At 41.5% G+C, this 72,089-nt stretch overlaps 2 protein-coding genes across 3 annotated transcripts in view; one reads left to right on the forward strand and one right to left on the reverse strand.

Moving 5' to 3' along the window:
* Positions 1–7,533: 7,533 nt before the first annotated feature.
* Positions 7,534–24,965, reverse strand: LOC309402631 (overexpressed in colon carcinoma 1 protein homolog; the record flags this gene model as incomplete). The annotated part of the gene is made up of 6 exons (XM_081996492.1): positions 24,566–24,965; positions 17,372–17,396; positions 10,980–11,015; positions 9,731–9,825; positions 8,909–8,944; positions 7,534–7,544 (listed from the first exon to the last, which is right to left on the reverse strand). Exons 1-6 carry the CDS (start codon positions 24,606–24,608, stop codon positions 7,534–7,536), a joined length of 246 nt encoding a protein of 81 aa, XP_081852618.1. The 5' UTR covers positions 24,609–24,965.
* A 15,937-nt stretch (positions 24,966–40,902) lies between these two features.
* The window catches only part of APPL2 (adaptor protein, phosphotyrosine interacting with PH domain and leucine zipper 2), a gene marked incomplete at its 5' end in the record, with an annotated part of 37,276 nt that continues 6,089 nt past the window's right edge, over positions 40,903–72,089 (forward strand). Inside the window, 14 exons of one of the 2 annotated variants that reach the window (XM_082014142.1) lie at positions 40,903–40,956; positions 45,930–46,028; positions 55,084–55,143; positions 55,632–55,703; positions 57,681–57,768; positions 59,897–59,959; positions 60,060–60,118; positions 61,087–61,233; positions 63,487–63,569; positions 69,383–69,541; positions 70,638–70,826; positions 71,127–71,169; positions 71,247–71,303; positions 71,418–71,506. In XM_082014142.1, the coding sequence (XP_081870268.1) occupies positions 40,903–40,956; positions 45,930–46,028; positions 55,084–55,143; positions 55,632–55,703; positions 57,681–57,768; positions 59,897–59,959; positions 60,060–60,118; positions 61,087–61,233; positions 63,487–63,569; positions 69,383–69,541; positions 70,638–70,826; positions 71,127–71,169; positions 71,247–71,303; positions 71,418–71,506 (1,262 nt within the window). The remainder of the gene's footprint in view (positions 40,957–45,929; positions 46,029–55,083; positions 55,144–55,631; positions 55,704–57,680; positions 57,769–59,896; positions 59,960–60,059; positions 60,119–61,086; positions 61,234–63,486; positions 63,570–69,382; positions 69,542–70,637; positions 70,827–71,126; positions 71,170–71,246; positions 71,304–71,417; positions 71,507–72,089) is intronic. The other variant, XM_082014143.1, reaches the window with a different exon arrangement.

A 72,089-nucleotide genomic window follows, 5' to 3' on the forward strand; every position in this document is an offset into this window, starting at 1 on the left:
CCTCACCCAGAGCACCAAAAAGACAGTGGGATCAACAGAGGGACTATGTCGTGGAGGTACCCTTCTGCCCCATGAGTTGACCAGCTGGTTCTGCAAACCACTTTGACTATTTACACTGATAGACCCCATGAAGGTGCACTGCAGAGCTGCCTGGCAAAAACAGTAGGTTGCGAAGCGGGAGCTTTCAGATTATGATGAGCTTGCACTCTGTGCACATCAGCCAGACCCCATGGCCTAGGCAAGAAAATCTATGGATCAAATGGTCAGCCACTGTCAACTGGAAGTAATTTCTCTTAGTATCTATGGAGGTGTGCAGGTGAAATTATTGCAAGACTGCAACTACCTAGTGGCAACTGCAATGACAGTACAACGGATACTGCTATAATTTGTAATGTCTAACACAGGCATTTGTGATATTGACTCACCAGACCTGATTTCTTATTATCTTGCTCCATTTGTCATCATTCAAGCTGCTCCAAAGAGACCGTGCAATGTTGCAAAGCCATCTCTCCAAGTAATACATAGCAGTAATGTTTACTTGTTTTGTACATCACTGCTCAAACTGGAATGTGATGGAGACACTTTCACTTCATTTTGTGCCTTCCAATTTTGTAGCACAAAGCTGCTTATCCACAGACATATGAGAAGGAGATCTCATACAGGAGTTAAGATGAGGTTTCAAGACCCTACACTGAGGAATGGAAGACTCCTACAATCATGCCAGTCCAAATCCCAAGGTGATACCGTCACCTGTGCAGTAAATGTACCTCCTAGAGAACAATTAGGCAACATTATCCATGTTTCAACTGAAGCTGAAAAAAACAGCTGAGTAGCAAAGCATTCAGGATAAAATGTTCTTGAATGGCACCTACTTGGAGCACTCACTTGAGCAAAGGTGTGAGCCTAGTCCTAGTCTGGCAAAGTTTTATGCCAGAGGGTGTATTTGAGAAAAAAACAAGAAATAGTGAAGAAGTTTTGAAAATTGTAACGAAGTACACATTTTTACAACAAATAGAAATATTTTTGCTAGGGATTATTTCAGCCAACACAAAAAAATGAAGGAATGATATAATGTTTCAGTAAAAATACCTGAAAGGAGGAAACATGAAATCCAGTCTAATCTAGTCTAATTTGTTAAAGATTGGGATTAATTTCAAGTTTATGAACATATATGTCCCTATTGTAGAGCTAGTCACTACCATTTATCTTACTCCTGTACCTCTGAATGAGAATTGCCTGTGATTGTTTGTAGGCAAGGAGAGGTTGTTTGTTTACCTTACTGGTTCAGATGAGAAATTGGCTTCAATTGGCTTCCTCTTGAAATTTGAAGGGAGAAGTATAATGCTGCTCTTGGCAAATTATTATCAGAAATCAAAAACTATTTTCCAAGTAGTGATTTTCAGGTTCTTTTCACTGCAAATCTCGGGTTTCTCAAGAAGGAATTGTTACACAAGCAAAGACACTCTAACAGTGCTGTGTAAGTTCTCCAACCATTATTCATTCTATTAAAAAGAATTTGGAATTTATAGAAGCTCCATCTCCCCTGGCTGGCACAGTTTCCTTATTATAAATTAATTCTCTGCCAAAAATGGTTTGTTTTTATCTGATGATCCAAAGCATTTCCTTTGATAGAACAGTAAAAGAATTTAATAATTTATTTATTAAAGAAATCCACAATTTGGAGGAGGAAAAAGAAATAGGCAACTAGTTTCTTGTGAGACTTCAAAGATTAAGTACATTGTTATAATAACCAGATACTTGGAGTTTGCTCAAGTTTATACTATTTATACATTAAAATCTAATTAAATCTCTTAATTTTAAAGAAAATCTGTTGGCTTATTTCCCAAAAGCATGTAAGGCTCCTATGGACAAACCAGGTAGTGGGAATCTTTCCAAGTTTTTTTCCTTACAGAAATATCATTTTGGAATGAAACCCTAGCTGTGGGAAAATATTCACAGCTCAAAGTTACAGTCAGCGCCCAGTAATACATAACCATAAACATGATATTAGATATAAGCTGAAAGGTGTGCATCACCTGCCTGATTTTATTTATTTATGCATGTGGTGTTATGTTTGTGTTCTCTCAAGTAGACTTTGGTAGTGACGCAATGTGGACTCTCTCCAAAGTTTGAATACCTCCCTAATTCCAATAAACAGCTTTACGTTTTCCTGCAGTCTGGTATCCCCCACAAAACAGCTGTTGAATATGACCTGCCTCCAATTAACATGTCACTCTGAATCATAGCCTTACAGTAAGAATCCAGTGAGCTCAGCTTTTATGGAGCTGAAGCCATCCTGCAGACAACACTGAGATCTGCCAACATAAAAAGTGGGCAATGAAGGCTAAGGGTGGAATTTAGTAATTCACATTACTGCCATCTCATATAACATAGGAATCAAACACCATAAACAAAACTCTGTAAGTGGACTGCTAATTCCCAGAGTACCGATAAGTGTGCTGTGATCCAAACTAATCACTTGCACAGTGATCCATGAGCTATGAGAAATGTAAAATAGAGGGCACATGTAAACCAAAGCTTTGGTTCTGACTCTACTCTGTTTTTCAGATTAAGCTCTTACTTCCTTTTTGCATGTTCTGTAATCTTTCCTTGTACTATGCCTGTTAATGATTTTTACATCTTGTGTATTTTCTCAGTCAACAACAAAAGATTGTTTTTCAAGTGTGATGCAAACTTCCAAAGTAATTAGAAGTTTCAGTCTGTGTAGAGAGACAGAGACATAGGGAACATCAACACAAGTTCTGAAAAAGAAGGCTGGGTATTTATATACCCTGGTAACATCCAAAAGGACATATAAGGTTCATGAGCTCATTACAGTGGGCATTAAGCAAATAAAAATGAGATAAATTGTTTTGCAAAAGGGTTGCAATGAACCAATAAACTAATCCCCACTCCTCTTCAGTCTTAAAACGATTTTGCAGTGGTCTACTTCTTGCTCTATTTTAAAGAGATTAGAATCTCAGAGAAATGGAGTAGATACTTAATTAAACTATTTCCTTTTTTACATCATTTTCAGTTCCTAACCCCCTTCTGCATCTGTCTTTATTGCATAATTTTATAATCCTCATTCTCCTATGTATTTCTTCTTTTCTGGCACAGGAAGTCCCTTTCATCCAGGCTCCATTTCATGGTATCTTTCTAATGCTTTTCTCAGCACAGTTAAGCTAATGAGAGTTTCACTGCACTTCATGAAATGATCTGTTTCACAAGCAGGGTCCTGTCTTCAGCTATAGGTATTTTAATAACGACCAGATAAGTGCCCACAATACAGAAGTTCCCACAACATGGATGACAGCCGTTCTAAGTACCCACAAGCAGGTTTCTGCTGTCTGGGGAATACTCCTATGTTTGAAAACCCTAGGGTTACAGTAAAAATCATCAGATCATGTAAAATGAAATCACTCCTATTATGATAAATCTAAGTTCTGTGCATGGTTGGTTTTAAAACAAGCCCAGCCTCAAAAGATTTCCTGCAATACTGGCACACCATTGCTCTATGGAAAATATACAGAGCTGTTATTCTCTTGCTCTTTTTCTAAATACATTGCAAAACAGAAATACTCCACAAATCACCCTCCTCCAGCATGTTCTCCACAAAGCCAATTCACCTGAAGTGTTCAAATTGCTGTCAATAGGAAGCGATGACGATATACTGCACAACTCCAAGAAACTCTAAGCAGATAACAGCTTCTTTTAGTACATGCAACTGAGGAACTGTAGTAGCAGTCTGTAATAATTATCACTTCTGATCACCATGGGAACCAAACAGAGGTCTACTTTGCAGAAAACAGATCAGCAGTGACTCACCAACTGCTTGGGAAGCACGATTATTGAGAATCACTAGACTTGTGTGGGTGACAGGGAACAATACGCTAGTGATGCCATTTCAACTGTAGTCCAATAGAGCAGAGACTCCTCTGCTAGACATGCAGGATGAAATCAAGTAAATTAGTACTTTGCCTTTGTGTTCATTAGAGACAAATTTCACCTTTATGTTTTTCTGCAGCTTCAGCCTTGTGTGGACTCTTTGCTATGAGAAGATATCACTTCTAGTGAATGAAGTCCCAACTGAGCTTACACCATGCTTTACCAGGTCTTCTGAAACCCTCTCAGTGTCAGATTTAACCCTTGAATGACACAGAGGTTTAAAGCTATGTCACATCCCCTGAACTACACTGTGATGTGGATGGCACAGGATGCCCATGAGATGGGCAGGATCTCTGTCTGGACTACCCAGATACCAAGAAGTCATGTCCTTACAACTAAGCTCCAGGTTCTGCATTAAGAAGAAAGTAAAATAAATACAGTCTCATCAGTGTAATTCAAAGGAGCAGCTGTCTTTGAGGTGACATAGTCTGTACAACTAGAACAAAATTTGCAACCCAACAAGATATTTGGATTGTCTTTCAGCTAATCACAAACTGTAGTTTCAGTGGTATGCTTTGATACTCCAGAATTTTTCAAGATTCAATTGTCTGAGTTATGTGAATTCAAGCATAATATTTCTGAGCTATCAAAGAATCCCAGATCGGAGATTCTGAGATTATAAAGCCTGAGTCCACTGTCTTTGCTAAACTATTTTCACTGTCTCCACAGCTCTGGCTGGAGAAAGAGTGACAACTGTAAAGGAAATGGTATCACAGCCCCAACATGTCAATATTTCTTCTTTACAAATGGTAATTCAAGATGTTTTGACAAAACCGAAGTGTATCTTAATAACAACTCTGCCATTCAATGGCTCCTTGTGTTCTGCTCTCAATTCTCACATTGAACCATCCTTTGAGTGCCTAAATATCCTCCAAGGATGCCATCAAATGCACAGCTGGCAGCTGGCATATAGGGTTTCTTTTGTGTCTCTCCCCCTAAGAGAAATATCCATAGATTGTAAGTTTTGAAAGAGCAGATATACTAATTTCTCCATTAAATGTCATGTGCTTTTATTAACAAAGGCTTAAGAAACGCTACTCACCAGAGGAATTTTGATGAGTAGAAAATCAGTTCCCTAAGTGGAATTTGGCCAAGACTGAATACAGTGTCCTGTCACACAGTTTCTAGACTGGTGGGTCCTTGGGAAAACAAAAGACAAGAGTCTGCAAAGCTATGACAGGGGCACAGCCCTAGCTCTTCAGTTTGATGGGTACAGGACCACATGGCATAAATGAATGTATATCTATTGCAGAGGCTCCAGCCCATGACACTGAAACATTTGTCAGTTGATCAGTAAGCTTTTGAGATTAAAAGATGCAGGGGAACAAAATATTAAGAAACCACCGTACCTCCCACACATTCAGAGGATGAATCATTAAGAGGCCAATTCTGCAAAGTGCTCCACATTTCTCTGCAGCTCTGCACATGAAAAATTAAGCAATGACCTAAAACAAGAAAAAGTACCCTTCACAACTGTCCCACTGCCAACTGCTAGGAGCTATTCATTGAAGATCACCTTTCTTTCCTCAGCCCACGCATGTGGGTTCAGATGTCAATAGCAGAACAAGCAATGTCCGTATTTAGCCCTGTCCACCTTTTTGATGATTATTCCCAGCAACTGAAGGATAGAAGTGGACGAATAACTGGTGAGATTACTGGCATCTGTTGTTGGCTTTTAAAGCACTAGCTGAACTACGATGTGTGCTAGGATGACCAGTGTTTTTTCTGCCTTGGGGAAGGCAACTGTGATCAGGTCAGGCATGGGCCCAATTGCTTTGTACTAAACAAAGCTGTGCTGTGCAAACCATTTAGACCATCTGTGAAACACGTGATGTGGAAACTGTACCCTTATGCTATGGGAAGCAGGTGGGAAGCAAACCTGTGTCTTTATTACTCACTGCTCTTTGAGTTCTCATCAGCTTGGCATGCAAGGACAAGACTCCACAGATGTAATCTACAGACATTCAACATTCATTCATACTTAGATATTTTAACACCACCTTTTAATCTTCAAGCTTATTTCATCTCAGTTCGAGGTGGAACAGGTCAAGCATGAGATGTATATTTGTCTTCAGCAGCTGGAAGCCTGAAATCGTTGATAACTCAAGTAGCAGATTTCTAGAGAATAGCAGTAAATAATGTCACAAATACTTAAAAAAGGACAAGCAAGGCATATTTTTAAATACTTCCTTTTACAGGCCTCACACCAAACAAACTACCACTTATTTTAAAGCAAGAGCTGCAAGTTTCCAGAAATCGTAGTCAATGGTTGTTTACTGGTCTTAGAGATCAGTGAAATGGGTAGTCATTTCATGATTCACAGTGTTTCACTTCATGCCCAAATTTTCTGTTTTGCTGTTTTCTTTTTATTTTAAAAGTGGTCATTAATCTATAGTAATACATTAATGTGGTGTGGGTTGGGGTTTTTTTTGGTTTATAGTGTTATGGCATGTCGTGTACCTCTAAAAAAAGTTTGACTAAAGAATTCTGCAAAAGGCTTTAATAATTTAAATACTTGTTCAACCATATGGAAACATACAATTTGTTTTATGTTCTGTGGGAAACCTACAGTTGCTATAAACTTAATGAATTTTAAAACCTTCCATCCATTATTTAATACAACATTTTGCTAGAATAACAATAACACTCATTCTGTTACAATTTGCCATACTGGAGATGCTTAGAGATGAGTCAGGGATACAAAACTCCAATAGTGACCAAAAATCCTCTACAGTTCAGGGGGATGCAGCACTGGAGTCTAGTCCCGCTATCTCTGAAAAATACTTCATCACTTCATCCTTATACGAGGAAATATTATAATATTACACAGAATGGAAGACATTAACATAATAGTTTGGTTCATTTTTTTTCCACATAATGCTTCATAAAAGAGATAAAGCTGAAGAAAATAAAAACAGACATGTAAATATTATGAAGTACATTGTTCTTATTTAAATAAATTTCCTTGAGCAATCTCTTCTTAAAAGGTGAAAATCAACCACTAACATTTGTCTCACTGTATAAAAGTGATGGTAGTAATTATAAAGTACCCAATGATGTTATGCTTATTTCATCCTATTCTTAAATTTTCACAGCAAAAATATTAAAATTTGCAATATTACCAAAAAGATGCAAACCTGTCAAATATATTACTCTGAAGTAAATTAACAATTAATTTATAGGAACCTACCATAGGAACTATTAAGTGGACAGTAGTAATGGTTTTCTATATAAAATCTATCAAAAATTGTTGGAGAAAATATATGAAGCGTAGCTGATAGCTGATGAAATCTGCAATATGGCCACAGAGAAATAAGTTGCAGATCATCAAAGATAGCTCTTGTGCAGAAACATCCACCATGAGTTCAATAATTTCACTTTTTACTGGAGAACAACAGGAGGTTTCCATAATGCAACCATCATAGGAAACTGATTCAACGCTGTATTTTAAGCTTTACCCGTAGTTGGAACTTGCAACAGTTTAGATTTTTTGGTGCTCTGATCTCTCTTGCTCTCCAGAAGGCTACATAAATATAAAAATCTTCAGCAGAAAGACAACTCCCTCTAAAGCACTGGCAAATGGTCTTAGTAGAAGACTGTTCAAAAAAAAGAAAGGAAAAAACAGATTTAGCTGGACTGGTAAAGCAATATTGGTAAAGCAATACAGTAACATGCTATACATAAACCAGCAAACTAGGTTGTCGACGGAAGCTGAGAGGTTTGTGGTCTACACCCTCCAGACACACATGCCCATAAACTCGTGGAGGTCAGAGGACCCTTTGCAGATTTAAAGGTGCTCATCTATCTAAGTGTTTTTTAGCCTGAGTCAGCAGCCAAGCCCTGATCTTGCACTAATGAAGGCAAAGTGCACTTTCAACTGTTTTGAATATCAAAAATGTCAAGTGACTGATTCTACCCAACCTCAGGCATTTAACTAAAGGACCTAATTAACCCAGGCTCTGGTCATCAACCACAGACAGAAAGCTGCAACCTCAAGAAGGTACTTCAGTCTTGCCCAGGTCAAGGGTGACAGCATTCCTAGCTTAGACATCTCAGCCAAGTTACTGAAATTAGGTGTGATGACCAGCTGCAGGTATCCCTGCATATAATCCGTGTATGAATGTTCTGCTCTACTGGGCAAGCGTCCAGCACCAGGACCAGCCAGAACCGTTTGTGCCTCTTCACCTACATTAGGAAAGGGTTCTGCTTCCTATGGAAAGCGTTGGCAGCTTCCTCCCCCTCCTCACTGGCTAGACACCAAAACTGTTCCCCTTTGAAATTTGTCTATGTTTATTCAGTTCAAATTCTGAATGGAAACTTAGCTTGTTTTATTTTTCTTCAGACATGAACTTGTAAAGGACTTTTTTTTTAGGTAGTTAGTTAGTTGAAACTCTTAAGTCAAGAATAGAGCCTATAAATTTTCACTGTCCTATTCTGGTCAGCGGAGAACAAGGCCCTACAGATTCTCCCATAGTAAAAGGAAAGCTCCAGTAGTTTACTTAGTGGGTGCCTCACTTTGGTCCCCAAGGTGCTCCCCAAAATGGAGAAGAGGTTTTCTAACTGCAAACTACTTGTTCCTGGGAAAAGCTTTGTCTCTACAGACACTGGTCTACAAACTGCTGGTGCACCTCGCCTCCCATGGGAGGTCTTAGTACTGCTGCAGGATTAGCTGTGGTGTGGTTGAAGGTGAATACAACACATTTGATTTTTATTCCTTGCCAAATGGGGTAATATGGAGTTTCCTTGCTTGTCACCAAGAAGGTGACTTTACCCTCTTTAATTTACACCTGCACCATTGAGAACTGGCCCCTGGTCCAGCCTTTAGAAGACTTAAGCCGCAGCTGGAGAATTAACTGGGCAATTCCCAGACCACCCAAGAGCAGCACAGGGTGCATTGCCACCTTGTTCCTGTTAACCAAACACATGCCAAGCACACAATATTAATTAAGATATACTGTACCTCCAGCTGTTTGGATCTTGATGTATTTATTTCCTTCTAATCTTAATTAGAAAACAAAAGGTAAAGATGGTTAAAACATTGTAACATATGACTAATTTAGAACACCATTTAAAAAACCATGAAACAAAGGTACTACTGTTCCAAAAACAGCCACTATTATTATGGTTTACAGTGTTATTTTTCTCCATTTTTTTGTTTTGCAGAAAAAAGCACCAGTCAGTGACTAAACTCTGTGGTTTACGTATGTGACAGCAGCATTTTGTTGTATTAAATCTAAACAATTATTACATGATTTCATAAATATGTTTATGACTTGTCTATTAAGCACCTATAAACCTAATGCTTTTTCCCACTGTTCAAAAACATCACATGGAAAAGAAACAGTTTGCACCGCGTTTCATATAAGAACAGAAATAAACCTGAAAGCAAGCACTTACTAACTGTTATTACTGGAATTCACCACGATGCATGTAAACACCTTCAAAACTAAAAATAGCGCTGAGGCTCTGCTAGTGCATCTATCACAGCCTCTTACTCCTAACAGGGTTTTGTTTTCTTTGAATTTGCAGAGCACTCAGAGCATGGAGAAGCTGTTCAGAAGACAATGTACCACATTGTCAGGATCTGCTCTAGGATCCTTCTGCAGAAGTAAGTATGTTAAAATTTAAATAAATGGGAAAAATCACTTTAACGATTGTAAATAGCCCCACTGCCTTTGGAGGCTCCAAGGCTAGCCAGTCTGTCTGAAATAATAATTGATTTTTAAAGGAAATGCATCCTACTAGACAAAATTAAACTGAGAAAGAAGGAGAAATGCAATACGCAACCTTCCGATACCTTTCGGTGCAGCTTTCGTCTGACTGGAAACCATGGCAGCCGCGTCTGACGGCAGGCCAACATACACGCCACCATAGTTCCTGATTTAAAGAAACCATTAGAGAGATTAAAGAGACATCAGAGCTTAATTGTAACACTTCTCCCTACAATGTTGACATCACACAGCAGCATTACAAAGACCATGGATGGTCAGAGAAAAGGCCACCTCTGCACAAGCGTCCTCAAAGTGGCCCTCCCTTCCCGTGGCTATGGGAAAAGTGCACATTAAGTGCCATGTGCTCGCTAATATGGTGCCAGGCAAAAAAACCCCATGAGGCTACCTAAAGTGGGACCCAAGCCTGTGAAAGGAGTTATTTTTCACTCAAGTTCCTAACATTTTTCATTAAATCCCAACTATGTTGTGACAATAAACCCCACTGGCCCAGCTTCTTCTAGACACCGAATCTACCCAACTGAGGACAGAGCCAATCTGACAGTCATGTTCGACACCGGGACCACTGAAGCACCTCAGTTCAAACAATGCACACTAATCAAACAGGACTTTGACCTTGTAAATAGGACCTGCATCCCTTGCTTAGGTCCACACTTGGAGAAAACTGTTAGTAGGAAGGAGCACGAGGGTGTTAGGTACTTTCGTAGCCCAACCCTCTCCCCTTCATGGCCTTGCAGAGCGTATTTTCTGGCTCCGAGGCCTGTATGAAAAGCAGGGACTGATGCAAGGAGGTGAAAAACTGGGTCCTTGAGAGCCTCTTCTGCGCCTGGAGCTACTTGCAGAGACTCCCATTACGCTGCTCGGCCTTGTTAGGTGCCAAAGGAATCATGTATCCTCCAGCCCCAGGGGCTCTGAGTTGATTTCTGATTTGCTTGATGATAGAGTCACATTTCCTTTGATTTCCAGTGCAGCAGAGGTCTCCCACAGGTGCTAATGCCACCTTCTGTGGCAGGGCTGGGGTGAAGGCAGAGGTCACTGGCCCTTATCGAGCACATCACTTACAGCTGTGAGATAATGTGCTCTTCTTGGCACAAAGTTCCCCTCTCTCCAACTCGCTTAATGGGGTGGGGGGATTCATCAATACTGGGTTCTGTATGAGATTTACTCCTCTCTCCTTTTTTTCTTATTCTCTGCTTTGGTGGTGTTGGTGGGAATTCGGAGGAGGAAAAGAAGCATGTACATCTGGTGGCAGAACTCTCTGCAACATATTGCGAATAAAGCCAGTCCTAGTAGCGCACCTACCTCCTTTTGTCATCATCTGATACTGATTCTTCTGCTCTGTAACACCAAAAGATATAGAGCACATTAGCAGACTGTTTCTTTCAGACAATCCATCACCATCTGGGTAGATTCAGGAGGAAGGGAAGAAAGGGATTAATACTGATGCCAGTTTAATTCAGGTCATCCACAATTCAGTAAAGTATCCACACAGGCACAAAAAGAGTGACAATTTTCCAATCTAACATACAGAAGAAAGAAAAGGATTGAGAATAGATGCAGCTTAGTTTTCATGACCCTCACTAGTGATGCCTGAAAGCAGATTTGGGAGCTGAAACAGCTGAATTAACACTTTTTCTGAGTAAGTCCCTTCATTACTCCACATATAACAGGATCATAAAGGTTCTGCATGTAACAGGAATGAGTTTGGGCTGTTATTCCACCAAAAGAAGACTGGAAGGGCCTGGGTGTCCATGCCAGCATTGGAATGAGGATGAAGAAAGGTAAACTTTCACAGCAGCTGTGCCAAAAGTTGTTACAGGCCCTCTCCATATAATGAGGTACTGTGATTCCTGAAGTCAGAATTGTTTGCAAACCAAATAACAGTTATTAATCCTTTACGAGTGGGCAATGACCTCTCTTTTACCTTCAGGGTAAAATCACAGGTCAGTCTGCAGATCAGTAGGGAGTCACTAAGGTTTGATTCCCCCCACTGAAATGCCGTCCGGTATAGCTGAACCGGGGCAGGCGATAAAGTAATTGGCATTGATGTGAAGGCATATGTAGTATGGAAAAAATAAAAAATTTACTCTTACTCCCCAAGGGTATAGTGCCTGTGCTAGTCTCAGTTTGTGCCCCAGCATCAGTCTTCACACAAACCACTCACCCACCTCCAATTAAATATTTGGACTTTGAGCTCTTCTTGCATGGTTGAGTATGGATCAGGGCAGCAGCTGCACTTTAGCTTGGTCTACAACCTACCAACCTAGCAATACAAATAGAGGCAAGATAACTTGACTGCTTTTAAATCCACAGATAACCTTCATCCCTTCCCTGCAGCTAGGCGCAGCTGTCACAACTGCCCAAGATGGAGTCCCACGCTGTAGCTGCTCAGGGAGCCATGAGATACGGCCACAGCAGTGCCCAGGGAAGGCTGTAAAAAGTGAAGGGGGCACCACAACCCAAGGAGGGCTCTGCTGTGGAAATGTTCATGTACAGGCTGTTCACCCAGATATCCTCACCTGAATATTCCCATTGAAGGGCCAACTGCCTGGACTATGGGGGCAGTGCAAAGATACTCCCCATCATGAGCTGATCGATGAATTTCTGATCTGCTCCCCTAGGTCATGAAGCCGAGAGCTGGCCTTTACCCAGCATTAGGGCTAAATCCATACTGTAGCCTTGAAAGGCATTTCTGATCAACTGTGATCTTGAACAATAATATATGACATTATTTATTGCAATTTATTTATTCTAGAAGCTGGATGTGCCTACTGTTCAATCATCAAGGCTGTATGCCATTATTGACCCCTGAAGTCAATGGGATTTTGGCTCAAAGTGCAGAGAGCTCGTAGCAAGATGCAGCCTCAAACACAAAAAAAAGGTCCCTTAAACCTCAGCACTCTCCTGGGAGGGTAGCAAATGTCTTAAAAACACTGCTACAAGTTGTAAATTATCTTACACTTACCTCCTTTCCAAGTGGCAGAACATTACAAACTATCCTTTCTGTGTCACCACAGTGAATAAGGCCCTTTTAATAATAGAGGTTTGGGGTAAATTTAAGTATGCTGCAGTTTTGCTACACGATATTCATGCAGGGCATAGCACTGACTGGGGTGAGTCTCCTCATCTGCTGCCTGTGCCTATGTCTTACCACTTAAGAGAGATGGAGCAATAAACTCATTCTCTGTCCCTCCTGCCACTCCTCCCTGGAGGACCTAGTACCATTTCAGAAGACATCTCCCATCTCCTCTGACCCCATGTAGCCCAAGACACTTTGCAGTCCTCACAGATGCAGCCAGAAAAATGCAGAGACAACTTTCCTGGAGGACTGTGAAGCTGCTCTGTCCTACTGTGGGCCAATTCCAGCTGAAGAAAGTGGAAAACCTGCATATATCAGTGGGTAGAAACAAGCCCTGTATTTTTAGGGGGAAAAAAAAACAACCTAACAACAATTTAAAACAATTTAAGAAAGGGACCTTTGGTGCCAAAAAATCACAAATAATTTCTGTTGAACCAACTGAATGTGTCACAGGATTGATTTTCTCAAACAACTGGAAACATTTTCTATAATCCAGATTACTCATTATCCAGAGAAAAGAATCCTTTAAAAGCACTGGCAGCTTCATGCGCAGCTTAAAGCCCCTAAAATGGAGTTGTAAGAATAATAATCAATATTGTCCAACACGAAATTAATACCAACGTTTAAAAAAAAAAAAAAAGCCTCTACTAGCAACAGAGCTATTTTCTTCTGTTCTAGAAATGTTTTGTAACAGGGCATCACTGGACAATTACTGTCATTCTCTCACCAAAACAAATCAGCCAGGTCTATGATTAAGCAGACTGGGCTCTTTTAAAACACCCTGCTTTCTTCCTTTCCTCTTAGGAATCAAAGTCTAATTTTGCAATACCTTTTTCCTTAAATGCACAACATTAATGCAAATATAATCTCAGATTGTATAAGCCACGGCTCTTGGGCTGGGTGATGTCTGGGTGCAATCTGTTGTAGTCCTGCTAGGAAAGCGGAGGTGAGCAGAGACAAGAAGAATGTGTAAGGATGGGAGGAGGGGGAAGAAAAATTCTGGTGATGGCCCTTAAGGAAGAAGCCATCTTCCACGCCTTCCTGGGGACAGCTTTCTAAGCAGCACGGCAAGGAGTGCTGCTCCCGTTTATGCATTAGGCACATTCACACACCTCTTGCCTTCACACACTGTAGCGTAAGGCCCCATTTTGAAGAGTGCCCGCTAATTTCACATTCAAATTCGCAGGTGCCGGCTGACCTGCCGCGGCGGGTCCCACTCTGTGCCCAGGCTGGGCGAACGCGGGTGGCTCTGGGGAGCGGGGCTGCACCGGCCACGCTCAGAAGCGTGGAAATGAGAATGGAAAGATGCTCCTTTGGTTTCGGCAGTGCTCCCCGTCTCACAGAGGTATGGGGATATGGGAGTGCAGCACATCTTTGCCCTCTCCCTCTCTACCTCCAATATGTCTCTAGCTTCTTCTTGTGTCAGGGATGAAAGAAGAACCTAGCATAAAAAAAAGTCTATAAATACCTCCATTTACAGAGTCCTCCAGGAAGAGAAAGCTAGGATAAGCTTTTCTGCACCAAGAACAGACGGCAAAAGAAACTTAGCAGTCCGATGTGCTTTTTACTGATCTGCTGCCATGTTGCTGCATCTTCCCTCAGATGTTGTTGACATCTACTGCAGAAGAACTAAGAGCACGTTTTTCAGCAGGTAGTGTAGGTGGAGTCCTGTAGCCAGCAGGTGGATTTAACAGCAAATCCACATAACGTCATTCTGTTTTCAGCTAGAATAAATGCTTCTTTTGGTAAGGATTTGTCTGTCCCAAGAGGCTTCCTGTCACCCTCCTAAGTCTGAAAAATATACTTGGTTCAGCTGTCAGTTTCTACGTCCATCAATCCTATGTCCCTTTGATGGTGAAAGAAGCTGCCATTTTTCACATAATATTTTAAATACCAAATGACAGGCATTCACATTAATTAATTCCATCCACAATTTTCTTAACTCAGCTTTTATGAGACTGTTCGTGCTGAGCATTATACAGACTCTTTCTAGCCTTGCTCAGTAGTCCCACCAGAAATAATTCACTAAACTTTCCACAAGTGACAGACTACTCCTCAGTTTCTCAGTGTGTCTTGGGAGCAAAGGCCTGTCATTTGTATTTGATGGATTTCTTCCCAATATTTTGAAACAGGCTTGAACTGCTGTGCCCTTTCCTTCCTACTGTTACTAATCTTCTTCTGAACTTAGCCACATTCTGAATATCCCAGGCATTGCATTGTTTTTTAGCATATACTTTGCCCCTCCTATTGCTAACTGGAAAAGCTTAGATATGACGTACTTCTCTTTACTATAGTGTGGCAGGAGCATTGGCCGAAGCTGGCCGACAGATTCATCGTTGATCTGAGGGCCGGAGTACGTAGGGAGAGATCATGTTCCCAGACCATACATCCTTCCTGCTGCTGCGTGGCCCCCAGTCTCACAGCACTTGGCTTAGGAAGGTCACATCGTCATCCCTATCTTTACTGGTGAGGAAACTCAAGGCCCGGAGGGCAAAGCAGGTTTCCCGTGGTCACCCAGGAGGGCTCAGAGCAGGATCCAGCCCTCCCTCTTTCCACCTGGCTGCTCGCTCCAGGAGACGCTGCTGCCTTGGCAATGAGCCACAGTCAAGAAAGGAGAAATCTCTTGAGTTAGAATAACCAGATTCTGTATCAAAAAGTATGCTGTAAGTAAGGACACACCTAAATGCTTTTCTGGACCAGAAATTTGAGAGTAAAAAAAATGTGTTTTTTTAAAAGAGAATTTTTTAATCGTTAGCTGATAAAAGTGAAAAAGTGTAAAATAAAAGCTTGTGTGGACCTCTAATGTTAGTTAATATAAGCCTGCTTTGTTCATTTCCATGAAACTAAAATAGTTCTTCTGGTATTTTACTTCCTTTGTAAAAATCTGCTGTTAAATATTAGGATGATTGATTTAGGACTTTTCTGGTCATCAGTGCTGTTCCTCATTAACAGATCTGTGTTTCTAATGTCTGACGAGAAGGCTCAACCATGCTATTACTCACACAGGTTGTTTGGCTGGCTCCACTATACTTATCTGAATGAGTAATGGTTCCAGGATTGACCCTTTCACTGTGTTGAAGTCTGCACCAGTAATTAGTTTTTTCTAAGTTATCCCAACACTTTTTTGAAACATGACAGGTGACCTAATAATCTAACACTAATAAGCAGGATGTTCCCAGTTTAACTCCTAAAGCCTGGCCCTACAAATCCTTACACTCACATAAATGCAGTTCTACATATATCCATACCTTGAAGCACAGAAACGTGCCTACTAAATTCATAATTTAACAGCGCTTGCAATTTTGAAATTTAAAACTACCGAAGAGCAAAGAAAGTGATGCAGTTCTAAGTCAGTCACTTAAATTATCTAAATTGAACAACAAAAAGAGGCCTTAATATAAATTAAAAACAGTAGGTTTGTGTATATAAGTGCTGAGGGCATGGATGCTGCAGGCTGTATCAAGAAGAGGCTCCTCATAAGCTTCCCTTCCGTAATTTATTTATTGTCTGACACTGCAAACCAGCAAACAGACCACACAGGTAACACAGATCTCAAGAGTATCTGTGACAATAGTGTTCATCTGCCAAGTGAGACCTGTCGTTAGCTCTCAGCCGTGCTCTGTAATAGCAAGGACAAGCCTGTTGTTAAGCTCTTCTCTGCACTTGTTTATCTGACTTGACAGCCTCATTTCTATAGCAGGATTCCTCCATCTAATTAGAGTAGTTATTCTAAATGAAGTAAATAAAGCTGAAGAATGTTCCTGTTGCATAACATGAAAATCTTTCCCAGGTCCCTCAGCCTCAAACTCTAGTGGCAAATACCAGTTACATGAAATAGAAGGCGACAAGACCTCTGGAGGACTTCTTTAATGTTTCCTTTGATAGGAAAATAAATTTATGGCTAAATAAAGCTGTTCCTGCAAATTTCTGCATCAGCAAATGAAAAATGGGCTGGGAAAGGCTGGTCTTTTGCTGCTGCTTTTCTGAAAAACTGAAGTTGGCAAGAGGCAACATGACAATAGAGGTTCAGACCTTCCACATTTAGAGAAAAACAGGATGGGTAGGGCTGCCCTCTGCTACTCAGCGTCAAAGATAAGGGAGAGACAGAGGAGCAGATAGATACTATCTTCAATGCAGAGAACATCTAGAGAAGGTGGGTACTTTGAAAAGGAAGTCTGGATGGGTTACCGGGTCTCCTGCAAAGAGGAGACATTTGCTTCAGTGGCTCTTTAAATCTCTCGCAGAGCTTGGTGTAAATTTATGTGGTTGCTTCATGCAATGACATGGCCTTTGGAAAAAGTTGTACTGGTATGTGGCAGGGAAAAGGGGGCTGAAGGAACATGACCACCTCTGAGAGACAACTCTCAACAGAAGCAGAGAAAAGACATTTCTGTTACAGAGAGAAATAACAAGGGAAGGAATCTGTAGAAAAGTAAAGAAGACATGAAATTGTTTTGTGGAGATGGAAGCTGTCACTAAAGACAATAAACATCTGGCGGTGTTGATTATATGTTAGGAGCCAGATGAATCATGTATGACTAAATCTAGTATAAGGCTAGTAGGACTGAAGATAAGTCCAGGGTTACATATTTGAAAAAGTAGAGCAAGTACTTACACATCTTTAGTAGTCCCTGTGGCACCTAGAATGAAAAAAAAAAATGCATGTTTATAAGATAATGGCATAATCCTCTAAACCAACTGATAGTATAGGAAGCATTTTTCTGCCTCTCTGTCCTAAACGATGCAGAAATAGCAACAGGAATTTTCTATTGTCAGAGAACAGGTTTCTCACAATTGTCTAGTTCATCCTTAATGATTATCTATAATATCCCTTAAGTCTGTCACACTTAGATCTGGGCCAGATTCTCAGTGGGTGAAAATGATGCTGCTGTGGACCAGTGCCCAGCTGTAGTCACTGAGGATGAGAGTAACATAAGATAAACCTAATCTTTCTGAATTTTATATGCCCCACTTTGCTCATTCGTCTGGTGGTTTTGTCTGCTACAAAGTTGCCGTAACTAACCAAGCAGTTACTCCTGAATGCCTGTTTATTTTGTGCACATGCCATTTGATTCAGTTGTAAACTTGGCATTGCATGTGTAAAATGCTGCTTCATTCTTCCTGCCAGATAAACAAAGTTTTCTAAAACAACTAGAGATAACTAATGTAAACATTGGGACACAATCCATCCAATGCCCCAGACACCTAAAGAGACCAACCACCCCTCAATTCATCTTGCTATTTAACAAAAAAGCAGAAGGACAACAGCTACCACCTTGCTTCCTGATCTCAGTGATTGATTGATTATTTTTTTTGGGGGGGGGTGGGGGGTGACTCAGATGCTTCTTGCTGGGAGAGGAACATTCACCCAAGTACAAACTCTTTCCTGTTCCTCCCAAGTTATTAATGCCATGTTGCTATTGCTGGTATGTCATTCAGCTGAGTAACCAGCAAATTATCCCTTCTATTAATTACAGAGGCTAGGGTAGACATTAGAAAACCTTTCACTTCTTTTCCTCTTCCTCTCAGTACTTAGCTGGAAGAGGCTATCTGAGCTCACTCTGAAGAAACTACAGTTGTCAATCCAAAAGATTTTATGGCTTTGGAAGTAGGTTGGGTTTTTTTCAGCCATGGCACTTCATTTCTTGAAAAACTTTATTCTTGCTGTTGAACAATATCCACAAATAGCAAACATCTTTCATCTCACTCTGAAGCGTAAGAACATGCCTTCTGCATCCTTATTTTAAACACAGAGAGGAAGAAACAGTCCTGCAAGGCCTTCCAGCACTGTCTACCTGAATGATGGATGGCTTGGATTGCAGGAGACGTCTCCCTTTACAGCTAACTCTTGAACATAGTATCATTCCCAATTCCTATGACCTGACTATCCCTCCTTTTCCCAACAACAACATAGACTAGACTTGTATAAGACTGTACACATTTCTTTTGTTAGTATTGCTTCCAGAATCAGCAAAATCTCAGCACGGATATATGTATCAGCAGAAACTCTTAATTAAGCTGGAGGGTGTACCTCTATGCACACCAAGCTCAGGTCCTCACTTTAAAAGTTTAGTCTATCTAGCAGCTTTATGAGACTTTTTGCCTCTATAGACACATCTACATGGCACTACATATAAACCCTCCAAACAACTGTGTCCAGGTGGGAGGCTGGCATTGCAGCACTGCATGCAAGCTTGATCTCAGCTGATGTAGGAAGACATTTTCTGCTACCCAGGCTCCTTCATCCAGTGTCAGCTCAGCTATGTACCTTCAGGGCACCACCCTGCACATCCAGATGTGCCTAGGCATCAGCAACACCTCAGATAACATACGTTTTGAAAAGCCTAGTTCCATTGCTGTAGCTAGCAGGATTTATTTTTTCTTCCAGAAGAAACTATTCCTGTGCTATGCCTGTTGTGCACCAGAACCACAACTTTCTCATTTTCTCAACCTAAGCTCACCACAAACAAACTCAGTTTCTCCAGAAAGGTTCCTTTGTGAGGCCTTTTCTGAGTCTGAGCTGAGGGCTCAGGCCTCTGGATCCTGACCTGAAAAACTAATGTCTTCCCTGCAGGAAGTTTACCAAAAGTTAAACGCATTTAATACATAAACTGAAACCTCAGTGAGTGAGAAGAACTGTGTGCCTACAGCAGTGATACATTTCCCAGTGGAGATGCTCAAGTTCCAGTCAATCACCAGGCACACTTCAATGCCATGCCCATGTTCAATGCCGTACCTGTCTTCCATGCATTAGGGTACACATACATTCGCACTCTGGGGACAGGAGCTGTCTCTCAGACCCATCAACTTGGGCTTCATGTAGAGCTACACAGCTATGAACCCATGTTTGGGAACAGAGATATGCCACTAGCATTCACAGCTGGCAGCACTTGTTTCCTTAGAATATTAGACAGGGTACCACTGCTGAAAAAACACACTGCAGCATTTTGAAATGCACCTCGCACAAAAACATCGAGAACTAAATATGGTAAAAACAAATTCACTTTTTAAGAGACCATTTTTACTATTTATAGTAGATATATATGACAAATAAGCAAACAAATAGTTTGTTTTCTATTGTTTTGATAAGCACAAAGAACCAGATTATCCTCACTTCCATTGATGGGATTCCATTGATTTCAGTGGTGTGATTTCTCATTTTCACTAGCAAGAGTGAAACAAGAATTTGGTCCAAATTCACTTGAGTACCACTAAAGTACCTGAATATAGATCTGAAAGTATTTCCAGTTCACAAAGCAGTTTTCTTCCCAGTAGAGTTCTGAGCTTGCAAATGAACATCACTTCAGTTAGGTGGCCCATAACCATGTAAAAACTCATAAGGTTTTCTTCATTAGGGAGCCTGAACATTCCTTATACGTGGATTTTATTTCACAAGGAGCCCAATAACATCTCTGTACAGATGTGGGTTTTTTTCACGGCAATCCATTCACCCTCACCCCTGTTACTTCACTGAAATATTTCTCTAACTCTTCCATGTTTAGTGAGCAACACATTATTTTACAGCTACTCAAGTTCCTGCTGCCAGAAGTTCAGCCAAAGAATCTTGTTTACTACCAATTCACAAACAGCGCATAGCTGTGCCACAGCAGAAAGGCTTTGTGCTCTCGTAGCCATGATGTTTTAGATACACGACTTGAGAAAAGCCTCACATACTTGAAAGCTTGTCCATTTTTTCCCACTATACCAGCTCAGCCTGAAAAAAGGCAGCACTTGACCCTACAAACCTAGTCCCAATAAGGTCATGTTGGTTTGGTTTTCCAAAACCTGCCTAACCTCAGCAATAGGGGTAGCCAGGAAACTGCACCCACAAAAAATAGGCAGTATCATGCTGTCCTGAATACTCCCTCTGCTTACACCACCTACACAGCAGGACCATGGGTGCATTGGGGCACTTTGCAGCTGCCAGAGGAGGAGTACAGCCTGCAGGATAAATGAGGCCCATTCAGCCATACATCGCTCTAAGCCCAAGTGATTACAGAAGAAAAAACTTTTTGTCTAGAGTGGTGGAGCTGTGATCCCTCAAAAAAGCCCACAGCATTTAAACAGTCACAAACAAAGAAGGACAAAAACTTATCCCAAGGCACCTTCTGTTCAGTGAGAGGGGGTTTCGCGCTTTCAGAACAGCAGCAACTTGTTACTGGAGACCCTTCAGGATTTCAGTAATTGCAGGACAAATGCAAGAGATGGTTTAAAGAAGTTCATAGCCACAGAAGATATTCCTCTGTGCTAAGAAACGCATCATGAGTGAACGTGGAAGACAAGAACTTCAGAAAAACATAAAAAGGATGAGAGGCAACCACTTGCATGAATAAAAACATGTATACAAAAAATGCCAGTATCTGACTTTAACACAGATTATGAAACACTTTTCCATTAATTCTTAATGAACAAATTCCTACAATATTTTCTTGTAAATACTTCAAATTGTTACAAAAAGCAAACAAAAAACTCAAAATTACACATACATGCATGCAACAGTTAAGATTACGAACGTGTTTTCTATTGTAGGCTCCTTTCTGATTTGCTCCAAAAGACAGCAATATGGAACCAAATCCTAACATCAATGAATTTATTCTATTTATACCTCAGTGTAACCAAGGACAGAATTATATCAATTTACTTCTGATTGATTACTTCTTCAGCTCATCAGGTGGCAGCTTTGTACACAGACTTGGCCTGATCAAACATTAATTTTAAAAATTAGTTGGATTTTAAATAGAACAGCAGCATAGTTTCCTGGGCATTCCACCAAACTTGAATAAATCTGTTTAAACTTAGTGTGAAAGTTCTCCTTCATCATAATTTGGCTGTATTTTAAGCTTTCCACAGACTAACAGCTTCTCTGTATATTTAAATTAAGGCTAGACTGTCAGCCTCCACTGAGTACCATAATTTAAGGTGCTGTCATTGCTACTACAATTGATATAGAAAGGAGGCGGCAGCTAAAAATTGCTAGTGAAGCAACCCTGAATGAAGGAAAATGCCTTAACTCAGAAGAAAAAGTAAATTAATGTTTAAGGGCATATTTTTAAAAGAACAAAAAAGAAGGGCTATTTTGGAACTTCTAAAACACCAGGAAATAACATGAAAGAAGGATATGTAAAGTGAGATAACAATACAACAGGAAAAAAGCAATTTGGTAATAAAACTTCCTATGGGTAATGGGAAATTTAAAAAATAAATATAATCCATAGTTAGCATGTACAATAGCTGGATGATTTAAGAAGGATGTATATACATCCGTTTACTCGGATAACAGAAGTTGCCGTTTCTCGACTGAGGAGCCTTTTGCCAGTGTCTGATGCTCTGGAAAGACAATTTAAATTCTGTGAGTTATATTGGTGTTCTGGACTAATGCACCACAGACAGAAATGTTATTCTAGATCACATCTATTAGTTTAGATCTCACAGGCCATAGGGCCTGATAGCTCCTCTGATGTCACTCTAGCTGTGCAATGGAAGATAATACCATTAGCTGTACGATCATTACGTATATGTCTGCTTAGGAAAAATCAAGTTAGGCTACAACAGAAATTTTACCGGAGTAAGAAAATAGGGACCAGCGTAACACATTTAATGTATTCTGTCAAGTATGCTACAATATTACCCTTAGTCATATAATATGACAGAGAGTGTTAACAGGTTAATTATATGTTATGTACCTCTAGCTGTGACATTACTGACTGTGAATAGTCATAACTTTAGCATTAGAGATGTAGTCATGCTATACAAGCCACAAAATTAATTTGTATTTACACAGTATTCACATCTTTTGAGAAAATATAGTTACACTTTCCTTAAGAGCTCTAGAATTCCGATTAAAAATGGTACGTCTTCGCCTTCTCCTACATAAAAATAATTTTATTTTTATTAGACACACTTTGTAAGGAATGCTAAATAGAAAAAAATAAATAGTAGACATGTGACTTCTTACTTTTATTACCAGTTGTTGGTTATTATAACACATAGACTGCATAGTTATTGCTGACTGACAGTGGTGAAAGTAAGATGAGAGCTGTATTTGCTTTGGAAAAGTTTATCAAGGCAACAGTAATAATCCCATTATACTAATTATGTGTTTTACATGGCATTGTTGTTTTTCACCTGTGCTAAGCCATTGGAGATCTGTAGACTATTTCTAAAGAGTAAGCAAAAGGTTGCACAAAATGCAAGTTCAAAAGTATTACCAATAACAGCACAGGTAAGTTAAACTACCGAAGGGGCCATACCTTCAGTAAAAATAATTTATGAATCTACAAGCCAAAACCTGTTGAAAATAGCTGCCTTTAATGCAACAGTAGACACATTCATTTAAACAAACAAACTTTTAGTTCAACATAATACTACTGCTGTCAGAGTTTGTCTATCGGACATCTACCTGTTTGTGGCCAGATCAACATTAATCAAGAAGCTACCACAAAGGGACTAATAATCAACTCAAAATTTTCCTCTGAAGTTCTCTGATACTTGCTCTGACGCTTTTACCCAACAAACAGAAATGGGATGTGAACAAGCATCGCCCCAGCAGTATGGATTTGTACATATGGTCATATACTGAATCAACTTCCAGTCACAGCAATGCAGGAATCAACACATTGGAGTGAATTAACGTGTGCAAACAGGACAGCTCTAATAAGAGTGCTGGAAGTTTAAGCAAATTCATACAGTGCAGTCTTCATGGATGAGAGGGGCCTCCAACAGATACACGATACCTAAAACCTATTTTATAATCATTTAACAGAAATCAAGTAGAGCAATAATGGCGGAAAAACCTCCCCTTCCCCTATGAATGCCCAGTGCAGAGTTCAGTGGGAAAAAGTGGGAAAACCAGCCACACACCACACAAACACATGCACATACATACAACTTGGAGAAGGCATCATCATCACACTCAAAGACACACCCAGTTCTTCAAGTCAGGCCTAGCACCAGCCTCGCACCACTGAAGCTCCGAGTAAAGTAAATCAAAACGGTGGGAGATGGAGACCCAGTAATTCTAACTGGTCCAGCTACTATTTTGCTGTGTGTTTTCAAGAGGTTATGAAGCTAACAAGGGCAACTGAAAGACTTAATACAGGTACCGAAACAGGTGGCAATGTTTGCCAAGTACCGCTGGTGCCAAGTGTGGGATGAAAAATGATTTGAGAAATGCTCACGTTTATAATTATATGGTGAAGGTCCACTTATCGATTTCCATATACTTTCCTTTTTTTGCGGGAGGAAGAGCACAACAGCACCCTCTTCCCAGATCTTATCTCTTTGGAAAACAACAATGAACAAATAAGGGAGCCAGCTGGACACACCAGCCAGCAGTACACATTAACATGCAAGAAACCTCAATCTTGGAATATCCTCCAAGTTCTCCGGCAAGTAGAGGAGAAGAAGTGGCACAAATTCACTTCAGAAGTGGCATTCGTGGCCTTATAGGGAAGCAAAGAGGATGGAGCTTACACCCTCGGCGGGATCCTTAGGTCCAGCTCCTGGCCCGGGCTCGCCGTGCCATGGACAGCTGCTGCGGGCGGCGGCGATCCTATCCTAATGGCAACCCGAGCACCGGAAAGCCTCCGGTTCCCCCCGTCGGGCCACAGCCAACCCTCCCTCCCCTGGGCAAGTGGATCAGCCTCGGGAAAGGAAGATGCTCTTGCAGGAGGGCGGGCAGCGATTCCCGCGGTTGGGACGGGCATCCCCCAAACCGCCAAGCCTTCCGCCACCGTTCCCCGACCCGCAGCCGCCCCGCATCCCCGCTGCCCCCCGACCCGGCCCGGCCCGCCCAGCGCCGCCGCCCTACCTCGCCCGCCCGCGGCGCTGGCCGTGGAGTTACCGCAGCCCATGGGCGCTGCCCTGCCCGGCCCTGCGGAGCGGAGCGGTGTGGAGCGGCGACGGGCGGCAGCCGGCGGCGGGCGGAGCCGGGTGGGAGATAAAGCCGCGGGGACCCCTCCTCCTCCTCCTCCTCCTCCTCTCCCTCCTCCTCCTCCTCCTCCTCTCCCCACCCATCGCCCGGGAAACCGCCGGCCCCGAGCGCCGCCGCCCGGCCCCAGCCCCGGCCCCTCACTGCACCCCGCTCCGCGGCACTGCCCCCAGCCCCCCGGGCCGGAGCGGTCAAGCCGGCGATAAGGCTCAACACAGGCACACGCCTGCAGGACCCCTAACGACCCCCACGGGCGGGCAGCAAGCCCGGGGCTTCCCCCCTTGCCTCGTGCCTTCCACGGCAGGTTTGGGACACCCCTCATTCACCGCGGGGGAAACCGGCGCAACCACGGGTCCCGGCTGCGAACCCAACATCTGCCATCGATAGCGTCCAGCGCGCTATTTTAAGCAAATATTTACCGGTTGCTTTCAGTACTTCTCTTCGTATAGAAACGTGACGGGGAAGACCTGCTGGGTTGGTAAGAGCTACAGATTCGCTTTTCCCAATTAATACCAACAGCACAGAGAAAAGTGCAAGATGAGTTTACAATGTCTGCAAGCAATCTTTTTTTATTCAAAATTTATATCATTCCCCCAAAATAATTTGACTTTTGGCTTGCTTTCTGTTAACCTGAACCTTTCTTCCACACAGAGAAGTAAAATATTTCCCAACCTTGATGGCTTACTCTTGCTCTGTCCTCCCAAATGACCAGGGAGCCAAAACCCAATATAGACAACTGGATATAACTGCAAATACTCTAGCTAGATAAATTCTACTGCTACAACAAATCCATTTAAGGGCTCAGAAAGACATTTTAGGGGTGTCATATAAACACCAGTACAAGCATCACGTATGCATATGGCTGATAACTCTGTCTTTACTACAAAAGGACCAGATATAAAATGTTGCTGCCTGATCTTCTGGTCTATTCAGAGGGGTGAAAGACAGACATCACAGTTCTCTTACAGACTTCCCAAAAAGCACATATTAAAAACAAGCAGCTCCATAAGCAGCAGAGTCAATAATGTCCAGTCTCCTATGGATTTATGCCCTGGGGACGTACACCTGCATGGACTTGCTGGTGTCTAACCAGCAGTGAGCACAACTCGGAGCAAGGTGGGCATTTGTAGGATCTGCCTCCTCTGGCTGGCCACCTATTTCCATGACATTTCTAGAAAGTCAATATTTTCACAGTCTTTCCCTACATCTTCCTGACAAATTGCCTGAATGTGAACAATCAGTTCAAAAATTTAATAAGGCAGGGCTAACAGGCACATATGTATGGCTACACACTTTCTTCACCACCACCAGCCCCCACGATTGCGTGCATTTTGCTTCAGAAAAAAAATCTCACAAAGGTTCACACCCCATCTTTTTGATGGTCAATTTTCTGAAAATCACATATAGAAAAAAATAAATCCTCAGGCTGAGCTTTCAAGTGCCAAGCATCAGCCCATAGTAAATCTTTAATGACAGAGTTAAGAAGGAAGAAAGGGTGCTAGGAAAGCAAGGCAGAAAGACATTCTGCTTAAGATCCCATATGGTTTTCTAATACAAAAACAAACAAAAAATCTCAGCAACCCACCCTGACCATAGACTTGCCACACTGTGGGATAATCTATGAACATGGTTTTAATACATAATTTACCTGGGAGGAAGCAACTGTGGTGAGCACAGAAACCAAGCCACCTCCTCACATATTAGAAGAGTCATCTGGGAGGCAAATATCCCCTGGAGATGCCTTCACACCGAGCCATTGCCTTGGCCACAAGGAGAAGACACGAGGTTGGTTCAGAAACCTGCAGTGGTACGAAGGATAACAGAAGGTTGCTGTCACTTCCTTCTAAGCACTCTCACTCATCTTACAAGTTCAGTGTATCGTACCCAAGCTGAGTGCCCTGAGTGCACAAACTAAGGGCTGCACTGAGTTCAGTAAAGCAAAAAACTTCCAGCATACCCACCCGAAGCTGGACCAGTAGGGGTTCCAGGGACCTTAGGGTGAAAGGAAAGTGATATATTCCTGTATATACTGTCAGGGATTGGAAGGAGTCAGCCCCTCCTGAGCCTTTTAAAGGAAGGACCCCGAGGCAAACTTTCTCTCTTGGCAGCTGTATTGTAGGTGCCTCTTTTTCAAATGAGAAGATACAGTTCAGTTTCAACTTTACCTGTTTTCTACACAAACTGAGCACTTTACTGAAAATAACTGATAGCAAAATACAGTCACATAAGCAAGTTAATTAAATGAACACCTACATTAAAGGAATGGAGTCCCAGAGCTGTATGTGCCCTGCATCAACAAACTTTCAGTGTCTGCCGTCATGCACCCTGCGTACTCCATCTCCTCTGAGGAAGACTGGGAGATGTATGGATGCAAGTTTCTGTAAGTATTTCAGAAGGTGTAGTAAGAAAGGACTTTTTTATTCCTTCCCTAAATCAACCTAAAATTCACCCAGCTGGGAAAACAGGTTAGTTAACGGGATTATCCAAATCTGAAATTACAGTGATTTTGATAATTTAGCCACCAAAGGTCAGCCAGGTACACCCCAGTTTCCCAGTAAGCGTGCAAGGATGATTCTGCTTGAAAAAATCATTAGTCCAAGCCCCAGTCTACCACGGACAAAAGCACTCTTGGGTCAACTGGGAGTTGTTTGCTTTTACATGTCAGTAAGCAAAGCCAAATGTATCAAGCTATTAAATTATTTTCATTGATATAAAGAAGGGGCAGGGGGAACAGATCAAGAACTTATTAGTAAAAGCTATCACGATTCCACAACTGTTGAAAGCGCCCACTACGTGGCAGTATGAAATGTTTCAGAATTTTATATACAGAGAAGATTTCTACATTGCTGCAAATATTTTCAGAAAACCCATTGCATTCTTAACAAAAAGTCTTAAAAAATTTTATTTGCAGAACAGAAGCTAAATGACAATTATAACAAAACCCAGAGGCCACCAAAAAGTTTTAAAAAAAACTACAATCCCCTGTGTTTCTATAGCTTTTCTTAGTAATGCTTATATTGTGATAGCACTTGGTGATCACACTTGTCTGGCCCCGACTGTGCAACGTACCATCCGGAGACACAACGAATTTCCATCTTTGCTGGCAGTCAGAAAGACAGAGAGAGGTGATGGGTGAGGTAACAGAGAAGCCAAAGTAGGATGCAGTGGGATAGGATTACTACTAAAAAAAATGATGTGTCTAACAAGAACATAGAAAAAAGCTGTATCAGGTCAAAGCAAAGATCCACCTTCTCAGGATCCTGTCTCTGAAAGCTGCTGAAAGAACACAGGAAACTTAGATGGTAAGTCCCCCCCAAACTCTCCCATCTTCCAGCACCTGCAGTTTAGACTCTTCCCAAGACAGACATCATTGTTATATATTTAGCAACCCTTAACGGATTTCTCTTCTATGAACCTGTACTGCCCACCCTTGGACCCACATAAGCCCTCGGCAGCCAAAGCATCCTATGTTCCACTTCTCAGCCACATGTGATTTGAAGAACCTCATTTTGTTTGTTTTGAGCCTGGCTCCTGCCTGCTTCAGCTGTTGATGGTTTGTTCCTTGTATCAGGATAAACACTGAAGAATCAATCCCCCACTCCATGCCATTCATGATTTTTGTTTTTCATAGTAGAATCAACAGCGAAGAATCAATATGCCATATCCTCTATACTAATCTTTAGTTAGCAGCTGTGATGGTAAGCTGTCATTTTCTGGCAGCTGTATCAAAAGGTAGTTAAAATACTTTGAAAGATATTTTCTGCGAAAGGATTTTAAAAAAAGATTCTACAGACTAAATTCTTCTACCAAAACCAAGCTTATTCAAGCAGCAGTGCAGGGACCCTGTGTGGAGGGAGCAGCCAAACTGCATTGCCCATCATAGACTTTCCGTAAGCCATGCAGTGTGGCTCCTTGCACTCCTTGTCTGCAAGGAGAAAATGTGGAGCTTTTCTATACACTCTCCCCCTATTCCTTTTTCTGGCTGCCTGGGAGCCCCACACTTGCTGTGGGAGCTTTTCGGCACCAACCCCACACTCCTCTGAGCCCTGAGCTCCTCTTCTTGCCTCACCTGGAGCCCACCGCTGAAGTGAGCAGCCCACAAATGGGCCAGCTACCAGCTAGCCTTAAATCATCCACACGACATTATTTATCATGGTAACACAGCGAAGAACAGAATCAAACTGCAAGAATTCAAGAGGAAAAGCAATTCGTCTTTCTCTTTGCAGTGATAGTGGAAAATTTGTCTTGAGTGTTTCTTTTCAATCAAAATGATACTCCTTCTATTTAAAAAACAAAACCCAGTAGAACATGTTGGTTTATAACGGTCCATGGAACCTGGCTTAAAAAAATACCATTTAAACTCCTCATTTTAAAGAAAGAAGAGTATTTGCCAAGACCAAAGGTCTTTTTCTTCCTATGGCAAGAAGATGTTCATTCATCCATCTATTCCTGCTCTCATGGCAGTCACAAATAAAATTCTCATTATTGGGCCAAATCAGACATGGATTGGGACAAAACCAATGACACCCATGAAACTGCAGCATCCCCTGAAACATCTGGCAAGAAATGAACTAGGAACCCACTGGTCAGCCAGGGACAAACACAAGCATATCACTAAGTAGAGGGCAAATAAGCACCAAAAAAATGTGAATGTTCTGTTAGTGGATATGCCAGCTTTATAAAAAATCTCCCCGCAAATCTCTGACAGAATAAATAGTAATTACTTTTGCAGTAATTCTTTCTGAATGTGATTATTGTGCATAGTCATGAAATCCCCTTTGTTTTTAAAAGCTAACAGTCCAGGGCATATGATTCTTAGCTGATTCACAAGGTTGAAATAGAGTTCAGGAGTAAAACTTTCAAAGGTAAGTTCATGGGGAAGAAATAAGTCATAATTCAACACTAGCATGTTCACATGAGTGGCACGTCTGTTCCTAAAAACATCGAGATTTCAGCACACGGACCTGCAGAGAGCTTTTGAAGAATTCGCTCTTGAGATCAGTTATTACTCGCTCCCTGAAAGATTTTTCTTTCAGAGACATAAGGATGGTTCAGTTTTGGGCCATGTAACCAAGTGTGGTGGGTTGAGCCTGGCTGGACACCAGGTGCCCACCAAAGCCGCTCTGTCACCCCCCTCCTCAGCTGGGCAGGGGAGAGAAAATAAAACGAAAGGCTCGTGGGTCGAGATAAGGACAGGGAGATCACTCAGCAATTCCCATCACGGGCAAAACAGACTCGACTTGGGGAAATTAACTTAATTTACTGCCAATTAAATCAGAGTAGGGTAATAAGAAATAAAAAACAAATCTTAAAACACCTTCCCCCCACCCCTCCCTTCTTCCCGGGCTCAACTTCACTCTCAATTTTCTCTACCTCCTCCCCCTGAGGGGCACTGGGGGACGGGGAATGGGGGTTGTGGTCAGTTCATCACACACTGTCCCTGCCGCTCCTTCCTCCTCAGGGACAGGACTCCTCACACTCTTCCCCTGCTCCAGCCTAGGGTCCCTCCCACGGGAGACAGGCCTCCACGGACTTCTCCAGCGTGAGTCCTGCCCACAGGCTGCAGATCTTCACAGACTGCTGCAGCCTGGGTCCCCCACGGGTGCCATCCTGCAGGAACACATGGCTCCAGCCTGGGTCCCCCGCGGGGTCACAAGTCCTGCCAGCAAACCTGCTCCAGCCTGGGCTCCTCTCTCCACGGGGCCACAGGCCCTGCCAGGAGCCGGCTCCAGCGTGGGCTGCCCACGGGGTCACAGCCTCCTTCAGGCATCCCCCTCCTCTGGCGTGGGGCCCTCCCCGGGTGCGGGTGGAGATCTGCTCCCCCGTGGAGCTCCATGGGCTGCGGGGGCACAGCCGGCCTCACCATGGGCTTCCGCAGGGGCCCCCGGGGAATCTCTGCTCCGGCGCCTGGAGCCCCTCCTGCCCCTCCTGCTGCCCTGGCCGGGGGGTCTGCAGGGCTGCTGCTCTCACATATTCTCACTCCTCTCCCCGGCTGCAGTTGCTGTTGCGCAGCAACTTTTCCCCCCTTAACCCTGTCACCCCACGGGTGCTGCCACCGTGGCTGATGGGCTGGGCCTTGGCCAGCAGCGGGTCCGTCTCGGAGCCGGCTGGCATTGGCTCTATGGGACACAGGGGAAGCTTCTAGCAGCTTCTCACCAAAGCCACTCCTGTGTCCCCCTGCTACCAAAACCTTGCCACACAAACCCAATACACAAAGCCCAAGCTCTTGGCATCCTTGTCTGAGTAAGAATCACTATATCAACCCCAAAACTGATTTACAAGGTATATTTTATCAGTCTCCTTAAACAGCTGCATTCATATCAGTGGCAGTAAAATACATTTCCAACATCTGCAGCACGCTCACACCTAGGAGAGTGAATTACCAGCTTTCAAGAAATGGTTGCATTTGACACATCAGAGTACTCCCTGGGAAAGGCAGAGGAAAACAAGAAAACGTCCCTGAAGTTCTTTACTGAATACAAATTGTCACCCTCCATGTCTTATTTCTTCAGAATCACAGTAAGGTAACACCCCTACCTTTTCTCTTTCCAAATACAAACAGAAGATCCCAGTGACTTTTAATTAATAAAATTCTAAATTCATGGGCAAATTTTCCTTAATTCCCCTCTCTTCCATTTGAAAAAGATGCTTGGCTTCATGTTGGAGCATTTGCTGCTACAATCCAATGCAGGTGCCCTTGAAAATAACAAATGGACAAATGCTTACATTGTATATTCAGAAACAGTTTGGAATCCTTTCTGTGCCCAAGAGGTTGATATATATGCTGTATTAGATCCTTCTATTAGAGGTCTTATAAAAATACAGGAGATATATAACATTGCTTCTTACCTCTGATGTCACTCAACCTTCATTTTACTATTGCTGATAACAAACAGCCTCCCAAAACTCTACTCCAGAGGAGAAAATCATCTTACTCTGTTCTTTTAATATGCTATGCAGACAGAGTAATCTCCTTCCCCCGTCTCTCACTACATAAATTAATTTGCAAGATGCAGCTAAATCAGCTGGTACAAACTAAAAAGAGATCACAAAAATAAGGTTAAACAAAGGCAAAATGCTACGAGAAAGGACCTTTATACCAAGATGCCATTGAGATGCCAGTGCAGCAGTGCATCTCTTCTAGGCAAAGCATGTGCTTTACTTCAGGCATATGCTTAATCCCACTGATTTGTATTTAACACACACTCGCACCATTTGATAAGCCTAAACTAGTACTCAAGTAGTGTAAGACAATCTGATCTAGATCCCTGAGAGGAAACTCTCGCTGCCTCAAAAGCGTATATGAGAAAAGGCACGTCTCTCCGGAGATGGTCCTTTGCACAAATATACTGGTTTGCCTTAGGAAGTCCCACGCTTTCATTTCAAGAGATGCCCTTCTGCACACAAGGCTCTTATTTGCTCAGTATCGTGGGAAGAGGGTATCCCTGCTTTATTTTCTTTTCATTTGCATGCACTTTTTTCAGATGTAAATTCTTCCTTTATTGTTGATATAGATTTCCATTACAGTCTTCCACGCATAGTAATTGCTTTTGCCTTACGTTGGTAATGAAGCCAAATAGCACAGTCACTGCCTCATTTTTGTATGCAGCGTACTTGGAGACTGTAGAAATAAGAGATACATCCTCATGACAAAAAATGTTGTTATCAAATCTGCATAGTTACCCACCTCTGCTTAATTAACACCTTATCTTTTGAAAACTTAGGTAGGCTAAAATTTGACAGCATTTTTACAGTGGCTATATAAAATTCACACTGGGTGGGACTTTCATAACTTGTATGTGCCGTTTTATTGAAAAATTGGAATTCTGCTTCAGCAAATACATATCAGGTTAAAAAAAAGAAAGCTCTATGTCCATCAAAACAGCACCTCTTTAAATATGCACTTAATACAAGAGGATGATAATCATTTTGACTAATTGAAACTTCTGTCATATTAGGCATACGGTAAACAGAAGTTGTTCATACAATTAGCAACATGGGAGCAGTGTGTGTTATCTTATTCAAAAAAGACACCCACGCATGCCAGTTATAGTATTTTGCATTGACTGATGAAGAGCAAAAGTATGCTTTTAACACTGAATTTTAATCAGAATGTGATTTTTGACAGATAAAATACTAGTAATTTTTAAGTGCTTAGAGAAGGCTTTTGTATACGTAATTTGAAATATTTGTAAGAGCAGAGTATTTGTACACATGGAATAAAACAAACTGTAAGCAATCAGTATGTGTAGTTACATAATGTTTTCATAGGAGACATCCTTTTACCACCTATATAAAGGTGACAATCTCCTCTCATTGGTATTAATAAAGATGAAGCAATTCACCCTTGTTCTAACATGGAGCCAGCTTCTGGATCCACAAGTAGAGGCAAAGGGTAGAGAGAGACACAGAAATGGGAGGAGTTTGGGAATCTCTCCATTAAATACTTTATCTAGTTTCATTCATTCCAGGTTTAAGAACATAATGAAGACAAATGCTCCAAAACCCAAGACCAGCTGTTCCTCAATACACCCCTGGAATTACTCCCAAAACACTAGCATTTTGTTTACTAGTATTTGCATCTGTAAATATGTCCAAAAATCATGACTCAGGGCTCTTAAAATGCATGGGATTGCATAAAAATTATGAATTTAGCTTAAAATAATTGCCGTGGAGATTTACTACTTTGATTTCTGATTAGTGAGCACTTAGGTTTTGAGGACTTGCATTTGCTCTTTCCTCCACAGTGATAAGGACTAGTCCTTTTCCAGCAAACCCAAAATCTCTCTCATCTCATAACAAGAAGCACATGCCGCTTGGGGAAGTGCTGACGGGGAGATGACAGCCCCGGTAGCCCCTCACAGCAAACCTGCCCTAGAAGGCTGCGACACGGTGAAACCACCCGTACCAGCAGCACTGAGCCAAACGTACAACTGTGTAAACGAGAAGAGACCTGGACTCAAACCTAACAATAACCAGAGCACTTATTTGAAACCAAGCCGCTCTGTCTCGATTTAGTTTTCAAAGTACTGAACATTGCTCCATTTGGCAATGCTATGACGCAGTGTAAATCAAATACAACAAGACCTTGGAAGTACTGTATGCACAAGCAGTTCTGTTCAGGCAAGGGCTGAAAAAACTCCACAGACTTTTCTTTTGTCACGGATTTCTTTCAAAGCAATTGAGTTAGTTCAAATGCTGACGAGAACATTGCATTATTATTCATGTTCTCCCAGTCACGGATATGCATTGCTGTTCTGTTTGGGGCTTTTTTCTTTTTGCTATTTCATACAGGTTTGATTTGAGAGGGTGAAAAACTAATTAGGAACCATTGGTCCCCTCTAAGAAAAACTGATGTATATTACTAGGTCCTGTTGACTCTGTCTGCTGTACATATTGTCTGCATGCTTCATGGTTTTCACAAAGACAGATGCTTGCTGGCCTACGATCTTGTCAGCACTTACGTTTACAGAGTATTTAAAGATAATGACTGTATGTGACCCTTGAACTAAATGTTCTGGGTTTAAAAAGTGAAACAAAAACAAAGATAAGCAATGTGTTATCATAAGTGAATTTGAAAGAACTGGAACACTATTTACTGACCCAGCCAACATTTATATGCCTGAATAATCTCCAGGAATCTGACAGGCTAAACGCAAGTTTCTGTGTCTGCAGGACTGGAGCCACATAGTCAAGTGCACAGGTAACATACGGCATCGCTACAGGTGTTACAAAATACCTGCCTGCATCGCAGACCTCACGGCGGGAAGCAGAAGGGCAGGGCAGCTTCTCCGCTGCGAGGCGAACGCCGGAGAAGCCGACATGAGGTGCTCCAACAGCCACGTAAGGTGGGCAGCTTATAGCCAGCAAGCTGCCAGCGGCCCAGGGAGATAACGCGTCTCGCCCGCACCTTGCTCACCGTGGCCTTTATCCTGGGAAAGTGCAGAGAGGGGTTTGCCGACTGGAAGAATTATTTTGCTACCAGCGGCAGTCCGGGCCTGCTGCCAGCCTCCCCAGGGGCCATGCTCCGAGCCTTCCCAGGGGCTCTGCTCTTACCTGCGTCCTAACACCTGCGCACCTCTGACAAGACGGTCTGAGCGCTACGACGCTATGAAAGGTAATAACAATACATGGCTTAAAACCCCCACTATAATAATACAACTCTGCTCCCCTTGTACTCCTGACTGGCCCTCCCGAAAGCGAGCCACCGGCACGCCGGGGGGTGAGGATCCTGCCCCCCGCAGCAACGCTGGAGGGAGCGTCTCGGTGCACACGCTGCGCGGTTTTCTGAATGATAAAGTCATAACACTTATATATAGTAGAACATAACCAAAGGCCTGTTAGCAGTCCACAAAAGTCTCCCAGCATTAATATGTCCCTTTTGGCCTTCCTGCTTGCTGTTTGGGCTCCTTTTGTTCTGCATACATAGGGGAGCACAAGGGGGCCCTGGTCCATAACTGAGGCTACTGAAGGCTTCAGAGGCCCCGAACAGCTCCCCTGGGGCTCCCCCCGTGAGCGGAGCCTCCCTGCGCTGCCCGCGGCAAAGGCAGAGCAGGACGTGGTGGTGTAACAGAGTGTCACTTTTTTGGTTTTTGGCAGAAAAAACAGAGGATGGAAGTGTTCAAAAAAGGTGTAGACGTGGCACTTTGGGACATGGTTTAGTGGGCTTGGTGGCGCTTTTTATGCTTTTTACAAAAAGCACAGACAAAAAGGAGAAAGGACCCTGTACCTTAGCATTTGCCCAAGCACTGCAAAAACTGTAGACAAAAGGCAATAATATTAGCTTAAAATACTTCAATACTTCTCCCTACCGAAGAACCACCCATTCTCTACTTGCTTCTGTTCCTTGCAAAGCAAACGCAAACTGTTAAATCAGATGCCCAGAGAAAGAGTCGTGCCCACACCACGGGAGGCCACGCACCGCAGGGCAGGCATGGGGGAAGCAGTGGCAACACCTGTAGCTGGTATTGTCATGAAAGACTCTGGCTTTTGAAACCATGTTCTTATTCTGGATCTAGATGGAGGCTGCTGCTGTACTTGGTTACATGAGGGAACTTAATTGTCCTTATATTACATGAAATTAAATATGACAGTTACACCCTTCACCTTCAAAGAGACTTTAATTCAATCCATCCCAGTAGCCAGTACATCTGTACATATCCATTCTGGCATATTACTAATGTGTTTAATGGAAATAAACAAAGCCATGTGTTTTACGTTAGACCAAAGAGCATGAGATCTTGGTTACATGGCAATTAATAATTTCAATGGAATTCTATTTCAGCCTGGTATTATCTTGTGGGTCATACAAAAAATCACAAAATACTCCTTCTCTCTGTGTCCAAGAATTCTCCTGTTCATTAGATGCCCTATTATTAACCAGTAATCTATTCAGATACTATTAAAAAATTGTTTTGCGATGCTTCTGGCAATGAAAGTAGTGAGATTCTGTTTCAAATCTTTCAGTTGTAAAGAATTCATCTGAAGTGATTTATTGCTACTATCATTTAATATACCCTCTATATTTATGCAGGACAGCTGCACATTTTAGGGTAAATTATTACACCTCTAAAAGTAATTTATAGTTCAAAGATTTCTTTGTCACTGAGCTCAAAGAAGAAGAAGATTAGACGACACTGTTAAATGCATAAATAGACTCAGCTGACTTCGCAAACATGTGACTAGTGCACTACTGCTCAGAAATTTCTTGTAAAGTATAAGGTATGAAGCCAAAAAGGAAGTATAACGCAATATGTTCTTTAAAGTTATAATGGAACATATGAGAAAGAAAACACAATGCAATATGACTTACTCTGTAACTAGTCTAACCAGAAAAAATAATTATAGTCAGCTCTCCATTAATTCTGGGTGGATTATCAAATTTGGAAATAAATTATGCTAAGGATGCACAACAGCTGCCTTGTTTCCAAACAGGCCAATTAAAGGTGGCAGGGCTAATTAACTCATGCACAGCACCACACAGGTTCGGTGTTCCTGCTTCCAGCCCCGAGCTGGTGCTGGGCAGGCAGGTGGTAAAGCACTTGGGCAAATAAGCCCTCCCAGGGAAGGCAAACCTGGAAGCACGGCGCCAAGGCTGTCCCGCAGAAGGCACAGTCCCCAGCTGCCATCTCGTGCTGTGGTCCCTTCTGTCACATGAGCAAAGGCAGTCTGGGGAGGACCGTACTTGTCTGGCTGGTGACTAAGGGATATTCCTGATCAGCCTCAAACAGGAACAAGACTATCGCACGTAAAACCCCAAATTCAATTTGGAAGATGCACTAATTTCTGCAAAACTGCAGTAGTACTGGAAGATTTCACATCACTTTGACAAGACATTCATATAGCAGACAAATCTCAAGCTTACAGATCATTCCAAACTTTCTTCTTCTTTCCTTTAAAATTGTTCATTCTCTCAACTATGAGATTTTTGGGCTACATTCAGGTTTTTGCTGGAAGGAATCACCATCTTTTCTTAGAATCAGTACAATTAGTTCACATACTGAATTACTTCATACTCAGTGCTCAATTAGTTACTGATTTTATTTGATACTATTAATTCTTACTAGTTTTATAAGCAGTATGTATCAATTTCATTTTGGCCATTCCAGGGTTTTTACCCTAAGTTTGCACATTCGAAGAGGCATTTATTTTAACCAAGTCATCTGTAGGTTACAGAATACGCACATAGTAATTAATTGGACTGCTTACTGGAAGTGTTCTCCAGCTTAGTTCATACTGCCGTGACAGGTCTTTTGAACATTCAGGTGATTGATTCTAGGAACTGTGACTGCTGTTTCCCTCTTCCTTCCGTATGTACAATGTTCCCATTAAATCTGAAGAATAGCTATGAAAGTGCTTTTCACTGGCAGGGCTCTTTGTAGTAACCAAGTATTGCATTCAATACCCGGATTTAGAAGACAGGAGCTGAAGCGTTGTTAGTTCCCTGCTAGCACTGCCCAGTGCGGTGAGCACCTCCTGAACCACGCAACAAGGTGAATGCCATGCCGCCTCTCTTCCAGAGGGGTATAAAAATACTGTGCAATGTAAAGCTACTGAGACACCTCTGAAGACGCGGCGTAGGTACCACAGAGAGCCCCAGAAGCGTGGCACCTGGAGCTGAGCTTGGCCAGGCTGCTGCCAGTGCCCTGCCTAGGCCTGGCAGCCCAGCACTGCAGCACTGCTGCTGCGCGCGGACACCCGTGAAACCCCGAGACGGCATCTTCTCCTGTCACGGGCTTTAGACACTCCCTGCCCAAAGGCCTGCCTATACACAAAGGTAGCTTATTTTTTTTATAGTATCACTACTGTTGTATAAATAAATTGTCGAAATGTTTGGTGGTCGTACTACGGGTTACTTTAATTATTTTAGAAACATTACTTGGAGTTACCAAGACTGAAGAATAACTCTTCAGACCTAATAAAACTAGGTGCCTGGGAAATTAATTGCAATTATCGGTAATCCAAGGAAAAGGTAATTTCAATTATTAATAGACAAGATTTTTTTTTTAATTCAAAAACACCTGGACTGTGTTGGGAAAGTTCAACAAAAATGTTTTGATCACTATAAATAAGCAATCCAGCAAGTTTATAGCTGTGTAATGCAAAAAAGAATGACAGATAGTAAAAGCGTCACCCTTCAGTAGTTACCAAAGTGCTTTTTGTTTTATTTAAATAAAACTAGTAGAACCTGTTCTGGAAATAGCTATCCTCAAGTTTGGAATGACAACAGGCTTCCACACTTGACCCTTAGACTAAACAAAGCCATCAAGAACAAGATAATACCTTAAAGGTTATAGCTCTTGGGAGGGAACACAATGTGAAATAAAAACACAAACCACTCCGAAGTTTTCTTGGTGAAGGAAATACTTTAACCCAATGGGGAAGAGCTGTTGCTGAACTATTTCAAGACTAGAGGGGGAAAGAAAACTGCAGAGTTGTAACAGAAGTTATTTGGGAAATACTCAAAAATGCCCTGAAACTACTTTAACAGATACAGAAAATCTGATAAAGCATGGTCTTCTCTTCCTCCGTGAATTTCAAATAATGTTTTCAAAATCTGGTAAGAAAGAAAAATAAGACTTTAAAAGAGACTGACAAAATTGGCTCAGAAGCAGTCATGGATTCTTAAGTCTAATGTCTAACTAGTGCCTCACTTCATATTCTGTAGGCAAAAAAAAATTCCCTGACCTCCTTCCACCATTTGAAAATTCTCTGAAACGTTATTATAATAAAGCCATATCTATTTTTGTTCTCTCATTATGTAAATATATACTGTCATACTTGGTATTTTTGGTATTAGCTAGTGATTTTTATTATGGTTCAGTGTCTTTATTCAGGCAGGAAAAGTGGACTGAACGTGAGAACTCTGTTCATACTCAAGGGCCTGGAACAGGGAGTCCAGCTTCAGGACTGGTGGAGCAGAGTCATACCAAGGCAGGCTTGGCACATTGGGTTAAAGGTCCTGTCCCAAGCTTCAGAAGCAATACCAATCAATGTCAGACCCACAGAAATATCTTAGCCAAAATTACAGGGCTCAGTGATCATTTCTCACACATAATTAAAGCAAACAATCATCCAGCTGATCTGCAAAACTCTCCTAAGGCCACCTGCTTGTGTGCAGTCTTTTAATAAGAAAAAAAAAAAATCTGTATTAGCAATCACCTTTCTTGCCATATAAAATGTTCACTATTGTCGAAGAATGTCATAAGTGGAAAAATCCACTATGATTTAGATGCAAAGAGCAGGCATTTGCCATAATAGCAAAGCAGGCCAATGCTAACGTTTAGAGTTCTTTTGCAACTTAAGCTGTATTTATTTGAAAAATTATTTTTCTTCTTTTAAAAGAGGGCAGCAACATGAGTTATCTGAAGACTGTGAAATTTCTTCTAAGATGCTAACATCTTATCATTTTACAGTCAATATTTTTGTTTGCATATTCTGTTTAATTGGCAGGATTTCTCCTAAACTCTTCAGAAATGTTTTTTTTTTTTTCTTAAATGGGATTTTGGTTTTACGTATCTTCATTTTTGCCTCGAGCCACACACTGGAATGACAAAAGCTACAGCTGGCAGGTATGGAGCAACTGATCTGCAGATCACTTAACTCTGGACTTTTAGAGAAACTGAGGCACCCAAAAGCAGCAGAGCGCCTTCAAAAATTTGAACATAACAAAATACTCATGGATCAAGCAAGCTGCTTACTTTGAAAACATCAGCTTTGTTCAACTAAGCATCTGAACTAATGTCCAAATGCTGAAGTTATCCAACGCAATAATAAAAACAAGGCTTTGTATATGAAGGACCAGTAACTTAAAATGCATCCCTTCTAAGCCCCTCAAGTGTAGGGATATGGCTGAGTGGGGATTGACCTGCTTGGAGCACTCTGCAGTCCCATGGTTTCGCTTGCAGGGCTCTCCATAAACCAGAACGAATGCAGATGCCACAAATGTGAGCTGCTCGTCAGCAGGCCTATCGCAGCCAGCGGCTGCACTGGTCTCAGATGTGGCCGAGGCCCTGCGGTGCTTCCCTGAGCCACCCGGGGCCCCGGCAAGCTGGCACCCCCAGCCCTGTGGTGCCTCCGAAGGGAGCTGAGGCGCCCCGAAGGGCACAGCAAAGGTTCACCCGCAGCTGTCAGTCCTCAAGCCCCACAAGCCTAGGCTGGAGGACGCCATTCTCCCCTCATTCCCACCACACCCGCGCACCCTCGCTGCCAGGGAGATCTCCCTCAGCTGAGGGGGGATCCCACAGCCTCCGCTGCATCCCCCTTCCCACCACCCTACTGTCCAGGGGATGGAGCCAGAAGCGGGGCTGCGGGACGGCGTTCCAGCTCCTGCTGCCCGCAGCTGGGGAGGAGGTGAACAGGCGTCCTCCACCTGGGGCCTCATCCCCACAGGCGAGGCCGCGGCGGCGCTGACCAGGCCCGAGGAGTTAATGGCGGCAGGAAGCCACCCCCCGCCCGCCGCGCTCCCTCCTGCCGCCGGCCCTCCCCGTGACTCGCTTCCTCCGGCCGACGGGAACTGGGAGGAGTGAGCGGCCTCGGGCTGCCGCCCTTACCCCGCCAGCGGAGCTAGCCAGCTGCCGTGCGCCGCTGCCCGCGGAGAGCCGCGGCCACCCCCGCGGGGAGGGACGCCGCCGAGCCCCGCCGCCGGGGCGTGCCAGCGGGCGTCCGCCGCCGCCGCGCACTCAGCTGCCTGTGCCCAGCCGCGCCGCAGCGCCAACATGCCCGCCGTCGATAAACTCCTCCTGGAAGAGGCTTTGCAGGACAGCCCGCAGGTAGCGGCCCGCTGCCAGGGGCGAAGCTGGGGCGGGGGGCGCAGCCCCGCCGCTGCTGGTCCCGGCCGCCCGCCGGTGTGACGCACCGGAGCTGGCGGTGCCGGCGGGCAGCCCGGTGGTTCCGGCTGGGGCCGTGGCGGGGTTGACACCTCGGGAGGGCCGGGGAGCAGCCGTCCCGCGGCGGGCAAAGGGGTGTCAGCGGGCGGTGCGGGAGGGCAGGGCGGCGGGGCAGCAGTGCGGGCTCCCGACGGGTGGAGAAGTGGGTCAGGGTGACTTCGCCTGTCGGAGCCGTCGGGGGGCAGGGGTGCTGGCGAGCAGCTAAACGGCACCCGTGTGGCGTCGAGGGAAGGCTTTGGTCTCCCGCTGGCCGTCTGTCGGGGAAGAACAGGCCGTTCTGCTCCTGGGGGCCTGCGGGGAAGAGGCCTGCACCCCAGCGCGGAGCAGCAGGGTGTGAGGAGGTCGGGGCACAGCGCCCTTTCCTCTCACCTCCCTCAGAGAAGCCGCTCCTTTGGCTTTTTCCTCACGCTGTCCTGTCTGGGGGTGCGCTTGCTGGCTGTAGGGGTTGCCCTGAAGATGGGAGGTGTGCTGGGGAAGTGTAGGGGGGCATGGCGTGGCGCCCTGGCTTCCGCCGAGGCCCCTGAGGGAAAGGGAGACTTAAGCGCTCTGAGTCACCTGGCCCTGGTGACCAAAGTGGCCAGCATGCCTGCTCCTCCCTGCTCGTGGTGAGGGATCCCACGGGTGCTAGTTTGAATACAGGGGCTTGCCGCGAGGGTAGGTGAGGTCAGGTGGATCCCACCGAAGATGACCTCCTTCTGCAGGAGTCCGAGAAATGAGGACAGGTGGTTGCCACCCTTTACTTCCTAACTGCGGCAGGGGAGGACGTTTCTCCCCTCGCCCCAACGCTGTACCCAGCCCGTTATAGTGCCCTGTGCCCCAGTGCTGGGAGCCATGAGGTGACACAGCTGCAGAAGTGACCCCTGAGGACCATGGACACCCCACAGTGAAGAACCCACCATGTCATGATGGTTGTGGAGGGCACAGAGGTGTGAGGCCTCAAGAGCTGGGAAAGGAGGATGGAAGGATGGAAACCTGGGTGGAAGAGAGAAGGGAGGGGAAAGAGTGGAAATTTCACAGAGGCGTGGGGAAAGCACACTTGAGAACAAAGCGTGGTGCAGACAGATACAAAAATAATTGGTGAAGCAGGAAAGGAAGAAAAGGGAGCAGGGTGGATCAGCATGGATCCTGCTCGCAATTAGCCCTGTGTTGTAATCCAAACTCGTCTGCTGATGGGCTGGGAGGAGGAGTGGATAGGTGAGCTGTGGAGCAGATTGCTGAAAGATGTTATGGAGTCTGTTATGAGACATTTTGAAGGAAAAATTGGACATGCACCTGTCAGGAATTAATGAGTCTTGGGGCTTATCTTGATCCCCTCTTCTTATCCTTGTTTTCTGTGATTCCATGAAATCCCATCCTAGTAAGAATGATTTTCGTCATCTGTTTGATGTGGTATATGTGGAATCTCCATCCTCAGAGATTTTCAGAACTCAACTGGAAAAAGCGTTGAGTAACCTGATGTAATGTCAGAGTCAGCCCTATTTTGAGCAGGGGTTTGGACAAGGTGACCTGCAGAGTTCCTTGCCAGCGTGAACTGTTCTGTGTTCCACAGTTGAAAAAAATGTGCTAGATTTATTATGAGCAGTTATTAATGTTTTTAGTATTAACCTCCCCAGTGCATTCTGGAGCTGAAGAACTTGCCACGCAGGATAGATGAACTCATTTACCTCTTCAGTCAACACTTCCTTCAATGATTAAAAATGTAACACTGACTGAAAGCAGCTGAACAATGCACTGAATTGAATTTGGAGGTCTTCATCTTTCTTCTGACCTGAAATGAGGGCTGTTAACATTTCCTTTGCAATTACTGGAAATACCAGGCTGTACATAAACCTGATTATTTGCAGGATGTTTTGACTTGATTTGGTCATTGCTTTTTGTTCAAGTCGTGTAACTTTGGGAGGGAGGGGCATTGTTTAATTTTTTTATAATGGCCTAGTGTTGCTAAAATCTATTTTTTCATGCGAGGACACAGATTTTTTTTTTTCCCCCCAGTCTTTTATATTTTTACTACTTTTTTTCTTGTGAAGAGCTTTACATTCACAGCGCAACAGAGCACCTCTGTGAGCTGGGTGCTACAAAATCAAAGCAAAAAGGCAGTCTCTGTCCCACAGAGTTTAGAGCAGCAGAGCTTATGTGATCATTTACTCCTGCTTAAAGTGACCTGATTCTCCTCTGCCCTGTGCAGTCACTTACAGCAATGCAAAGGGATGGTAAAATCAGGATATAACCTCACTTTGTATAAACTGTATGAAGTATGTAAATTATACACAAGATGGAATTAGGCTGAAGTTTTCTGAAACTTGATTTCTCTCTCCTGAACAGTATAGTACTTTTGCCCTGGTTTGTCTCCAAAGACTGGCTGAAAAAGGCCATAAGAAATCTCTTAATTTTGAAGTGTTTGGCCACAAAATAGGAGAGAAATTTACAGTCATGCTAAAACCAAGGGAGATTCCTAACATGAAAGTAGAAATTTTTTCCTGTGTTTCCAGAAGCCAAGATAATGATGTTATTAATGAGGCCTCCTAAATGTTAGCTTAATATTTGGATTACTGGCTTATTTCAGCAGCATTAGCTGCTCTTCCAATTTGTCAAAACAGCAACAACCAAAATATACACATGATGGTATTTTGTTGCAGTGATTTAAAATCGTGTTCTTAAATATGAATGTTTTCAAGAATAACTTCCAAATTGCTTGAATCATTTATTGTTTTTATTATTTTTGAACAATGTGCTAATAACTGAGGCCAAGACTTTCAGAAACTGTTTCCCAGAGTTGTTCTACCTCAACCCATAATTAGATACCTGAAAAACTGAACCTGCAAAAATTCAGTAAGATTTAGGAATCTGGCTGACATTCCTGTGTTTGGAAACCTTTTCTAGGATGCCTAAACATTTGATTTGTAGCCTACTTCAGGCAGCTTCTTTCTAATTTTTAGGTCTTGGCTTGAGAATTGTCTTGATAAGCATTGTGTCAAGTTTTATCACTTTTACCTTCCTGAGATATATTTTTTAACCATCTTCATGCCCTGTGCATTTCATGTGCTGTTATAACACAAAACAGGGAAGACAAGCACTGTACAGTTAGGAGATAGTTGGCATTAGTGTTGCTTTTTTAATGTATCATTCAAGATAAAAACATTTAAAACTGATATTTTTGAAAAGCAGTATGTTTTCAAGTACTGAAATAATAGCTTAGTATGGAAAATGCTCAAAATCATGCCACTGTCCCTGCAGGGAAGTTCTGCACAAAGGTCCTTAATACATTTGGGTTCTTGATACCCATTTCATTGACTTGGCCTTCTCTCCATTCTTTGTGTTTTATTTTCTCTTTATTTGGAAACAATACTTTGTATTACATATCCCCTTAAATGCTGAGGTCTCAAACTAGTTTCCCAAATGCATTGACTGCCAGCGTCTCTAAGGTAGGAAGTATTGTAGCAGCTTAGTCCATTAGCAGACTGAAATGCTGAGAGCTTTGGAGTTACTCAAAGTATAGAAGTACTCCCATGCAATGTCTAGAACAGAACCCAAGCACTGACTAAAGTCACGTACTTTAACTGCTGAGCAACACCAATTTCTGGCTTAGATACTTCTCGGCAGAAATGAAATGATAGTTTCTCTTGGGCCAGGGTTCTTGAAGGCTGCTGATTTTGAGTTTTTTCAGGATAAACATGAAGTCTGGGCAGGGAAGTTTGCAGAGAAGAATAAATGCCTTGGGGAAGTAGATGTGCCTTCTGTTAAAATACTGGAGCAACTTAAAGCTACCTTAAATCTTTGAAATAAATTTCCCAGATTCAAACCTGGATACTTCAGGTACATTAGAGATTCTTGTAACAGGAGGACAGATAAAGCATTTGCTCTGTAACAGAACTGACTTGTTTATTAAAGTACTGGAGTTTATATGTGCCCCTCACATAGCAGATGAAACTAGTTAATGTCATATAAATTACCTGTACAGATGGAAAGACATTGCCAGTTAGCATCAAATAGATTGGATTTACCAAAGTTAAGGCTAAGGATGGATCATGGCTTTGTTAAAGGGACAGCCTTCCCTCTTTCATTATTGTCTTGATCTAGCAAATTCTTGAGCTCAACATTATTCTGATACATCTTTGTTTCCCATCTGAGGAGCTGTGTCAGCAACATAATTCTGTGTTCCTGATGATTCCTCCAAAACAAACCAAGGGAATTCATTTCTTTAAGATAACATGAGTCATTATGCTCTTTTTTTTTTTTACCCATTTGCTGACAAGGATGAGCTAGCAGAATGGAGAAAGTACAGAGTATCTCTGAGTGGGTGTATACTTCTCTGCCAGTTGTTGTAGATGAACACTCAGTTGTTTGGTCTGATTACGTCAGCTACCTTTGGCAGTGGCCCTTTAAGGGTTGCTCAAGACAGTTGAGAGTGAATAATACTCTGTAAATTATCTCATGGAAAGGGGTGCTTTTAATGTAGTCTGACATTAGAGAAGTAAAGTGAGCAAGCAGTGGTATTTGACCCAGAGTCCTTAATGTGGTTTGCATTACTGTAGTCAGCATGCAAATGTTCAGGGTTTTTTACATTCCTGATTATGTTGGAAGGAGTGTCTATTAGTTAGAGCAAGAGACTGGGAATCAGGATTTGGCCATAGCATTTTATCACTTTGCTTCCTTATGCTTCAGTTTACCAGGACATAATAGAAGGACTAACTTCTATTTGTTTTGAGATTCTAAATAAACAAAATAATGAAAAGTTAAAAGGCTTATTATTTCTGAATGATTTGTATTTTTTGCTACCATTTATTTACGGTCACTTATGATTCTTTTTAATATTTTCACTCAGGACTAAAACTGTTTGCTTTTTTCTTTTATTGCAGACTCGGTCTTTGCTCAGTGTATTTGAAGAAGATGCAGGAACCCTTACTGAATACACAAACCAGTTGCTTCAGGCAATGCAACGAGTCTATGGTGCTCAGGTAATTTTCCATTTGCGTTTCTTTTGTTCGATGTGCAGTAGAAGATAAATTGCTATTATGATGCTGTTATTTACATGAAAGTTGCCAAGTGCCTGCACCTCTTGTGAGTTAAGAGGAGTTGTGGGTGTTTTCCATCTGATACCGCAGCCCCTTTGCTCCTTGGTGTTCAGAAATCATATGCATGAGGAAAAATCTTACCTGCTTTGTCTGTCTCCAGACAATTAATAAAAGAAAAATTGTGGTATATCCTTGCCTTACGGTACATTGGAAGCCCAGCCTTGACAAAATTGCTTGCCTACACGCAAACACAATACACAGATAGGTATTCACACTGACTTGAGGCATCTAACTTAGATGCTGTGACTTAGATGCTGTGACTCACCATTTGGAAGGAACTGTCTATGTCCATTGATTACAGAGAGAATGCATGCTTTGAGTCATACTGAAGTTAAGTACCTAAAGTAGTCAGTGTGAAAAATATGGGAGCAGGAGCAGAAAAAAATAACACTTTCTAAAGCACTTACATGACCTAGATGACTAAATCTCTTTGAAAGTACAATCTGTAAGGTAAATCCAGTGCTTTGGAAAACATTATTATAAATCTGAGTGATTTTTCGGTGAAGCTAGGATTCCCATGTGCATAAAACCAGATATTTCAAAATACCATATCTAGGTCTTTAAAGATGTACACAGTATCTCATGGAACTTTTGCAAGTATTTATGTAGGTTAGGTATCTAAGATCCTTAGAAACAACAGCTTTTCTATTCTTAAACCAGTAAATCAGAGGTCACAAAGATGAGAATTGGGGTATTTTGAATTTACTGGCAGACTGAGTGCCTGATTCTTATGTTATCAGGAGTCATTTCAGCTACAAAACTACTGCAAGAGTATGTCCATTTGGTGGGATTACTCATCTGAGTGACTGATGGTATGACTTGGAAAAAAGAGCCGTCTGCCCAGGACCTAGCTACCTACATCTGGAAGATCCAGCTTTGGAGAGCTTGAGAGTATTCATGTCCTGCATCCCATGCAAATGCAGAGCAATCAGAGGCTTACAGAACGGCTCAGATACTTAGAAAACAATACAGCACATAGCCAGGGGCTGGAGAGGTGACATGAAATCAGCACTGAAAGTCAGTGGTGGGCATTTTTGTGGAGACACTGAGCTTTAAGAATAGCAAGAGTGTGGGCACGTTGGATGGTAAAAAATCTGAGACCAAAGAGCAGGTAGGATTGAAATAGGTGAAAGAAGGAAATCAGAAGATAAATATGGCGTGATTATTAAGTGTCCAGCTTATGGACTACATGTCCCTTTGCCTGGTTAATGCCTTTTTAGGATGGCATTTTAGGAAGCAGTTACTCTGGCCTGTGATACATGAAAAAATGCTTTGTCTGCTTTTGTTTGCCTCTTTCCATCTCGTTTTTTAGCCTTCTCCATTTCTGTTGCCTGACAGTTACGAAATTTCCTCTTTCTTCTCACTGTCTCAGCGCGATTACCCAGCTGTACTTTGCAGTACTACTGAATCTTCTTCATTTTCCTTCTGCTTCTTGACCACTTTCTTCCTGCACACTTCCTGATTTAGTGTGATCTAAGTATTCGGTCACTTGTGAATATTAGATGTGTTCTTTGAAATACCTCAACAAATGTTTGATGCCATTTTGGAATGGGAGGTGCATAGCAGTTGTTTAAAGGATGTGGAGGAGAGCACCCTACACTACCATTGACTTAGGAAAATTCAGGTTTAGTGGCCAGCGTTAGGGACTTCACCAAGGACGTTGGCTTAACATTTAGTGTTCTTAGTGCTGCTGCTTCTGCCATTTAATTCCTTGGAATCACTGTGTGTTGTGACTTCAGTTTGGGTTTGTGTTCTCGGGATCCAGTATTGGCAAAAAAATGACATTGCAGTAGCAAGAAAGGGTAAGTACAGCGTGTTAATTATGCAAGTGGAAAACTGAAACGTTTTTATTGTGTTTTCTAATATATATATACAGACACACACACACTTTTAAAAGCCTTGATATCTTGGCATGAGACCTAAAAAAAAAAAACATTAAAATTGGGGCAAAATTCTGTTCTTAAAATAAAAAAATAACGGAAATAATTAATTCAGCCATATACAGTGGTTAATTTCCAAGAGAATGTTAGTGTTTTATAGGCTAACATTGATTTCTAACTAATTTACCGAGTTTTGCAAATATCAATATGTCCTTTAAAGGAGCTGTTTCTGAATATTCCAAAGGAAGACATGCTTTCTGACTGAACTGACCCTCAATTTTTCAGAGGCACATGCTTTATTACAAAACTTTATGATTGCAGTTGCCATAGAAAGAGAAGTGTAATGCTGAAGTGCCCACTGAGCATGAATGGACAGTTAAGAAAAATCTGTGTAATATTTCTTTGCTGCCTAATACAACTTGAGAGAATAATCTGCTTTTGCTGATGTATTTTTAGGAGACACCTTGTCTGGGCCTCACTAGTGACACATTAGGAAGTGCTACCAACCTTTTTCATTTTAAGAGGGAATGAGATTTAGTAGAGTGTAAAAGTTGACAGTAGTGTGAAGCTAGGTTCTGAATCTGGCTTTTTATTTTCCTGCCCTTTTTTCTTTGCAAAGTCATTGTCATCCCCTGCTCTGATTTCCTTATCTGTAAAATAGGAATTACAGTTACTGACCTACTTCGAAGCAATGACACAAGTTCTGTTAGCACAGCCATAAAAATGGCTGAAATTGCAGTCATGGCAGTCAGACAAAACAGCAATGGGGTATACCAGCCCACAGTATTGAAAAATCAGGGTTTATGCCCCCTCAAAACAGTTATGACAGTTTAAAAAAATGTTATTCTTGTTTTCTTCCTAAGTACATTCTGAACTTTAAAATTTCTCAGATGTCTTAACCATATTTTCAAGATTTACTGGAATAGTTTACTAGAAGTTTGGTGTTTCTTGTGATGAAAACTCAGATTTTCATGTAATTCAAACCACTGTAGCTTGTGATCAAATAACAGTAGTCTATGGATGCAGTGCAAAGTCTCAGGGGAGTAGCAATTAGTACCAACTGCAATCTGTTAATTATCCATGTGAATATATGCGTATATTTGTCCCAAAACACCACTTTGTGTGCAGAGCAGCAGTAAGTTTGTAAATTGACAGCTCAAGCTGCTCTAAGCACTTGGATCGTGCGTTTGAAAGGAATGTAAGAAAGGGGAATATTTGCCCAGAGCTTTTTAAAATGCTTGGGAAAGTAGGAATCTTTTTGAACATTCCTTCCCTTCCCCCCTTTTTTTAAGCTACAGATTTCTGCTAGGTGCTGGGGACGTAACTTTGCAGACTTACGTGTATTCAAGCAGGACTTCATTTTGCATGCCTTTAACTTTTCTAATGACAGTAGGGCAGTTGGTGGGATGGGTGCATTCATTGTGTTGGGCTTCAGTGAGATGTAGACATACCTTTGAAGGACTTGAAACTGCTTTTGTCCCAGGAGTGGCAGGAGGGGTCTGCAGCATCCTGTCGCAGGGTGTTGCAGTGGGTACGCTGCTGAGCCACCTGGAGCCACTTGATGTAGAAGGGCCCTTTAACAGAAGGGGCTCTTAACAAGTGGTCCAGGTGCCTTGGCAGCTGGGTGATGTATTCCTAGCAGATTGCCTTTGGTGCAAGGTCCTCAACACCTGACGAGCCCATGGTTGCTGTGCAGGATCAGGACAATGCTCTCACTTCTTTAGGCACCCACACCAGATGTGATGGAGTGGTGGCTCTGTCTTGCACATGGAGTTCTTTAAGTGAAAAAGACTTGTGTGGTGCTACAAGGCAGATGCAGTCTATGATGCTGTGGTTAAGGAGAAGTCACAAGTAGCAAATGTATGAACCACACTTGATGAGTGAGGTTTGGTTGGTTTGACAAGCTCATGTGTGTAAATATAGTGAAGCATTTTTATATGTCTTCATCAAATAAACCATATCCGTGTGAGTACATATTGTACTTCCTGTTGTAGTTCTCGCATCTGTGCTGTGGTACCCTGAAGTAGTTACTACGTTAGTGGTCTTACAGGGGAAGTCTTCCTTATGGAGTTTGTTCTTGTAGTGCTTCCTCCTTGCAAGCCAGCCCTGATGCTCCACCTGGCATTACTGCTCTCTGATTTCTGTGAATATTGTGTTCATCATTCTGGACATTTTATTGCCTGAGCAATATGTAATGCAGCAAGCAGGGACTGTTAGAAAACTTAATTTACTTAAGTTGCATGCTGAGGCCTTTGCAATGGTGTATGAGCAAAGTGAGCCCAGTTTACATTCCTGTCTTCCCACTGCAATAGTAAGTTATTTTCAGAACTTTACTATAATCTCCAATTCTTCTTCATACTATAGAAATGGCTCAGCTGGGATTTTCGCTTGAAACAAAATGCCATTTAGAAACTCAGGAGACTCTTGTGTCTCTACTGACTATTAAAAGGGATACAGTTAAGCAGGTTAGAGGAAAGTAAGATGCAGTATTTTGTCATTGGAAAGAGGCTTCAATGTCATTATTCCTGACAGGTCTTTCTAGATACTGAGAGCAGTGATGGCGGAAGAGGAATAAAAAGAAACCCATGTTGCCTTTATCAATATATCCAGAGAGAGAACAGCATGGGAATTGTGAAGTGTCATTCTGTTCAGCATCTGTGTCTCTGTAAGCAGTTGTCTTGTGATTCCATAGTCACATGGGCAAAGCAGCAACAACCTCTGGGACTCACTGCCGTTTTGATGTCCAAACTCTCAAGGAAACTCTTGACAATTATAGAATAGTTGTGGGTTATATACACGGCATTATATAGGTATCAGAACAGTGTTATTTCTCTCCCCAAATTCATGACGCCTCTCATCTGCATTTTTCAACAGTGCTGCTTGTTTCATCTTCCTATGTATTGACTTCACTAGGCCATAATTCAGTAGATAGGTGTCAAACTTTCTAGGGCGTGCATGGATTTTTGTATTTATTATGTTGTGTAGCTAATGCCAGGTGTTCAGAATTCTTAAACTAGTTCTTGCCAAAAAACCAAGTAAACACTGATACAGTTTTTCTTCTCATTGCTTTCTTTCCATGTCTGAAGGAACAACTGTGTTGCCTTTGCAAATAATAAATTTTTTTTTCCCCAAACCTTTTGAAACAATAATGTTTAAGTTAGCATTTTGTAAACTTTCAGTTCCACATAGAGAAGCTTCAATAGAGTATTAGATAGGACAAACACTTGCAGTAAATTACAGTTGTCAGCACTGACTTATGTGAAATACTGTATATATTATTCCATATTCATTGTAAGTTTGCATCCTATACCTATGCTCTTCCTGAGGCTTATTCACCATATGTTGCTAACAGAGGCAAGCAGAGCATTATCACATGAGAACTAATGTATTTACAAAGCCATGGGAGTTGTTTTTAGTACTCTCTATGGAGCTGGAGTTGTCACCATGCCTGGAAGCAAGCTAACATTGCACTAAGCAGGATCTGAAGATTAGAGTACTACAAGGAGGCGTAAATGTATGGATGCCTTGCTGATAGTAGTTGTTTTGCAAGAAGCTGAAGAGGTTCTTTCCCTACTGAACTAGCCATCCTACTCTAGCTGCTTTTGCTGTTCCACAGCAGAGTTTTGACTAGTGTCTTCTATTTCTTCAAGCTATTAGATGATCCTTTGCTGAACTGTTCATATTTGTGGGGACTGAACGCCATGCTGTGAATCAGCAGCAGGGCAAGCCATATGTTAGCCTGATCTTGTCAGGTGCTGGGCAGCCTGAGCACCCTCATGAGGCTTAGCTTCTCTCACCCTTGGGTTCATGTTTCCAAGCCATTTAATATGCAAACGGAAGCCTGTAGGACTGTAACGTTACTAGATTTCTGAAGAATTGTGTTTTGTATGAGGATGACATGCACATGTAGACAGGGTTGCATAAAACTGTTTTATCAAGATGCAGTTCGTTCTGCGCTGTGGCTGGTTTTGAAGGTAAATTTGTTCCCTAGTTCTGAAAGGATGAGAAGGCTGCAACTGCCTTGTAGACCTCCTCCTTCAATGACCTACCTGTATTTTTCCTCATTTATGAGGCATTAAGCTTTCCCAGTTGTAAGCCAAATTTTATTACATGTCATTCTGCACGTACAGGGTGCATAAATAAATACCTTTACCATTATCTTGCTTGTTTACATGAAGAAACATTTGGCAGTTCTGTGTGCTGGTTACTTGCAGAGTTTTAAAAATGCCAGCTTTAGCTGTAGTAGGAAGTAGCTTTGCAGAATGCTTCATTATATTGGGATTGGAATTTGACATGATGGAATAGCTCTCTGTCTTTAGAAGTTAATTTATAGCTCAACTTAATCCTTTACATGCCCTCAGATCTGGAATCTGTTAGATGACTGTCTATAAAAATATCTTCTGGCTTCAATGTATTATGCCTCAGAGTTTATTTTGGAAAAATGCAAAAAGAGACCCTAAAAAGGGATGGACTGCCTCACTGGTAAATGATTAACAGCATGGAGATTTTATTACAGTTAGGTTACAGAAAAGTCATACTCTCTTCTGATGATATGAACAGCTTGGTGAATAAAGGTGATAACAAAGAAGGTGGAATCAACCCAGAAAAATCACATGCCTTTGCTCTGGCACTAGATCAGAAACAAACAGTTGGACGTTTTCTTGCTGACTTATTTGAAGGCAGGGTGAGGTACTGAAATAACTTGAGAATTAAACAATCTTTTTTAATCTGTTGTTTTTTCCTTTCTGGTAGATTAATGCTAGATTCAAGGCACCACTTCCATTACCTTATCTGTATGAACTGGTGTTAGTGCACTTTATAAAATCTGTTCCTAGGGCTAGCAGGCCAGCCAGGACAAGAAAAAGAAAAAAAAGTCAGCACATCTGCAATCATAACTGATTGCTTGATTTGCATACATTCGTTCCTTCCTTCCTTCCTTCTAGTATACTTGTACATTAATGCTGCAATGACGTTTTCCCTGTTAAGTGAAATCATCTAATGAAAATGAATACATTTGTGAGACCCGGTTATTCATTTAGAATATTTGGATTTCCATTCAGGATTTTACTGGATTGCTACCTGATACATCATCTCATCAGTAGCTCTCCCGCTCCAGAAATGCTTATGAATTCTGAAATGTCAAGGTAACATGGAAGAGATGTGGACCGGGCAGTCAGGACTGTATAGTAGCTTTTATTTTGCTGTGGTATTTCAGTCACTTCAGGATAAAAGAAGTGAACGTTGCTTTATTCCATGGGAAAATGTCTTGGAAATAGATTAAAACCTGTTAAAATAATTTGCCTGGATTAGTGGATCTGTCAGTTAAAGCAATGCAAGTAACTTTTAAGTCTTGAGACTGATTAGTACCAGGGAGGGGGAGAAGGCTGATTAGGAAGACATGGGAGGAGGATTAAACCAAACTTTCCCAGATTAGTGTGCTTAGCAATGCAGTGTTACTACTAGGTCAGCAGAGCACTTTGTGTGCTTCCTGTTCCTTATGCGATGTGGCTGTGTTTCAGTTTGCTAGCTTAATTTCATTTGTTTACAACTGCTTGGTGTGTATGTGTGTGTGTTTGGTCTTCTTGGTTGGTTGGGGGTTTTTTTTCCCCTTGTGATATAATGAATAATTTTGTACCTCTGATGGGAGCAAAGTCTGGCAGAGATTGGGAGGATGAAGGACCCACATGGGCAAGGACTGAGTAACAAGTTTGTTTGTGGTGTTCTGACACAAAGAACCGAGCCCATAAATGAAAAATGTGACCTGCTGGCATCACTGGGATATTAGTGATGTATGGAACTGTTTTCCCCAAATCCCAAAGTAAATTTTATGTCAGGCCCTTCCATCAATTTGTTCTGTACCTGGAGTAGCATGCCATGAACGTCTGCTTGGGGTCTATATGCAACTGTTGTCATGTGATCATGTACTTGATGTGATGATGTTAACTTATACCCCTTTGAGACCCTTGTATTCCCCCATTATCCTGTCACATACTGGAGACTGCTCCTGGGGAGTGGTGATCACTGTAAGATGCTTCTTCCAGACACTTCTTTGCATTGCTCATCCTCAAACTTTTCCCCACAGATGAGTATGATGCTCTTTGTTACTCTTTGGATATTGTGTGAGGAAACTGAGGATCTGGTAGTCTTTAAAAATCAAACTGGTAGAAGCTTTGAGGATGGCTGACACAATAATGGTGTCAGCCCATTATTCTGAAGCTTCTTTTAGTGTTAGCTATTTTAAGCCAGAATCATTTATTTTCCAAATTCAGAACAGACCACACAGTTGCAGACTTTGGAGGAGTAAGTGAACCGAAACAAAAAGGGGGGTAAAAAAAAAAAAAAAAAAGAGGCATGTTTCTAACACTCAGTTTATTTCAAAAGATTTCTCCCACCCTGACGCAGCTGTACAACTGACAGATGGCATCATGGTTGCTGTGTGAGGACTTGGTCTTCTTGCAGTTCTTACTCAGCTCTATCTTTGAGGTTGTGTTTATGAAAAAGATCCTAGGTCTGAAAAACCTCTGCTTCTTTTTGTAATCTTAAATTCATCTTTGGACTCCACCCACATGCATACAAACAAACCACCCCTTTTAATGTCATCAGCCCACATAGAAGGAGTCTCACTCTTCCTGTCATCAGGCCATTGCTTCCTAGCTCCCATTTTGTAAGCGACAAAGTCTCTCAGGTGTTCTTGCAGCTTGGGGGCAGATAGTTAAGGCTCATTCCTGTCCTTGCCTTAGCCCTTAACAAGGTTTGTTAGTTCATGGCAAAGCGTGACATCCTTTTCCATCCACTGGCTTGGGAAATACTTAAATGCCAAATGTTTGTGTAAAGCTCTTTCATATTAAAAACTACACGGTTTGCATAAAGCAACCTGCAACTCTTACGTGAATCCTTGGCATTACTGTTGTATGAAAGTGTAATGCTAATTACTAATTGGTCTGAGACAAGATGTAAGTACTTGCAGATTCAGTCAAAAGGCTAGTAACAAAGTAGTAGAAACAGCAGAGCTAAAGACCTTCCATTATTTCTTGTTAACATGTCACTTTTGTTTGTAGAATGAAATGTGTCTTGCCACGCAACAGCTTTCGAAGCAGCTCCTTGCCTATGAAAAGCAGGTATGTTCAACATATGCCTTTGATTTCTTTTCAGCCTCAACACTTGCGACGAGGTCTGTGTAAATAGTGTGCTTTCCAGAAGTGCTTAGGGCATTGGTTTTACTTAGTTTCACGTAAAGTCTGTTGTAAAATTCCCTAGGTTGTTCAAGGGAGTTAGGTCATTTCTGAGGATCTTTTTTAAAAGTAAAAAAGTGCAAAATGAGAGTTAATAAATTTATGAAGATGCAAACCAGTTTGTTCCTATTGTATGGCTATGATTTTAAAATTAGTATAATAAGCATTAATTATATGTTGTCCAAAATTCATTCATTTAAAACAAGATGAGCAGGGTAAAAGAGTATGTATTAATGAGTTACTGTTTTTCCCATTTAGTTTTATTGTTTATTGCATTTTGTAGGAGTATTCATTACCTTTATAGTAAAACACATATTGTATTTTATACTTAACCTTTATTGATATACGGACCAAAAGCGTGTTTCTATTTTCAGCATTTTGCCTTGGGTAAAGGAGATGAAGAAGTGATATCCACCCTTCATTACTTTTCAAAAGTTGTGGATGAGGTAATTTGAATTGCCAATATTCTGTTTTTACAATCTAGAATTTTGGTGGCTTTTTTTTTTGGTCTTTGTCCTTTTGATTCTGAGCCTTTCCACTGAAGGCTAGATTGTGCCTGGGTTTTTTTAGAATCATTTAACTGGGTGAAATGAAGTATAATATCACCCTTTTGTAATGGTTAGAGCTGTTTCTGTGGCTTCGTCCCACATGCTGTCCTCAGAGCAAAGCTGAACTTCCTAAATAGGGGAATTAGAAAAGAGACTGAAACAGGCCCTTTCATCTAGGCTGGGACCATTTTTAATTTAATTTCATTTTAAAATAACATGTACTTTTTTAAGCTTTAAACACTGCCATTTGAGCCAAAACGTGCCAGGGATGGATGTAGGGCAGCTGTGAATTAGTAAAGTTGCAGTTTAGTTGCTGTGAGATCACGCAGAATCCAGAGGCGTCTGGAGGAGGCTGCAGAAATGCCTGTGGAAGGCAGGTTAGGTACTACAGCTGTGTGTGCTCAACACTTTTGCTCTCTGTAGGTTGCTGCTGAGTACTAAGAGTCTTACTAAATGCTTTTGTTAGACCTGCCCATGTAACATTTCAATATAATCTTAGTATCTAGGTCCTTATTACTTGTGTCATTTGTCACATCACTTTCTGTTGTGAGCAGGGCTGTGCCATCAGAAAAATGTTGTTCTTCTTGTTAGTCTACTTTCAGCTTCGATTAAGAAGGCAAAAGGCTGTATTGAGGTCTACTTTTTGGGAGAGGAGAGGAGATAGGAGGGTTGTGGGGCAAAAAGTAAGTTAAAATTTTTAGATCCCATGGTAAGTCTAACACATATATATATTTTAAAAAAATATATAAGTGAGAGGAATCCCAAGGTTAACTTTTCCTTTAGGCTTCTCCTGCTGCACATCTGCTCTCAGGGGATACTTCAAATTTATTGTCATAAGTCTTGTACCTGTCCATGTGACCTATGAATCAAAACAAGAACTTTCGCCCTCCCAGGTACAAGAGAGCCATCCCGTTTGGGGGCAGAAAGCAGAGAACCTCTCTGCTCACTTCTGTCGGTCACATTTTCCCTCACAAGAACATGCTCCGTTCCTGGGCCTCCTGTTCTGTGTGTTCGCTACCCCCTGTACCTCCGTTGTCTGTTCTACAGGCAGTGCATTGCCCTCATTTAGTTTTGTATCATCTGGTGGGAAATACTGACTTCATCCTCACCTGCGTAACCCTGCCTAGAGGCCTCCCGGATACCGTGAGCAAGTGGGCAAAATAGCATGTCAGTGTGTGGCGCAATCCTAGTCTGTAGTATTAGGCGCTCGAGCAGTGTGATTGATAGTTGTCCTACCTGAGCCCATCTAATATTCTTAGCATGCCACTGCTGACATGAGAGCCTTGCCTTCATCCTAAACAGCACCGCACGAGTGCTTTAAAATGTTTTGATGTGCTGAATTTTAAAGAAGCACTTAAGAAAAACAGGAATGGGAGACTTCTCTGAAGGTTAAAATATTTGAATTGGAGCTTCCGTTGTGTTTTCCCTGTTCTGATTGTGTCCTGGGTAACCCTTATGAATGGAAGGAGGTTCTAGTCCTGGTCATGGAACTGTAACTCTGTGGTGTAGAGACTAACCAAAACTGGTCAATAAAGGCCAATTACAGATTAGATTCTGTTGGGTTAAGCATTATAATTAATGGTCAAGTGAACTGCCCTAATACAGTATGTGGGAACTGAAAAATTCTTGGGTGCTTGGAAAACTCCAAGCAGGAATTAAGCATTTAGGGGAAAATCCCCATCTGTCTCACATATCTGGAGAAATTTATTTTAAGCACCGAAGTACAGTATATCCTTTTTTTAATCTGCTGTGCACAAATGACAGGTGTGCTTCTTCAACAGCTGTAGAGTGCTGGGGGCGGGGAGGGAGTGTTTTTGGGTTTTTTTTAATTTATTTACACTGTGTCTTAGGGCATTCCTCTATTCTCTGTTTCAGCTCAATATTCTTCATTCTGAACTGGCAAAACAGCTTGCAGATACAATGGTTCTCCCAATAATACAATTTCGGGAAAAGGATCTCACAGGTAGATTTTAAGTTTTAATTTTCCTCAGATGTTCCTTCTTGCTTACTTCATAATAAGCTGAGACATAATCCATGTAATAATGTGTTCTTTGATCATTCATAGAAAAAAAAATTCTGTAATTTTTGTTTCTGCTACAGAATTTCATTGGCAGGTGCATGCTTTTGCCCAGATATAAACAGTGCAAGTTCGCCACGACACCATATGGTGCAAGTTTGAAAATACACAACTTTGTTCTTTGCTGGGTTACTCTGCTTTTACACTAGTATAATTTCACTGAAGTCATTGATGTTATAATTGCCTAAAGAAGGGAATTTAGCAGGGAATCTGGCTTGCAAACAGTATTTATCCCACTTCAGAAGTTTGGGTTGGTTTGAAAAGCACAAGCAACAATGGGTTTTTAACTTCACAATATAGCATATTCCCTCCCTTTTAAGGAATCAATCTGCGTTAAATCCTTGCCATCCGAGGGTAGTTCCAAGTAATCTGATTGCACAAACTTGGAAATTCATTACTTAAGCAGCAAAGCAATAATGCAAACGTTTGGTGCAATTTCAAAAGAAAGAAGTTCATATTCAAGGTCAAGGACACTCGAACCTACTCATGCAACAGAAACAAGAGTGTTTACTGCAGCATTTTCTTTTTTTTTTTTTTTTAAATAAAAGCCCACTTCTCAACAGCTCAGTCCTGTTTATGTATTTTTTTAAAGACATCATTGTGATGTGAGACAAAACAACTACAGCAAAACAGGGACTGGTTTAGGTTCCTTATATCATAGCATCTCATTTGAAATTGTGAAGACATGAAGATGTCTGTATTAATGGATATCTTGTTTATAATATAACGTGAAATATAAAGCAGTATTTGGATGGTAGGGTCTTGGTTCTATAAACACTTTACCACCTCTTTAATGTGGCTTTGCTGATACAATTATTCTTCTCCCATCTTTATGGATTCTGCCCCCTGGTTCATAAAAGGCGACATAAAAAGAAAATGCAAGTGAAGCCTGCAACCAAAGGCTCAGCTGCTTTATGACAAAAAATGAAAGTTTCTTCAGATTTCCTGGGTGTAAAAATCTTTTTTGTTCTATTCAGCCATTCTATCATCACCTTCGTTTTTCGCTGACGAAGTCTGTAGAACAGCATTTTTAGTAGAGGCCTGGCCATATTGAAATTTCATTGTAGGATTAAACAAGGAAGCAAGGTAGATGAACTGTGTTCTTGTTTTTACTTTTGATCTTGTTATGTCTATGTATTGAATAATGTAGAAACCTCTAGGTACAAGTTAGTCACACCTGCGAAGAATTTCTGTCTTCTGTATTAAGACTCATGAGGAAGTGTTCTGGGGCAAAAAAGGTGGTGTGAAGCTGATAAATGAGCAGGTTGTGACAAATAATCAGAGACCATGATGACATCCCACAGTTTCCCCTTATTCTTTTCATAGTTGCATAATGTCTGTTCTTGGGAATATGCTTTCTTCGTAGCTTTTTGAGAAGGGTTTTGCCAGTTGCAGCACACATTGGTATGGACACAGAGTAGCATGTGCCCAACACTTGTGAAAGTTGTCACCTGTTTAAGTTTTTCTTCCTCCTACCTCCACCAGAAACTGGTGGCCAGTGTTGGTTATGTAAGCATGGTGGGCAGCAGTCAGATGGGTTAGATACAAATTTTTTTTCACAGAGAAACTAAGCAAAAAGTGTTCCACGGTGATGAAGAATTCATATACAGGAAAGGGGCTTAGTTCATATGTCTCTGGGACTTAGATTTCTCAGTATCACGTAAGCATTGTCAGGAGGTTGTTCAGAACTGCTGATCTTTTATGATAGTGGTGGGCCTTTTGTGATGACAAACATACTAAAATGGTGTGCTTCCTTGGTAAATTATCCTGGCAGATAAGGAATCTTCTTCATACTGATAACTTGCTCAATCAAGTAACCTCACTTGACTCTTAATTTGCTATCTGCCTATTCATTTCTCTAGCAGCTGATCTGGTTTATTGTTTTCAAGACAGGCACAACTCATGATCTCTGCTTTGAAAGGACTGGAGTGACTTAGGCATTAAATGTGCTGTAAATGTTAAACGAAGTGTTTAGAGCTGGTTTTACTTTGAATATTTGATTTCTCTTTTCCAGAAGTAAGCACGTTGAAGGATCTTTTTGGCCTTGCTAGCAATGGTATGTTTCCCTGTTTTGTTCGTTTCCAATGGTGTGCACCTGTTGTATCATGGAAGACATTTTTAATCTATGCACACACACACATCACATTTCTAAAAAAAATAATATTCCTTGTCTACAGAACATGACGTGTCCATGGCAAAGTATAGCAGGTTACCGAAAAGGAAAGAAAATGAAAAGGTAATGAATGTGAAAGGTAAAAGGAAAAGCTTTCCTCAGCTGTTCTGTCTGCATCATTGTTCATGTATGAACTTTGGAGAGTTCATCAGTTAAATTCACAGTAGCTCAAGGGTACTTATGATTTCATTTCCAAGCAGACACAAAGCTTTTAAATATCAGTTCAGCAAAGTTATACCTGTTTGCTCCAAGTTAGGCGAGTGATCAACTATTGTGCTGAACTAGAGCTCTTCAGATCCAGGGGAGCTCTTCAGACAGAGGCAATCCAAATGGCGATAAATAGATTTGTATAGGCCTACTGCTGTACAGCTGATGTGATGATGCTGTATCACTGGGTAGAACTCATTGTGAACTGTGTTGAAGCCTTGTGTCTGCTGTTTATAAAGCATTCCATTTTTTCACATCTACCTTCCTGCTAAATTTGTCTGTATTGATTGTCATTCCACTTACAGTACACTAACTCCGTTGGTGGGATTGTTTTACGTTTCTTTCTCTTTGCCCACTGGACCACTAGTCCAAAATATATCCCTGCATGCCAGAAAGTGTGTGATTGACCCTATCCTAAGGTGCTTCAGTTCTACAAGATGGTCCTTTAAAGGAAATGCATTGCAGAACAGAATGTGATATAGTATATTGTGAATGATTCATCTCTGAATTCTGCACTTGCAGGCTGGTGTTTTGATCTCAGCTGCAAATACATTTCTTGCACTGAGATCGGATCCAGAATGTTAGTTGTGGTAGTTACGTAGTTTGTAGTCACAGGGATTCCCCAAATGCTTAAGTATCTTGCCAGAGAAGGGCTTGAAGTACTTGCTTTGGGTTTTGGATTTGCTTTCTTAGCTTCTCATCCTTCCTTTTAACGTGGAGAAATTCTGTAATGAGAGTTGTTTAAAGATAACTTGAAAATAATCAGTAAATATATCCATATGCACAGTAACACTTTGTCAGCCTCTTTATCAATTTTTATTCAGCTTAAGGCAGAAGTGGCAAAAGAAGTGGCAAATGCAAGGAGAAAGCAGCATCTCTCATCTCTGCAATATTACTGTGCCCTGAACGCTCTGCAGTACAGGAAGAGAGTGGCAATGATGGAACCTATGCTAGGATATACACGAGGACAGGTATGGACAGTAAAGCATCTATATCACTAAGATGTGTCCCTGGGGAAAAGTAAAACATTGTAGCTCCTGATTTTTTTTTTTTTTTTGAGAGCAGACAGATGATAATGCTTTATTCAGCTTGCCTAGATTCTAACAGCTGATTTTGTTTGTGGTAGATAGTTGAATGTTTAGATATTCAGGAAAGACACCAATGAAAAAAGAAATCCAGTATACTTGTATGCAAAGTCAGCCTGGGGTTAATTTTTTCACAGGCTAAGCTATTGGTGCCACAGCATTTACTTCCACTGTTTACTCTGCCTGCACAAACTCTCCTATGTAGCAGTTCCCTTCCTGGCACATAATGTTCGGCATACTGATGAGGAGTGTATACGATAGGGAACAGAGCATGCGCTGGAGAACTGGAAGGACAGAAGAGCAGAGTGGATTGAGCATAAGGCTGGCAAATCCTATTTCTAATCTTTATTCAGCCAGCAATCTGATAGAGCATTTCTCAAGTCTGTAAAGTGCAGTAGTAATACTGATGATCTCACTCTCTACAATGTCAGAAGGATCAACAAACTAGTATTTTCACAGCACTTGACTCTCATTACCACCCATTTTAAGGGTCTGTTGTGCTTTGACACTGATGAAAGAAAGCATTGGGAAAATGAAAATTGGGCTGTGAAAACAGAAAAAATGGATGCAGTGGTCTGTTTGAGATTGTAGTCTGGGTCATCTCCATTGTCCTGTGTCCTTTGCAGATCATGTGCCCTAGGTAAAATAGGTAATAAATGAGAATTCAGTCACGTTCCCCACCACAGGAGTTCACGCTGCTTCTCCGCTGTAATTATACTGAGTGAAAGCACTGCATTGGTTTCCTTTACTGGAAGCCAAATAAAGTTTTCTTTCCCTGTATTTTATCTGTCAAAACTGCCATATCTCAGTGCTTTATGCAGGAGAGTCTTAGGTTGTCATGGGAATGACGGAGTAGCCAGAAGCCAGTTGATACTGATGCTTAAATACTGTGAACTGCCTTTCAGCTTTTAAAGTATATATTTTCTTTATTAATGACTCAAAACATGAGTCTCATATTTCTCGTTTCCAAAGAATGAGCAGGCCTTAAGGAATTTTTTGAAGAAGCAGTGGCTAATACAAGGTTTACTTAACTGAAAACTGATATCAACATTTAAGTTAGGTGTGTTAGTCTGTCATCATCATCAGTGGAATTTAGAGTTCTTCCCTCCTTAAGCAGGCTTCTGAAATAGAGTAGGTGAATCATTCTTTAAGAGAGCATGCTTTCTCTCCTTTGTCTGTAAAGGGAGTCAGTGGTCAATAACATGGATGCAGAAACCTGAGTTACAGGTAAGAGGAATACTATGTCCCAAGGTCAGGGAAAAGGAGTGGAATCCCCACGTAAAATTGGATGAAATAGCTAATAAATTGCTTAACAGCTAAGAATTTGCTTTTACATCTCCTTCTGGAGTAGTTCTCTGATTTTGTTTTTTTTAAAAAAACTAATTAATTGCGCGCACACACACTAGCCATGTCTGTGTTTCACACAGTTGGCAGTAGGTCCTAATGATGACTGCGTGCCTCACAGTGGGTAATTTAAGGTCAAATCTACAGTGAATGCTTTGCTGCTGTTGCATGTCTGCTGAGCCATACCAGCTAAGTGAATTCATCTTCTGTCACAAAATGTGCACTTTGGCCTTAGTAGCTTTTTTTAGCTCCTTCAGTAGAACAAAATCCATGGTAAATCTGTAGTTCGTATAACTGATGGCCCTGGTGGCTTCTGCTAGTGCAGCTACACTTCACTTTCCTGACTGACTTTGCTGTGGCAGGTTAAAAATTTCCAGGTTGGAGTTGGTAGTCCAGGTTTGACTGGATCTAATGGGTGGTTTGTGTCCCATTCCTTTCGACATGGTGGCATTACATGCAGTGACTTATAACACTACGAGACCCAATTCTGCACAGTGCTAGTATGGGAGAAGGCTACCTGTTCCCTTATTTCAGTCATTTAACAAGTTCATTGGAAACATACCTCTCAGCAGCCAATAGCTTATGTGTGTGTAAAAGGGTGTGTGAAAGGGTGGAATGATGCAAAAGTGAGAAATACAAAGAAAGGCAACGCAGCTGTTTTGACCATGTGTTTGATCGCCAGCCAAAAGTATCGCTCATAATAAGATCGCTGTTAGCACAGTCCCCACAATCTGTTCTTTGTCTGACAAAGCCAAGATAACTTCCAGTGTCTGTTTTTTTTAATTTATTTTTCAGATCAACTTTTTTAAGAAAGGAGCAGAGATGTTTTCCAAAAGAATGGACAGCTTTTTGTCATCTGTTTCAGACATGGTTCAAAGGTAACACGATAGTTTAGTGCTGTAACCTTCAGCAGATAACAGAGGGCTTCTATTTCTCTCTCATGAGAGTCCTTCCATGCTTGCATTGCATTGTTGGGCATATTTTGTTAAAGCAGCAGGTGGAAAGGAGGTGTGTTTGTACATGTAAAGGAAAATGCTGTCAGTGCACTGCAGAAAGTATTTTTGCAGTATAGCCAGGAACTATATATTACAAAGTGTTCACATGCTTTCTTACATCCTTGTGTCTCTTCATGGACAAAAAGCATGAACTCTGGGCTTGAAATAGGTTAACAGAATTAATATAATAGAGCCAAAGTGCATTCTGAATAAGAAGTATTTATACTTGCTGGGTCTTCTGTAATAATACTGTGACAATAACCCATTAGCCTCCCAAAATAAGGATTTAGGGCCTGTAGCGTTTGATGTTGTAGCTACACAAGGCAAACAAAACTCCTTGCCCTAGAGAACATACTCATTACCTCCAGTATAGGCTCAGTATTGGTCCACTGAGTTCAACCTGCTTTGGCTAAGTCCTCATTTCAATAAACTGCTTCACTTTTGTGCTTCTAATTTTGTGATTATTTTTGGTTCCCCCGCTCCCTCCCCCTCCACTTGTAATGCAAATTGGCATTTGCTTTATAATTATGCCCGTGTAAAAGTAAACTTTATGTTTAAAATGTAATCATATTAGATAGAACATTAATCATTTATTATAAATCAGTTGGAACACTAAACGGAGTCCTTCACTTTATTGCTGCATACCTTTCATATTGGACTGTATCCAAATCATTACTTAGTCTGACTCTCATGGTATTTTAAATAATGCATACTTGTTAATTTGAGAACAGCGTTGTAAGTAATCTCTTTGTATAGTAGGTTATTTCAGTAAATGATTCTTTACTTCCTGTAGCTCTATATTTACTTACATATCTTTTCACACTCACTTCTGAAATAAATCTCTCCACAATCTACATAGCGTTTGTGCAGACTGGAGGACAGATTTTAAACTCCCTTGAAATAGTGCCCTTTATTTAGTAAGGCTAGAGCATGTTGTCTTGTAGATACAGTGAGGATCCTGCCATCAGATCCTCGCCATAGAATAAACCCTTGTTTTCCAAAGTCTGATGGATTTGAATTCTGGATAGTACACAGTAGTAAATGGAAGCAAAAATAGGCTGCTCAGTTGGTTTGCTGAGTCTGGTTTTTGTGTTTTAAGTCTGTCACACAGCAAAGCTTGAAGTACAACTCAAATGTAACTAGTACAGGAGTGTGACGTCTTTGGAAAAAAACAAAGAGAAAGCTTGCAAAATTCTGAATGATACTGTGCAGCTTAGCAATTACTGACACAGGGCATGGTTTCATGACTTAAGATTACAGAGTCACTGAAAACTATGCTGCCCACTCCTTTCCTTCTTTAGTGCTGGGATCACAAGGCCTCAGTGAGTCAGATCTGCTTGCTAATCAAGCTAAAAGCTTTTTATTTGTCAGATCTGCTTGCTAATCAAGCTGAGAGCTTTTTATTTGTCAGATTTGTTTTCTTGGAACAACAAGTCAATGAGACCCGTTGTGCAGTTACAGAATTTCAGCAGTGATGCATCTGTTTAAGCTGACTGTGAAACTGAGTCTTCATATTTAAAAGTATTTTCATTTATACAGTGAATATTGCTAGCAGTGTAAAAACACATGAGAGAGGACAGATCATTGCAGTAGTCTCAGTAACCAATTGGTCTAATTGTCACAAATGCATATAACTTCAGAATTGTCAGCTTTTCTCTCCCTTCTACCTTGGAGATAAGAGAACCGTGCCTTAGGAAGAGGAATCCATCCAGTCTTGGGAACCATGAAGATGCCAGGGCAGTTTTCTTGGAAGCAGTTTGTGGTGCAAGAAAAATGAGTGATCAAAAGATTCATTGACTCTTTTGCTTATGTTTTACATATGCTTTGCACTTCTGTAAAAACGGACAGCACTGTTCCATTTTATTTCAAAATGGAATTTAAATAATTATTATTATGACGTTTAATGATAATGTTGAAAAGCATTCACTTGCAAAATATGGTCTAATTTAATTCGGATCTGATGATACTACTCAGCCTTCATAACTCAGCCTCTTACATGACTTGGCTAGGTGGTAAGATGCACACAGCTGGTCTCATTTTGGGGGTGATGTGGGAGCTTAGGAAGTCTCAGCTTTCTAAAGATGTGGAAAAGCTGGAAATAAGCTAACATGAAACAGACTAACACCATGATGCAAGAGTGACTCTTCATCTGGCCAGTCAGATACTGCTTAGTGCTGACTTAAATGCAGTGCTATGTTTCTAAATTACTTCAACAGTTACAGGATATGACCAACTTCTACAAAAGACTGGGGAGGAGAACAGGAGGAGGATCATATGTACTTGCCTTGTACTTTTCCATAGGCTTTTTGCCACAGTCAGACACAGGATAGGGGACTACATGGATCTCTGGTCCTGCTGTGTACAGCCTGTGTTATGTGCTCATGTTCTCCAAAAATTTTAACCACTCGAGCAGGAAGTAGGGAGAAAGTTGCTTATTGCATAGGTGCAGGTTTTAATGACTTTCTAAGGTATGCAGTGACAAGTATTCTTATGTTCCCACCTCTTGAGTTTTTGTAGTAGCCTAGATACAGTTAATAACTCCTCAAGTTTGGAAAAGTTAATAAAGAAGTCCAATATTTGCTAGTATTGTTCTTCTGAAAGTCAAAGAACAGCTGCTGCGGTATAGACCTCAAGAGGTCATCTAGTTAACTCCTGCTGAGAGCAGGGTCAGCTAGAGCAGAGTGCTCAGCACCGTGTCCAGTCAAAACTTGAGTCTCTCTGTCTCTCTCTCACACATGGCACACACAGTAGCTGGTTACAACTTGTGTCCGTTGTCTGTCATGCTATCACTGCGCACCTCCAAGAAGGGTCTAGCTCCATCTGCTATATACCCTCCCCTCAGGTAGTTAAGCTAGCAGTAAGATCCCGGCCTCTTAGCCTTCATTTCATGAGGCTGAAAAACAATTCTCGCAGCTTGTTATGCCACATATCCTGGGCCCTTAGCCATCTTGGTGGCTTTTCACTTGACTTTCTTTCTGTCTTTCGTGTGCTGGGACACCAAAGCTAGACACAGTACTCCTGTTGGAGTCTCACAAGTGCTGAACAGACAGGAATAATTATTTCCTTTGACCCGTTGGCTATACTCTTGCTCATGCAGCCCAGGATGTGACTGTCCTTTTTTTGCCACAAGGGCATGGTGCTGGCTCATGTTCAACTTGTCCTCTAGGACCCGCAAGTCCTTTGCTGAAAGTTGCTTTCTGTCCAGATGCTTCCTATCCTTTCAAGTTGCATGGGGTTTTTCCATCCCAGGCAGGACTTGGTATTTGTCTTTGCAAGAGCTTCATGAGGTTCCTCTCTGCCAATTTCTGCAGCATGTCAAGGTCCCTCTAAACAGCAGCCCTCCACCATATCTGTCAGTCAGTCAGATATGACTGACAGTAAATCAACCAATTTGGTGTCATCTGCTCCTATGGGTTGTCCAGCTCTTATTAAAGACTGTAAACCTGTAAGCCTCAGTATTGACCCATAAGGAACATCACTAATAGCTGGGCACCAGTTGGGCTTTGTCTCACTGATTACAACCCTTTGAGCTCAGTAGTCCAGCCATGTTTTCTGCGCATCTTGTAGTTGACTTCTGTAGTTTATATTTCAGCAATTTGGCTATAAGGATACTATGGGAGACCATGTGAAAGGTCTTGCTGAAGTCAAGTGAAACAGCATCCACTGCTCTTCTGTCCACCAAGCTAGTCATTGCATCACAGAAGGCAATCAGGATGGTCAGGCATGATTTGCCCTTGGTAAATCTCTGCTGGCTGTTCCCAGTTGCCTTCTTGTCCATTGTGTGTTTGGAAATGGCTGGAGAATTTGCTTCATAACTTTCCCAGGGACTGAGGTGCAGCCGACTGGCTTGTAGTTCCCCAGATTTTCTTGCCTGTCTCAAAGGCAGGTGTGACACTTGCCTTTTTTTTTAGTCATTAGGAACCTTCCCTGACTGCAGTCAAATTTTGAAGGTGATAGAGACGAGCCTTGCAGGGATGTTAGCCAGCTCCCTCAGGACCTCAGTTCACAGACGCGTAGCCAGACCTCAGGTTCACAGAAGGGCAGTGCAAACAGATGGTCTAAAAACATTTTCTACTTCCTTGTCCACAGTTGCGCCAAATAGTGCTTGCAGCTGACATGGAGATCTAAGCCCTTTTATATATAGTTTACCTAATGGTTATTTTTTTAATTGCTGGATTAATTATGTCACATTTTCAAAATAGCAGGCCTTTAGTTGCTTTTTGATTATGCCCACTGCGTTGATGTGTATTGATCAGAAGAGTCTGCAAGTGAAACACAGGCTTATTAAAGTTGATGAAAACAAGGCTGGTTTATTGGTGTGATGGGACTGTCAAGTGGTCTGTGGGAACCTCTGAAAACTTCGTGGCTCCCAGTGACTGCCTGACAGTAGAGCTGAAAAAAAAAAAAAGAAGGTATTTCACTGGCATATGAACATGAGACTGACCTCTCTGTGGGCTGGTTCCAGTAAAATGACTGGTTTGTTTCTCCCTTTATGCCAAATGTGTCTTACAGGAAGATTATGAATACATATATACTCAGCACTGCAGAATATATCTGTATGATGCTTCTGCAATGAATTACAGCTTACTTTCTGAGTTAAATTTTGCACTCGGATACCCCTTCACAGTTACCACTTTCAGCAAACTGGATTTTTACAGTTCAAAGAGAGCTCAGTTTTGCCAGCTTGCAGCAAGGATGTTTTCTGAATCACACCAAAGTAGAAGACAGTATTATAAACAAAAATTAATGCTGAACTAAGACTTGAGCTATAAATTTTGGTACTGTATTGTTCTGAATTAATGGAAAACTTAACTGTTGAAAAATCTGTCAATAGGTGGTCTCACGGCAGGAATTCCTGCGTGTTACACAGTTGCAGGAATTAGACAAAGTTCTGTGAAAGACAAATACTATGGTAAAACCTACTTTGAACTGTGTGGCTATACTAGGGCAGCATCTATATACGTTCACCAGTGTAAATTCATACAAGCATTGCTTTTAGAAGCTATCTCTCAAAAGATGAACTTAACTCTTCACTCTCAACACTTAAGCATTTCTCGTGTGCTTATTTCAGTCTTACAAAACAGTCTCATAATTCTGATCATTATTGCTGTATACTCTTTGGGGAAAGAAGATACCTACGTTTAGTACAAATTGCAAAAAAGAAAGCATAGCTACTCTATGAGACATATTGAGAGTAACATCTTCAAACTGGGCTTTCAAAATAAAGAGCAAGGGGAAATCCTGGCTGCGCTTTTGCTGCCAGCCTGCCAAAGATAGCCATATTTTCCTTAAACCATTGTTAACACCCTCAGAGAATATGCATCTTGTCTCTTTAGGCTGAGATGACATTTTCTGGGTGTAGTTTCCTATTGTTTGCCTCTTCCTTTCATTCTTTTCTAACTGTACTGATTTATTTAGTCTTTAGAGAAAGCCTTGGACATACAGTCTTGCATTATAGTTCCTATAAAGGAACTATATTATATACATTAATAGTTATATAAAATATATATATAAATTTATATAAAATATTATATATATATTTCTGTTCTAAAAATGAACTTAATCTTTGCACTACTCTACAATATAATCTCAAATGGTATTTTTGTTCATTTTGGCTTACAGATGTTAGATATATCCTGGTATAAATTGACTGATGATGGCTTTGAGTTTCTTGTGGTTTTTCTTTTTTTCCCCAGCATACAGGGAGAGCTGGATGCTGAAGCTGAAAAAATGAGGATATCCCAGCAGGATTTAATTGCAGTTAATGAATCTGTTTACACCCCAGATTCTGATACAACTTCACCTGCTATCAATAGAAATCTCATCCAGAAGGCTGGCTACCTTAATCTTAGAAAGTAAGATGACTGTTTATACCTGCTGGTTTGTTTAGTTGCTGACTAGTTGCTACTTTTTTTTTTTTTTTTTTTTTTTAGGTCATAAAGACTCCTCAGGTAATGATGTTTGAGGCTCCTGAATCACTGTGGTAGCTGTACTGTTCAGCTCCTAAGTATCTCTGTCATCTTTGGAAATGTATTTTAGAAGCTTAAACCAAATTAGAGGCATTTGAGACTGTTTTCCTGAAAACAGAAGTTTAATTCTGGTTGAATTAATCTACAGGGATGATTTCCTGCATTCAAGTGGCTAAAAATTAGAAATGGGTGGGGCTGGGTTCAGATTGTTACCAGTTCTTAGGGCTAATGAAAACAGCTATATTTTGTAGTTAATATAGGTTTTCATAAATTACCTCCTTTACATAAACAAAAGCTTTATACAAATGCATAATTTTGAATGTATGCCATACATAGTTACCTCTGCGAATTTTCCAAATAAAATCTTCCATCAACATCCACAAGAGCTATGTATATCGGTAGCATATAGTAACCCTGCTTATATGATTGATTAAATAATCAGTTTATTTCTATTTGACTTGTAGTTTGTTTGGTTTTTTTTTTTGTGAGTGGACACAGTAATTTCTCATAGCATCTAAGAGCTGGATTACAGTATAACAGGATTCCATAGCTAGGGAGAAGATGGACTCTGAGATACTGCTTGCAGAAGATACTTTGTTAAAAAATGATGATTCTCTGTGCTGAAATTGCTCATGCTGCTCTTCAGCTTGAAAATACTTGTGGTGTTTTTTTTTTTATTCAGCTTAATAGTATTTCATGTCAGTTACTTGATACCAATATTTATTTTATTCCTTAACTAGCAAATACTGCAGAGAATATTTTTAACTTGGGATGTTGGGAATTTGTTTAGTTCTTCAGCTTTCATTAAGAATTAGTCTCTGCTAGGAATAGGTACTGCTTTTATTTCTTAACAGAGAATCATCATAAAAAAAATTCCAGGGTTGAACATAAAGATTAGCATCAGGATGTGTTTGCCATTTCATATATGTTTGGAGCCACTTCTGAATAGTAATGACTCTTTATCACTGCATCTTCTCTTCAGTAAAACAGGTCTGGTGACTACAACTTGGGAGAGACTGTATTTCTTCACTCAAGGTGGCAACTTGATGTGTCAGCCAAGGGGAGCAGTAGCTGGAGGATTGATTCAGGACCTGGACAACTGCTCTGTTATGGCTGTAGACTGTGAAGACAGAAGATACTGCTTTCAGATCACTACTCCTACAGGCAAAGCGTATGAGACAGGTTTCATTGGAGGACAGCCAGTCACACTTACCCTCTCAGATGCTGTTTCATGTAGAACATGCTTGCTAAAATAACAGTAAACCTTTCTGTGTTTAAAAGCATGTTCCTTCCCATGCTCCCCCACAACTGCCTGAACAGTGCATGCGGTATCCTTTAGCTGCAGCTTACTCGTGATTTTTGTTCCTTTGATGGTTAATAGATACAAAGTTTGGTGACGCTGTTGTAAGACCTGGAGTCAAACAGTCCTGGTGTCCACTGTTAGCACTGATACACTATGTTTCTATTTTAGGGGTATAACCCTTCAAGCAGAAAGCAAGAAAGAATACGAGGAGGTAAAAATATTTTCTTAATGCTGTTATTCTTGTATACAAGTGAGCTTGCAGAGTTCAATTTCACTTTTCCCTTCCAGTGGATATGTGCCATCAACAACATCTCCAGACAGATCTATCTCACCGACAATCCAGAGGTGGGAGCTTGTTTCTGTCTTTCAGTCCGTTCCTTCCAACTTGCTTCCCCATTGTTCTTTACATGGCAATGTAAAGTAAGTGTGTATAAGAGCTGTTTGGTCGTGTTTTTGTAGGCAGCTGCAATCAAGTTAAATCAGACAGCCCTACAAGCAGTGACTCCCATTACCAGCTTTGGGAAAAAACACGAAGTTCACCACCCCAGGTAACATTCTCACTTGTACAGACTAGAGGCTGTGTGCTTGGTCATGCCCTTTTTACAGGGCAACAGTCACCCAGGAGAAAGCCCGGTCTAGGCCCTGGCTTTACAAGCCTGTGTGTTCCAGCAAATTCCTCTACTCGGTTTCCTACCGAGATACTAAGTGTTGAGGGTAACGCTTATTGCTCCACATCACAACTTCGAAGCTCCTTGTGGTTGCCGTTGGGATTTTGCTGTTTCTTCAGAAACACAACACAATGCTTTACTTGTAAGTGCTTTGCGGTAAGGGAATGATTTGTAATGTGGGTAACACAGCAGAGTACCCAGTATACATTGAAGGAAGTATATTTTTGCATATTGCCTCAGGCAGGTCCTGTCAGTCTGCCACAGGAATATACCTTACACAGCTGTCAGAATAATTACTATTCTTTTGTGCTCATTCAGTTCAATCAATAAAGCTCCTCTCCTTCAAAAATGGTTAATAATGCTGTAGGTTATGCTTATATTCAAAATATGTTTTATGTATCACTTTTTTTGTGTCCGCATGATGCTCACGTCTTGCTCAGTGGGAATTCTTCAGAATTCATCA

This window comes from Phaethon aethereus (genome assembly GCF_964289735.1).
Source record: "Phaethon aethereus genome assembly, chromosome: 1".
Classification (NCBI taxonomy): domain Eukaryota; kingdom Metazoa; phylum Chordata; class Aves; order Phaethontiformes; family Phaethontidae; genus Phaethon; species Phaethon aethereus.